The following is a 72,089-nucleotide window of genomic DNA, read 5'->3' as shown; positions in this document are numbered from 1 at the left end:
TTGGATAATGCTGACACCATTGGGTAAATAAATGGTGCCATCAGTTTTTAGATACTGCATATGTATCTGGTTACCCTGTGTGGAAAATGATGTAGCAGCAGCAGCAAAGAGTTAAATGAAGCCAGCATAAAGGGAGAGGCATGGACAGATTTCCAAAGAGATCTGAAACCATCCAAACCACTTGGCATAGAGTGAAGATAGCAAAGAGAGAAAAGGAAAGAGTGGAGATTGCACTGAAGAGCTCTTATTTAACTGTCCTCAAGTTTGAATACAGGAAAAGAGAACACTGAAAGAAATTAAAACCAAATGGAAAAATATCTTCAACCTATCACATAACTAACCTCTCAAATTCACTTGTCACATGGATATCTCAGAGTCTTCCTTCTGAGAAGGCTCAAAATAAAAAGGAGACAGTTGGTGGATAAGACAGAGCTACACCATTAGACCTGCCAGCGCACCAGACCCTCAGGGATAGGTGCTACCACATTGTTTCAGCACCAGCAGAAGGATGTGGTGGCTGCCCAGCCTCACAGCTGCTTATGTGATCTCTCATGGATACACCAAATAGAGGTGGCTCTGAGGTGCTAGCTCATGCCTCCAGACTACCCCAGCCTGCTGGCACACGTTGAGCCCACATTGCCTGGGTGAGAGGGAAAAACAACATCCTCCTCCACTGGCTTGCCATTGCATTGTCTACAGTTGAGGTTCAGCACCTTGCCCCATGGAGGCTGTCCCGTGGCAGAGACAGACACAGGACTGTGGGGACCATATGCAGAGCTCAGCGAGGAAGGTGCTGTCACCTGCATTTTGAGTTACCCTTTGGCCATTGCAGCTCGGGTACAGTGTTGGCCCTGCTACAGCCCAGGGTGCAGCGTTGGCTCCTCTGCAGCCTGGGTGCAATGTTGGCCCTCTCCATCCCATTACAGCCCATGGGGCAACTAAGCCCACACCTTCACCCCCAGAGCTCAGCATCTGCATGGGATCGAGCCCAGCTGGGCGAACACATTGCTGATTAAGGAGTGTCACAAATCATTTGAATGAGGCATTGCAAAACTTTCAGACCCTGAATGAAACCCAGTCAAGACCCTGGCTATTAGTAGTCCGAGCCCTGCTTCTTTCAGTAGCAGATGAATGGGGGCTTTCAATAGGAGGTTTCAGGCATCCAATCTGTTCCCTGACTCTCCTGAAGCCTCTAAGATGTCTCAGATGCAGGTGACACTGTTGATGTCACCTTGTGTGGCAGCCAGCACATCTTTTCTCTGAATGAATGCTGCAAGTTGATTACCTCTCCAGCAATTGCCAGCATTATCACACGGATGATGATTTTTTATAGTCCATTTTTTGATGAGCTACAGAAGCCCAGGGCGCAATCTGGCAGCAGTGATAACTCTGGCTATGGCGTTCTGAGAGCAGAGTGTGACAAGTAGAGATACCCAACTCCCTGGTGAAGCACTAACATTGAGTGTTTCTTCTTGGTATCCAAATGAGTTGGTGCCTCTTTTCCTTAGCCTACATTTAAAATGGTGCACCCACATAGTAAAGGGATATTTATTTGTTAAAACAGCCACTGTCATAGACCCAAGAATGGGGATTGACTACTTTGTCCTATGCCCTTAGTGTCTGTGTCCTGGACCCTAACGTGTAGAAAATGAAGAGGGAGGATGCTGCAGTGTCAGCAGACAGAAGGCAGTTGTGCCTCCTGCTCTGTCTGCTAAAAACCTCTAGCAAGGCTGGAAGGTTCCTAAGACACATCCCAGTTCCCAGGATTTGCTTGTAGGTACATTTAAGATGTCACTATGAGTCTCTCTGGGTGTGCCCTTGCCACTAAGCTGAGTCTCCTATTTTTCATTGGACCTCTGATCTCCCAGTCAACCACACTGTAAGGCTGCGTGCACTGCACAGCTTGGGGAATGCAGTTCGCACTCTGCCACAGCAGCCGCCAGCAGCAAAGGCACAGTCTCCGCTCCTCAGTGACCATTTGTATCATGGAGGTGATGCTGGATCTTTCAAAGCACTATCACTGCACAGGGCACTAGAACAAATACAACAAGACACTCAGTCACTTAAACACAAGGTTGTGTCAGGACCAAGGCCAGACAGAGCTGCCACTGTGATGGGCAGCGTGCAGAGGCTTCGTGTCACCCCACACATACATCTCAAAGCATGTGCTGTATCAGGTCAAGGCATAGAGTGGGAGGAAAGGGGAGGACAAAATGTTTGTTTTTTGCTTCTTAGCAGATCTGTCAACATCTGTGCAATTTTCTAACTGCACAATGTATCTCCAGAAGAGCGATAACCTTGCTGCCTGCCTCCTCTCCCACAGATGTTCTACTCCCTGATGCCATTAACCCACTGGTCTTCGTTTCATAAGGTTCAGGTGCTGTGTATCACTTAAGCCTTTGAGCAGTCGCCTTGACTTCAGTGAAACCATTTGCAGAAATGAGAACTACTGAAGTGAAGAACAGTTTACCTTTAATATGCAGCAATTGCTCATATTTCGATTCTAGACTGGGTAGCTTTTTGAGCCAAGAAGATTTAGACACTTTATATGCAGGATTGTTGAATTCTCCTAAAGCAATGAATGATTCATTCCAGTCGTGACTGAAAAGCTTAGGACTTGCCTACAATTGGAAATTTACCAAAAAAATTATTCTGGAATAACTCCTAGGGTAGCAGGTCTTCTTCTGGAATTAAAATGCCCACACAACATTTGATAACAACATCGTTATTCTGGAAGAGCTGTTCTGTCACATTTTAAGTGTTGATTTCCTAGTGTCAGAGGCTACATTGTTGGTTATCCTAGCTGTGAGATTTAAAACAAAAAGCTAAGAAAGGGTTTGCTTTGGCATCTGAACATAATAGTAGGTCTGGTCTGCAACTGCATTTTCAAGAGACCTGTAAAACTAAATGGGTGGAAACAATATAGATTATTAACATGAAAGTCCTCAGCAGAACCCAAGCTGTAACAGTGCAGTGGAACTTATTTCTGACCTAGTTTCTAGTTCAAGTTTTCCATCAGAGACTGCCTTGGACATAAGGACACATCGATATATATTAGTCATATTTCTTTCTAGTTTCATTTTACAGTTGCTAGCAGAGAGGAAGGCTAAAATATCAGAAAATTGTTGTGACCCTTCCTACTCATTAAAACCCTCATCCCTTCCCGTGTCCTCCCAAATTATATAGTGCAGGGCCAAAATACTCTTGGATCTTGGTGCTGCTTCCTCTTACTTCCCTGCAAATAAGGAATTTGGAGAACCTCTCAGATGTGTTATTTCCCAGTTTTCCATTGTAGTACCTGCTGGCGGCCTGAGTCCTGAGAAAAGCAGGCCTTCTCCACTCCGTAGATATAAGGGGCACTTATGTTGACATGGTCCACTAAGAATGTTGCTGGCCAGTTGCTCTTTGTGCTGTGTGGTGTTAGTAATGGGCACAGAGTGTCTCCTGTTGGGGCTTCCGTCAAGTTAGATGAGGACCACATGCATGAAACTGCTATGGGAAAAATCTGTTCAACCTTCCCATACTGCTCCATTCCCATCTCTGAGAGATCAGCTGTGTGGAAACTGATGAGGTTCACAATATTATAGGTGCTAAAACATGAGACATAGTAATTCAATGAGAAGTAATTTTTACCAAGGCGGTTCGAATTATTTGGGTTTGAGGTGTATGCATGTGTACAGGTGTAAGTTCTGATTTTGTTAATGTATGAATATCCAGCTGCTAGACAACCTCTATTGTTAAAAGTGTCTTGCCCCTGAGATAGCTCTTGCCTTGTGAGGAAAAGCCTCCAGAACAGCAAAGAAGAGGATGCTTAGCATTCCTGATATTTCTACGTTAAAAATGAACACCAAGTAATACGACAAAATAAAGCTTTTAGGCCCTCAAGATACATAAAAAGGTGACAAATGGCACATTCCCTCCTTTTTTAGCTCATTTGGGCTACTTTTAAAAGGCAGTGCTGGCAATAACATGGCCAGACCTATCCTCCAGGTTCCCTCCCTTTCAATTTGGTGGAAAGATCCAGTCAGACAGTGGCTGAAGTGACAGTGGGGAAGAAAAGAGAAAGAAATAAACCATTTAACTACCTGTGCACTAGACTTTATTGTCTGGTTCTCAAAATATCCCTGTGATCTAATATATGCCATAAAGACAGCATAGACTCTTAATGGATAAACAAACATAAACAGCAACACACAGGCAGGATTTAAGACTCTCTACAAACAGTTTATTTTCGGGCATTGTAAACTGACAGGGACACATTAAAATCTATGTGTATTGGTGGAGAAAGGGCCTGGGAAGGAAGCCTAGAACGTCTCACATGTTTCTGCCCCAGGAAAAATTGGTTCTGGGCAAAGATTACCAAAGTAATGACTAAAAATTATGTTCAAGCTTGGGAGAGCTGTTTTCCATTCTCTGGCAGTGACAACAGGGACAGGAAACCACTGTGAGTGGAGAAAGGGATCCAATGAAGGACTTAAACATCAGAAAGTTGAGGGCCATGCTGCTTACATTTTATTCTCCAAAGATACCACGTAAAAGATATAAGGAGCAGCAGGAGCCTCCAAGCATGTCCAAGCGATGTGTCCCACCGTGTGAAGAGCCATCCAGTACAAACAAGGGCCCATGGGCTGCTCCCAGGAGGCTGCCCTGCTGATAGAGAAACATGGCAGGCAGGAGAGTGTTTTCAATGCCTCTGCTCCCTGAGAGCTTCTCCTGAGCTCACAGGGATTTATTAGAGCAGCTCAAAAGGGAGTAAGACCCTGCAACTTAGCAATTAAGGGTCTGGCTTGGGATTGTGTGGCTCCAGGCTGCAAGGGGAGTTTCTGCAACACGGAGAGGCAGGGCTGGGAGCAGGGCCTTGCTCTGCTTCCTTCCAGGCAGCAGCACCTACTCTGTAGTGTGCAGAGAGATACAATCTGCGCAGAACATGCCGTCATATTCAAATGCAAATGCTGCTGGTGGGCTCTGTACCTTCAGTTCAAATGCTTGGGTGGAAACGAAATCTCTCATTTCCCCAACCCACAGTATCCCCAAGCATGGTGCAGGGACGTCATTTCATATTGGCTCAAAGTATCCCTGACACTCAATATCCCTTTCTGCAAATTATAATTACTTTCAGTCTCATCAGTCCTGTGAGGACTGGTAGGATGACTGTAGCATTTAAAATGCAGAGCTGTACCTGTCCTGTAAAGAGAAGACCGAGCACCATCCTGGTGCAATCAAGGACAACTGAGTTAATTTTAATGCAACATCGTGGCTAGATTTGGTTTCAGAACTCCTAACAGCAAAACTATGGAGAGAATTTTTACTCCTGCTCTGTTGTAGCATTTCAAGAGTCAAAACTGCATGTTATGAGGAAAACATACCTCCTTCTGTAGATGAAGACTACTAGAGTCTTATTTTCTTGATATGATTTTTCAACTGACTGATTTTATCTGTAAGCCAGATATAAGCATGACAAGAGAGAAAAGAGAGAAAATGAGAAGCATTTCATTGGTAGACTACAAAAATAGAGATTTAACTTTTTTATGTGTGTGTTCATTCCAGGAGCCTGAATTATCAGAGCTAGTTTTTTCCTAATCACCACTATTCTCTGTGTACCCTCTTTCAGAATGTTACATTCCCTGGAAAACTGATGCTGGCTCATGAATAGGCAATTACTTGCTTTCTCCTTCCAGCTTGGAGGAGGAAAAGGAGAAAGGTGCCCCAAGGATGCCTTTCTGCTTCTGAAAAATGCTACCTTGAAAATGCAACTTTTCTTTGTATATATACTTTATGAGATACCAGGTAGGAAAGACTTTAAAAACAATATAATACAGACTTGTCTACAGAAGGTTAGGAGTGAGATATAAGCAGGTTGATGCTAGGTTTTTAACAGAAGTCAGGGATTTATCAGATCTTAGGATAAGATCATTAGAATTGGGGATGTTCTAGCAGTATGTTGAGAGAGATCAACGCACGGCTAAACTAGAGTGGGATGGAGAGCTACCTGGTGATCAGGATTGTCTGATGGACTGGGCAGACATAAACTGATATCTCTCTGGCTCATAATCTGAGGAAACACCCAGATCTTGCAGCACAAGTGGCTGGGGGACTTGATGGGAGAGACAAGGTGGCATGGTAGCAGCAGGAGAGGGGTCAAAACCCACACATGGCAGTAAGGGTCTATTGATGTGGCCAGAGAAAAGCCAGAACTGAGCTAGCAGTTGGCAGGATGGTCTTTGGTGTTGATATGAGAAGGCTGGATGGTTGGTGTGTGGTGCTGCTGGGCGAGGGCAAAGGAGACATGCTAGCAGCAGGTAGTGGCAGCACCCTGGGGACAGCTCGGGGTCATCGAACAGCCTTTGATGACCCGGACCATGCTGAGGGCTTGTGTAGTTATGGCACTGGCTTCTTCCTTTGCTTTCAGGTAGCAGGGTCAGCGCGACGGAAATTACTTTTGATCCTCTCCAGGACTGAAACTGCTTTGGGCTGCATGTTTGCTATAGAGCATCTCACCTCGGAAATCATAATTTCCCTTTGGTGGCTGCTTTTATTTCTGTTTTCCGTCCGCCAGCTAACTAGCACGTAAGAACAATATTTTCTCTTTATTTGCAGGAGCTAGTATACCTGGAGGTTTGTGCTTGCTTTTTTGTTCCAATGACAAGGTATTAAAGCTGTTTTGTTTGTTATGTTAACAAGTTGTGGTGTTTGTTTTAGTTTAAGGCTTACATTTTCTACAGTTCAGCAAGCAGCTCACTATACTTTATGCAAAATTTTTTAAAAAGTAATCATCTCTCAGTGCTCCGTTTATGTATTTCTCCTTTGATCCTTTATTAAAGGTGCTATTAAACACAAGAAGTTAGATAAAAGAACCTGTATCTCTTTATTGCAAGTGTGTTCAGTGGTATTACTAAGTCAATACTTTTACCTTCCTAAAATAGATTTATGCTTTTTTCCAAGCTTAATTTAATTTCCATATTAACATTATTATCTGTAAATATAAAGGGCATGAAGTCTCCCGTTAAGAGAGAGAAATAGATCGAATTGCATGAAATGGTAGCAGATGTTATTTTTCTCCAAGAAATTCATTTAAATGAATTGCATAAAAATCTGCAGAAAGAATTGGGGAACTGAGCCTATGCTTCTTCTGGAAAAATCGGTTTGTGGCAGTTGCATTCTGGAATCATGGTCTATTATAAAATAATTGAAAACTGCAGTTTCTGTAGTAAGTGACTAGTTTTTAAATAGGATTGATTTGCTGGTGAGGGACCCAATAGGCTGAAGCACAATTGAAAGCAAAGTCATTTTTCCTATCTGTAGGAAGTCCTGGCCAGAACTCAGAGACCATTTGCTGTCAGATGACTTTCAAGAGTAAGTAAGTCTATCCCAGACAATACAAGAGAAAAATATGACTGCCCCAAGCACTAAGCCACAGCTTTATCAGTAGGTTGAAAACTGTATTTCCATAGTAGACTTTTTTTCTCCATAAACAAGTAATACAAATCTTTGATGCCATCCACACAGATACTTTCCATAGTGACTTTAGTGTGATGTCACCTCTGCTGAGGTTATCATTCATCATGCTCCAACTTTCCAACACCCACACAATCTCAAAGTGTAGCAAATGCTTTTAACGCCTGAAATGGGTTTTCATAATGCTTCATGCAGCCTGAAAGAGTGTTTGATCTTGGTGTTTTATATAGTCAGCTCTTCCTTTCCCCCAGCACATGGCTGCTAAACATCTCACAAATACAACTGTACCTCCAAGACCTCTTAGAGTGAAAGAAAGAAAGAAGGAAAGAAAGAAGGAAAAAAAGAAGGAAAGAAGTTGGAGGCCTGTAGCTAGCAGTGTTCCCTAGGGCTCAGTACTGGGTCCAGTCTTGTTCAACTTCTTCATCAGTGACCTGGATGAAGGCGACAGAGTGCCTCCTCAGCAAGTTGGCTGATGATACCAAGCTGGGAGGAGTGGCTGACACACCTGAGGGCTGTGCTGCCAGTCAGAGAGACCTGGACAGGCTGGAGAGCTGGGCAGAGAGGAACCTCCTGAGGTTCAACAAGGGCAAGTGCAGGGTCCTGCACCAAGGGAAAAATAACCCCATGCATCAGTACAAGCTGGGGGCTGACCTTCTGGAGAGCAGCTCTGCAGAGAAGGACCTGGGAGTGCTGGTGGATGACAAGTTGACCATGAGCCAGCAATGTGCCCTTGTGGCCAAGAAGGCCAATGGTCTCCTGGGGTGCGTTGGGAAGAGTGTTGCCAGCAGGTGGAGGGTGGTGATCCTGCCCCTCTCCTCAGCCCCAATGAGGCCTCATCTCGAGCACTGTGTTCAGTTGTGGGCTCCCCACTACAAGAGAGACATGGAGCTACTGGAGAGAGGCCAGCATAGGGCTGTAAAGATGATGAGAGGACTGGAGCATCTGCCCTATGAGGAACAGCTGTGAGAGCTGGGCCTGTTTAGCCTGGGGAAGAGAAGACTGAGAGGGATCTTATCAATATCTACAAATACCATAAGGGAAGGTGTCAAGAGGATGGGGCCAGGCTCTTTTCAGTGGTGCCAAGTGACAGAACACGAGGCAAAGGGCACAAACTGAACCACAGGAAGTTTCACCTGAACATGAGGAAAAACTTCTTTCCTGTGGGAGTGATGGAGCACTGGCACAGGCCGCCCAGAGAGGTTGTGGAGTCTCCTTCTCTGGAGATATTCAAAGTCCGCCTGGACGCCATCCATTGCAACGTGCTCTAGGTGACCCTGTTTGAGCAGGGGGGTTGGACTAGATGATCTCCAGAAGTCCCTTCCAACCTTACCCACTCTGTGATTCTGTGATTCTGTGAAAAAATGAACAACCTGGTCTGAAGGATATCAAAGAGGGGAAAAAGTTCAAGCAATGCAGATAGGTCCATTTTTTTCCCTTTCCACCATTTCTCCAGCAATTTAATCTGATGTTTAACCTGAAAGGAAGGTTAAAGGCAGGAGGGCTGTGTGGTTAAGTAGAAGATGGAGGACTGGTTGTCTCTGTCCCCAGGAGGCTTGGGACCCCACCTAGGAGTGCGGAGGAGAAATCCTGTTATCCTTCCCTGTGACCGAATTGCTGCCAGTCTGTGCCCCATCTCTCGCACCCTGACACAGCTCCATTTAATCACTTGAAAGACCTCATCAGCCTAAACGGAAGTGTAGTACACTCCAAGAACATCCACTCTCTCATTGCTAAAACAGATTGATGAGAAATTCTAACTTTCTCTCCTAAGATCACTTTCCATTCTTCTTATCATTACAGACAGACCCAGTCCATAAGCTCAGCTGAGTCAGCTTAGCAGACGTAGGCACTTGTCAAGAAAAAGGAAACAGCAGATTTCCTGAAGCTTAGCAGGGCAGATATTCCTCCCATAACCCTGTGAGGTCCTTCAGAGTAGCGTCAGTATGGAAAGTAGGAGCTAGCCCAGAGCAATTGCCCTCCCTAGGGGCAGGAAAGGATGATGAAAAACAGTCTCACAGAGGTAGGATGTGCCAAAGCCTTCCAAACAGCAGCATATCCAAAAGACAACAAGGTAGACAAATAACATATTCCCTGCAACAAAAAGCATACACAGTGGAGAAGTTCCTCAGCAGTAATTTAACAGGGCTCTCTTAACTTCAGATAAACTTCTCAGATCTAGCCCATAAATTTGTTTTTTTTTTTAATACATACTTCTTACTATTTATAAAGGTAGATTTACTTTGGCACTATAAATTGCTTCATAAAAGCCTATAGGAAGAACTACAGTTTTTCAGTATGTCAGACTGTAGCTGTTCTGTTGCCTGTTAGGATGAGCCCAGCCACAGATGCACATGTGTTTCATAGGATTGAGATTATTCCAATTTGTAGGCTATAGAAAGGTATATACGGGCTGCAGAGGAGGAGTGATCACGTCTGTGACTCCTGGTACAGAGTTAAGTGTGCCTGTTTCCATCACCTGGGTTGCTGGAGCTGCCTTTGCCTGATGCAGCCCTATCTGGACATACCTGCCACTCTCCTAGATTCAGTGCTTGAAAGTTGGGGAGGTAGAGGAATTTTGAAAGCTTCCCTGAGGAAGAAAATGCTAATTTTTCTGCAGCTGTATCCGTAATTGCTGCAGGGTTGGTGTACAGTTCCCTGGCTTGGTGATTGAGTTAAAGCATGACTAAAGAAAAAAAAATCTACTGAGGACTATGAGAACTATTAAATACAAAAATAGGCTGTTCCTGAACCACAGCCCGTGGGAGGCTGGTAGAGTGTCCTGGTGATTATAATAGACAGTTGTAATACACACCCCTCAGAGTGTTCCCTGGGCATCTTCTATCACCCTCTTTCAGAGACTGTTAAGCAAAAAGAAGGACCTTTCCTGTCCTGATGTCCCTTCTTGCACTCTTGCCTTTGCACATGCATGCTCAGTGTGGCCTCAAGCAAGTAAAACAGGCATTTTCAGCTCACTGTGGTTCCTAGCACTGAGATTTTTCCTCAAATTCTTCCTCTAAAGCAGAGGGCTGGCTCTTCATCCCCACTGTGTGCAGAAATGCTGTTAGGTACCTCCACTGACCCTGGGGTGAAAGAAGCCACCAGGGACCTCATTTTTTTCCCCTGGCAGTGGTAACTCCTGGAAGGCTGACTCTCAGGCTCTGCAGTGTGTGGTTTATGGCTCTTGAACACAGTGGGTAAAATATTTCCTAGGGCCAAGAGGGCTGGTCACCTCCACTTGCGATGGTGTGCCACTCTGTATCTCTATATTGGAGGTGAGGAGCAAATCCCACCTCCAGAGGGAACAGTGTGGGAGAAGCTATTTGAGGGGCAGTCGCAAGAATGTACTCTTCCCACAGCCACTTCAAATGGACTTTCCTATAGGGAGTGGGGAAGGATTTCCCAGTCCCACTACCGAGATTTGTAAAGCCATCAAGAGCCTGCTATGGGGGACAGTAGTGAAAAACCTGTCAACCCAACATCTGGTAAATGCAGCTTACACTTGTCCCAGTTGCTCACTGTTATAGGAAAAGGATTGGCTACGAGAGTATCATTCAAGTTCCCGTAAGGCCACAGCTCAGAACAGATAACCTCAACTTTGAGGCTGACCCCTTGCCTTTCCTTCCAAAAGCACCTCCTTCCCTAATGGCACATTCTCTTCGTTCACATTTTAAAACTGAAGTGTTTAACAGTGGTCAGAGCCCAGCAGAAGCAGCCATTCAGCAATGGAGCATTTCAATCATAAGCAGAAAGCAATAAACAGACTTAAGGATTTGGATAGAGAGGAATAGACCAAAGGAAAGAAAAAAAACCTTTAGTATAATTGAAAACAAGTTTATTGCTTTCTTCTCCTTGAAACTGGATTATTACATTTCAGAAATAACATTTTCAGACCCATTTCTCACGGTATTTTTCAGTCTCTGGACTAGGAAATATGCCTCAACTTCAAGGTAAAATTTGGAGGCAATATATATCCCATTCTAAAGGAGCAAAAATTAATTCTTCTTGTTGTCTGATTCCTGTCTGCATCCATATGGGATGCAGATCAGTTTTCCCAATTAAAACTTAATGCCCAGCATTTGATTTCCAAAAACTTCTCAGTCCCTCAAAAATTGAGCTCAAAAGACCTCATCTAGTAAAAGCTTGGCCTTAAAATTATGAGTGTTTCCACTGACTTTAGCAGAACTCCCATATGCTCAACATTAATCAGTGACTTCTGTGATTTGTTGGATTAAAGCTTTCATGTACTTACCATGGTTTGGTGCCACTACATGCCCCTGAAAATTAGAAATCACTCTCAAGTGGAGATGTGGGAGAATCAGTATTTAGCCAGACCTGTAATGGAGGAATATAATGTTCTCAAAGTCAGTGGTGCTATGTGGATTTATCAGACTTTTTCTGATTATAGGTTGTATGCATACATGCATCAATGACTTAACTTTTAACTCCAAATAATACAGTAATACAGCATCCTTACCCCCCCCCAAAAAAAAGAAAAAAAAAAAAAAAAAAAGAGAGAGAGATATTCCCGAGTCCTTGAGTGTTTGTTCAAGCCAGGAAGCTCAGCGGGGTGCAAGAACACATCACCACCTCTCATCCACTGACAGTAGGAGCAGAAAGCCCTGCTATATGGCCATTCCTGCCCAGACCTCTGTCCCAGCCTTAACTGTCCTCCTTCCTCTGTTAAGAAGATTTGGCCTGCTAGTCCCTAGAAGGAGTTGGAGATTGATGAAAAGATCCTATATGCCACTGAAGGTTGGAAAAGATGGAAAAAGCAACTCTTTTCTCCACTCCCAGCTCCCTGAATGTGTAAAACTCCTTTCAACCTCTCTCTACCACCACAGTCCCTCTGAAACACCTTTCAAGGTTTTGCAAACATAAGCCTTTCCTTTCCCTGAAATCTCACTGACCCATCTTTGCCCTAGGCATAACCTCCCAAAGCCCACTCACTCTCTCCTAGGTCTCCTACACCCTCTTCCCTGTCCTCCCAGATCTCTATTTCATTTCATCATTGGCATCAAATTGCATTTCTCCTACCCTGTGGCTGGATTGGGCAGAATCTGGTATTTGGGCTACTTGAGAAAAAAGTGCTGTACAAATATTTCATTTTTTCTGGTTTACAATCTAACCAGCTCTGCTTTGAGGTTAGAGCTTGGAATAAAAATCTCGCAGTGCTCAGTGTAGTCCTCAGTGAAAGGCAATTTCTGCTCCTGATTGGAAAGCGAAAATTCAGTATAGCCTCCACGTGAACCTATAAATCAGCACAGACTTAGAGAGGAGGTTTAGAGACCATTCAATCCACCTCGTTGCTGAGATAGATTAATGTGTGATTTTACAACATTTCTAAACAAGATGAGGTTCCTCTGTTTTGCCCATGAATCATAGAATCACAGAATCAGTAAGGTTGGAAGGGACCTCTGGAGATCATCTAGTCCAAACCCCCTGCTTAGCAGGGTCACCTAGAGCACGTTAGACAGGGTTGCATCCAGGCGGGCCTTGAATATCTCCAGAGAAGGAGACTCCACAACCTCTCTGGGCAACCTGTGCCAGTGCTCTGTCACTCTCACAGGGAAGAAATTCCCCCTCATGGTCAGGCGGAACTTCCTGTGCTTCAGTTTTTGCCCATTGCCTCTTGTCCTGTCACATGGGGCAACTGAAAAGAGTTTGTCCCCATCCCCTTGACACCTTCCCTCCAGGTACTTGCATACATTGATAAGATCCCCCCTCAGGCTTCTCTTCCCCAGGCTGAAGAGGCCCAGCTCTCACAGCCGTTCCTCATAGGGCAGATGCTCCAGTCCTCTCATCATCTTTGTAGCCCTACGCTGGCCTCTCTCCAGTATCTCCATGTCTCTTTTGTAGTGAGGAGCCCACAACTGGACACAGGACTCGAGGTGAGGTCTCACTAGGGCTGAGTAGAGGGGCAGGATCACCACCCTCCACCTGCTGGCAACACTCTTCCCAACGCACCCCAGGAGACCATTGGCCTTTCTGGCCACAAGGGCACATTGCTGGCTCATGGTCAACTTGTCATCCACCAGCACTCCCAGGTCTTTCTCCGCAGAGCTGCTCTCCAGCAGGCCAGCCCCCAGCTTGTACTGGTGCATGGGGTTATTTTTCCCTTGGTGCAGGACCCTGCACTTGCCCTTGTTGAACCTCAGGAGGTTCCTCTCTGCCCAGCTCTCCAGCCTGTCCAGGTCTCTCTGACTGGCAGCACAGCCCTCAGGTGTGTCAGCCACTCCTCCCAGCTTGGGATCATCAGCCAACTTGCTGAGGAGGCACTCTGTCCCCTCATCCAGGTCATTGATGAAGAAGTTGAACAGGACGGGATGAGCCTCTTTCTTACCCAGCTTCAGCGGTAACACAAAGTCCCGAACTGGTGAAAGTTGCTGCTGAAGGAATGGCCTTATGCCAGTTTGTACCATCTGAGACTAGCTCTGTCCAGTATATATATTAGTAATTATAGTGCTGGGTGCAGAGTGTACATCTGACAAACTGAGCTGTGGCATAATCAATAAACTTAATTACCTATCACAGCCTGCCCACATAGTACACAATTTTAATTCAATTATAACTTCCAAAAAATGATACATAGCAGAGCAGATATATTTATCACTGAGGTCTAAATCAGCTGTGCGTGTCAAGACTGACACTTAAAAATGAATACGTTTATAGTTTCCGGAGCCCAAAGAAACCCACATAAAAAAAGCACATTCTTTTTTCTCAAAATAACTAAAAATGGTCTGTCACTGATGGAGGATTTTCTGTCCAGAAAATGAGTCCAGAACCACAATAAGCAGCACATTGCTTCCCTAGAGCCTTGACAGCATTAAAATTGACTCTCCCTTATACGCACAGTGGTGGGGAGAATTGCAGGATTGTCTCTAACGAAATGGTCGACAGAAAAGCCCGGCCTCTGAGATGCAGAAAGTGAGGAAGTGATGGTCTGAGTCTCCCTACTCAGTGGGTTCAGAAACAGCCCTCAGCCTGCCTAGCACAATATTAAAAAAATACAAACCCTGATCAAAGCCAGCCCAAGTCCAAAAATCTTTGTGCATGTGCTCTCACTGAAAATTTCTGTTTTTCGTCTTTAGAGTTCTCTTTCATCTATACACCCGCCCCTGGAGGCAGGAAAGCTTCAACAGCTGCCCCAACTCTTAGTGTTCATGTAGACTTTCCCATGAGGTGTGATTTTGGCAGTCCTGACCCTTTTCTTTCCCTGGCTGTTTCTCACCAACATCAGGAACAGCTTTTCCCGTATTCTGCATGACCTGGGATGTGGGTGGAAATAAGAGGGCTAGGGTGCTCTTGCTCTAAATATGTCTTTCCTATGACAAATACACAGGGATGTTATACCTAGAGGAATTAAAAATGACTAGCTGGCAAGGAATATTATGCTAATAGTAGAAAATTAATCAGCCACAACAGCCAGGGGATTCACTTCAGAGCTCAAAACCAACGGGGTGTCCTGGTCACTAAGTCGAGTCCTTTGCAATTGTAGGCACCATGTCTTATAATCATACTTACAAATGTATTCATGGCCTATTCATAGCCTTTTATTCTTGTGCAAGTGCTATCCTTCAGCATAACAGCTGTTTTCCTTCCCTAGTGTCTACCCCCCAATATGTTTATAGGCAGCAATCAGATCCTTTGTTTTGCTAGCTTTAACAAGGCGAGCTCCTCCTCTTTCTTGTAAGTGAGGCTGCCGTTCCTCATAATGCATCCTTGTGTCTGTTCCAGCTGATTTTATCTTTCATGGATATGGAAGACCAGGTTGGTACAGGCAGATGAGGTCTTACTAGAGCCTTCTGCGCTAGCATAGATCTTTCCTTTCTCTCGTGGAAAATACCTGGACTCTGAACTGCTGAATTTCACAACTGCACTAGGCTAATTACAGTTACCATTAAGGCAAGATTGACAGAAATCAGCTCATGCCATATCTATGGACACTTTCCACCCAAGCCCCTCTCCAGGTCTTTCCAGAGGTTGGTTGAGATGTAGTCTTGCAAGGCTAGGCTAATGCTCAAATTAAACTTAATGCTCAAATTAAAATGTCACATTGCTTCCTTCTTCACTCTTAGACATAGATAATGTCTATTTTAAAATCCATTTGGGCTTCTTGGTCTGGAATTACCCTAGGATTGCTATTGGCTCTTAGTTGCTGGCCCTGATTCTTGCATGTCTCTCTTGAGCTGGTGACTGTGGTATTGAATCCACCTGAGCCTGCAGCCATCCTGGAAGCAGAAGTGTCTTTTCTGTGTCAGACAAGAATATCTTATTTTTTCCTGTTCGCACTCTCTCCTGACCTCAGCTGTCACAGACAGGAACCACGGTATCCCCTGCAGTCACTTCAGCTGGAGTCCTTTGGATAGCGCTTCTGAGAAATTCAGTCCAAAGAGCCAGGAGCTGGGACAGCCAGAGGGCCCCTGAATAAATGAAGCTGAGAGAGGATCATTCCCTAAAATCTCCTATCTCTCTCCTACAGAAATGCCAAACACCTGGCCACTTGGCTCATTGTGTTAAGGTTTATGTGTCTTAGCAAATTGGCCTCTTCTTCACCAGTGGAAAAAAACCTGTACTCTTACTTTGAATATCAGCTGTGGCTGTAGATGTCAAGTCAGTCTGTAGAATTAAAACAAGCCACTAGGGCAAGATATAATTTTTCTTTTTCCCCATTCTGTTAATTCTGACATGTAAACAGGCATGAAAGCTACAGATTGTCTTAGCTTCACTAGGGGGTTACTTCAGTAGTACGACCCATATTGCCTTATGTCAGGAAACAGTATATACCTTTCTCTCCTTTGCAAATCCTCTGCTTCTGCAGGACATAAGCCGTCATTAAAAAAAGAGACTTTTTAGCCTTCCTGATTACATATTAACCCCCAAATGTGAACAGAGCATAACTGATGCTGTGCAGGCTTCCTGCCGCTCCTGGCAGCCTGAAACAGTGGCTCTGAGATGTGTGAATTTTGCTTCCCTTGTTAATGGAACGGCAGCATTAACACTAATAGTGATAGCCCCAAGCTTGCCAGCACTAGCAATTTCACTTTATCAGGAGGGGTGTGAGTAGAAGAGGAGCTGGAGGCTAACGGTGGCTAGGGAAGGAGTAAGGAGTTGTCACGAGGAAGGTAATGCAAAGGAAAGAAAGACAAAGTGATGCAAAGACAAGCAGATATGAGAGAAGCAGTGAGAGGAGGAGGAGAGAAAGAAACAAAGGACAGGAATGGCTGTGCTTGTATCGGAACACCAGCTCTTCATCACATGAGACCTGAATATGACTTAACTACCTTTGTTATTAGGCACAGAAGGCCAAATCACTGATTTCCAGCTCAGCCGGTGATGCGAAAGGGCAGGCATGCACAAGAAAGGCTGATGACAGTGGGTCCTGCACCAGTTGCCCACCTGTACCATGCTCCCACATGGCAGGGCTGTCAAGGGGAATGAAACAGTGACTGGTGTCTCAGAGCTCTACTTTGCCCCCACTTCTCTTGCCTGGCTCCACAAGGGGATCTCCATCCAGAGGAGCTGGGCCAATTCTCTTCAGGCTTGTCATGGTGCTGCTGTCTGAATTGGGGGGCTAAGCCAGCTCCCAGACCATACCAGCTCCCCAGGAACTGCTCACATACAGCCACTGGAGAGGCTCTAGAGCTGAAGATCAGTTGTTACATGGTTATTCTGCCCACCAGGTAATTTTAACCCTTTGTCCTCCTTTCCTTTGACACCAGTGGGAACATGGTTGCACATCCAAGGTCAGGATGCAGTCTGATATTTATGAAATAACCAACAGACAGCATTTGGACCCTCTGAAACTTCATCTGGTACCTGGATCTGCTGGTTCAAGCTCAGGGTCTTCTCTACTCTTTGTTAGCCAGGACCAATACGCTCTGTGCAGACTAAGATTTAGTTGGTCCTTTTCAGCTACTCTATAATCTAATCCTCTATAGCCCCTAAAAAGAAGTAAAGACAGAACAGACAAGGAAATCCAGAGAAAGCTTCTAGATTGCCCCTTTTTTCATTTACTTGTCTTTCATCTGTGGCAGGTAGCAATGAAAGAGATGAAATCTAGGGGAAGTTCTCATTGGTGACTGACGAGGTGAGAGAAGGTAATCCTTTCCTGTGTCCTTTGACCAGCAGAAAGAGGGTAAGAGAAGGAGGTAGATCAAGGTGAAGGTCTAGGAAATGCTTTTTGTCAGTTATCCACAGGTAACTGATCTAGTAGCTAGTCAAACTGTTGGGGGAAATTAAACAGGTTTAAGGAAATAATGCAAAAGAGACTTGCAAATAAAACCAACCTGACACTTTTGCTTTCAGATGCAAGGGTGTATTTATGGTGATTATGGTGGATGAGCAATGAATGTTCAGTTTTTTATATTTTCTCTCCTGACATCTATTCTGATTTGCAAATGATAGGCCAGCACTCTACTGATTACAGGATTATGTGACTAACTTCCAACAGAAAAAGCGAAATCTGCTTTTTTTTCTTTCTTTTTTCCTTTCTGCTTGAGATGGAAGCAAAGTCACCAGCTGAAGATCTGGCATCAGGGCTCTATCTTAGAATCTTAGAATTGGTAAAGTTGGAAGGGACCTCTGGAGATCATCTAGTCCAATCCCAAAAGAGTGGCCTTACAGGGATCAAACCCACAACCTTGGCATTATTAGCACCACGCTCTAACCAGCTGAGCTAAACCTAACCCCTCTAGTTTATTTTCCCATGAATATTGAGAATTCTGGGCAAATTCAGCATGGTCCATCACATTCAGCTCTTTAGCCTGTGAGACTTAGCAAGGCTCAAAGCACTGAGGGAATAGAGGAGAATGCTGGAATTATTAATGCCAGCAGCATTATATAGTGCTGGTACCTACCTTCCGGGAATATTAGGAAACATTGCTGACAGGCAGTACGGTTTTATTTATTTTTCACTGCTCAGTCTGTTTCCAAATTGCACGAATTCCACCTGTTAGGGCTGAGATGTAAGGCAGGATGATCCAGGGAATGATGGGGGAGGAATTTGCTTGTATGCAGATATCCTACATAAGGCATGTGCCTCACTGTGATGTCCTATGTGAGTCCTGATCCTATGCATGACAAGCATCTGCTGAGTATTTGATATGTCTGCATCCTGCTGCAGAAGGATATGCATCATTTCGGAAATCCCCTGGAGGTCTTGAAGTCAGTCTTGCCCTTGTCTCTGACCCTGCACAGTCATTACCCAGTCACCTATATTTCACTGTACTTCCCCATAAAACAACTCTTAATAACATTTTGAGTGTCACAGCTGTGTTTTGGGTCTAAACTCAATGATATTGGGAATATATGTTGTGATCATATGATAATAACAACTGCTATCTGTGCCGTGGGTCTGGCTAACACAGTTAGGGTTGGACGCAGGACCAGAGCATGGGGCCTTTAGACAGGTAACACATGCAGTGCCACAGTCCCAGGGGTGAAGGAACTGGGGCCACGTGGGATTCCTAAAGTGGGAAAGCACAGGAGAGGCTGTGGGGGCTGTGAGGGCAGAGCAGAAGGGGGAGCTACCAGCCTTCCTAGCCCTTCTGATAAATCCTTGCCAAATATTCAACTTCTTCATGAGCCCAACACAGCGATCAGGGTTCGTGCAGTTCCTGGAGAACTAAATGTTCCAGGTAAGCACTATTATTAGGTGTCCTGCAAGGAGAGTAGCAGAACAAGCAAGCACCCAGCTTTGTAACCTACAGATGTTGAATTCGAAAAGCCAGGACAGAATGGCAGACTTCTCAGGAAATGAAAGGGACTGGGAAAAGAAGATGCTCTTTCTGCAGACACAGAAGCTGCACTAACAAAGACATGCATATGGAGTGGGCAGAGACGCAGGGTAACAGCACAGTTTGAGCTCTGCTGCAAACCATATTTAGTGGTCTAACTTTTAAATCTGCAGAGAGCAGCCCACAGAGGTAGCAAAGACTACCAATGAAAGAGAAATGCCCTGGGATGCAGTAGAGCTGTCTTGCATTTGAAAAGAGGCAGTTGGATGCAGAAAGAATCACACCTGGAGAATCAGAAATGGTGCATAGACTGCAGTGAACAGGGAGTTATTATTCATGTTTCTCATAACATCAGTTTGGAGTTTCCCCTGAAGCAAGAGGGAGGGGATCTAATGCCTGCACAAACCTGTGCTTTTTCACCCATCACTCTGCTAGCTGTAGAACTCTTTGCCACAGGAAACAGTGGAGGCCAAGAGCATTAACGGGCTCAAAACCTGATCAGACAAGTTCATGAACAACAGATCCACCAGTGGCTATTAAACATGGTGATCTAGGCATGATCTGCTCCATAAGTCCTTGAAGCACAGACGTCTGGAGGCTGGAAAGCTCTGTTAATGGAATAATCCCTTTCTATATGTCCTATGCTGAATAGTATTTAGTAGGACAAGCCATGATCTTTGTTCTGGAAGTGTGTCAGCACGAGAAAGGGTGAGGAGGACAAGGTGGAGAGTAATATTGCCAGGCTGGCATGTACCACTGCTCCTGTGCACCCTAGGGTGGCTCCTCCTCTGCTCTATACTACAACAGAGGATGTCTCCACTAATCCAGGACTCCCTGATACAGCTTGTCTGCCCTGAGTTCGCATTTATTACAGCTGAGAATCTGGCCCCTGGTAGGAGGATTTGGGGTGAGATTGAGGGATGTTGCTTTGGTGCCTGGAAGAGAACTTAAGTGAAGTAAGACCAAGTAAAGGATCCAGACATCCCCTGCCCTAGGTCTGACCTTCACTCAGCCCCTGTTTTTGGCCCTGAATGTTCCCTGCATATCCCCTAGGATATCACTGACCCTACTCTCTCAAGCTAAATGTCTGGAAGTTGGCTCCCACATAAGCTGTGGCATAATCTAGGGATACAGTTTGGCCCCAGAGGAGCACAGTCTGATGGGTATGCTGCAAATGAGGATGGCTGGGTAGTTTCCCCAGATCCCAGCAGGACCCAGAGAAATTAGAGAAATGATGCCCTCCCCCCAGCAAGCCTCCTATGGCGGCGTACAGCTGCTGCCGCCGGCTCAGCTGCTGCCCAGACAGCAGGCAGAAAGATCTGCAGGCGCGGGGGAAAGGGAGGGGAAGGTCTCGCCCCTCCTGGCACCCCACACATCCCAGGAGCATGGTGTGCGCTGCCACTGTTGCTTGCATTTGAAACCAGGACGGGGAGGGAGAAATGCAAGGCTCCCCTGCTCTGCCTGAAAGCCTTGCCGGCCTCCTACCCAGCTGCCAGAGGTTCACCATCTCCCCAAGCTGGGCATAATTACACTCACATTGAGTAACCCTGTCCATCTGTAGCACCGAAGAGCTAAGCCACAGGCCCATCTTCCAGGTGCCTGCTGCTGTACGAACACAGAGCTGAAACAGAGTCACTGCGACAGAGCGCAGACATCTCTGTCTCCTTCATGCTCTCAGGGTGTATCCCAGGGGACTGACTTTGCGTAATGACAGAGAACAATAATTACTACTTGCTTAATCAGGACTGTTCTAAGATAAATTCTATTTAATGAGGATCCATTTTGCGTGTGCCAGGTAATTAAAGGATGCTTAAACAGGAAAAAGAGGTGTGGGATTCTGAACATTGGTCTCTGGAGGGATGTTGCAAAATAAAGACAAGGTGTATATTTTGCTGAATGTTTCCATCAGACAGAAGGATAAAATATAAGTCCCTGTACAATTCATGTCACTCCACCTTTCCTGAGATGGTGCTCTGTGTCTACATGCATGTGTGGGCAGTCACATCAGCCAGCCAAACCTAGGCTCCGTAGGAGCCCTACATGCCTCACTTAGCATGCAGTGGTGAAAGCCAGTGCAATGACCAGAAAAACACGCAGCCCACCATTTGCATACACCAGGGATTGCTGTGCAAATCAGAGAGGGGATGAAATAACTGTGAACTGAGGGATTATCTCACTAAACAAGACAAGCAAAGAAAAAAAGAGAAGCCATTTCCAGTTTCATTATTCTTAATACCAAATTCACCATTGTGCTTTCCTTGTTCTTGCCTTTTCTTCTTCTCCACAGTATAGCATGCCTTAGCAGGTAAGCAATGACTGATTTTGGAGGAGGAAGAGATGCTCACTTTGGGACAAGCCTCCAAGACTTGTGTGCACAGCATGGCATCTGCAATATAAAATACCCTTCCCTGCTGAAGCCAGTAACGGTAGCTAGCGACAGAGGAAGAGAGAAATTTCAAGAAAGGCAATGACTTAAAAAATATGCAAATAAAAATTACAAGCTCAGATTTCACTTATCCTTGGAGTCCTCCCATCCTCTCCTGACAACACTATTCTCCTGAGCTTTGTCCAGAAGCAACATTTTAAAACCCCAGAAATAAACACATGGGAATGAAGAATAGCTCAAATAATTTTAATTCCACTCAGTTCACACTCCTCAGCAATCCAAGAGGCTTTCTCCCACCAGCAGTAAATATCTTTGGAGGGAGTTTCTACCAGTCATCTCAGGTATTTGTAGCTGAGGGAGATGATGGAGACCTTTGGAAGTGACTGTTGTTCTCTGTTAACACTACAAGGGAACCAGAATGACTATTTAGATTAGACACCCAGAGAGAGATTCATCTCACATAACTTTAAAAGCCTATATCCTAATGATCACAGTCTAGACTCTCTCTATAGTCAGTGGAGAGAAAGCTGCTTCTAGATGTGATTCACTGGATCTCTTTTAGACATATTTTTTAGGATGAGATGTGCTTACGCATTGGAAATCCCTGTTTCTCCTCACTGCCTATAAAACAGTCAGTATGACTAGCTCAAAAGTTGACGTCTTCACTGTAGGAATCTAAATTTGGGGAGATGAATCTCATTTCCAACTTTCAGAGCTGAAGTTAGGTAATATTAATTCCACTGTGGGCATGTGCTAAATATTTGAATAGATATTTTTTTTTTATTCCTCTCTCCTTGCAAGACAACATCAGTAGGGTTATCTGTGGGAAGAGGAAACACAGTGTGTCATTAAAATCAGAAAATATCTAAATTTCATCCTTGTTTCTAGCACAATTACTGTGTGAACTACAACAGATTCTTAACCTGTCTGCTTTTAAGTTTTACCATTATTTGATTTTCAGATGTTAGCATACATTTTAATTCAAGAGAATGTATAGCTTTTTGGCACTTCCCTATTTGGTTTTCTTCTCATAACATTTTTATGTGACTATATAATTTTGTGTCCAGATTCATTAAGTTTTGAGTATTTTGGTCTTTTTTCACCTGCTTCTAGGAAATGATGTACACTTCTTTCATAAATCCTAACTCTCAAGTCTGAAGAACTTCACTAGTCTTTAATGTCAGAACAATACTCCTCCACATTTGCTAGTTGTGAGAAAAGTATATCTTATTTTCTCTCTCTTCTAATTTTCTTATTTTTATTGATTCTTAAGCTCTTTGCTGATGTGTAGGGCAGTATGTTCTGTTCTGGAAGACTTGGGAACATATGCTTTCTAGAGAAAAGACTTTTATAATCTCTTGTGTGTGAAATTATGCTACTGGGTAGTTTGACACCTATTTCTGCTTGACTCACAGTTTCTTCCAGGAAAAGTTCCTTCACTTTGGAAACTTGGGAGAGAACCACTCAGGGCAGCTACAGCTTTCAAAGATACAAACATTCACCCATACTGAAAAATATTACAGATTTCTTCTTAGTGCTAAATGTTGATTAAAAATTTGATGGATGAAGCTTAGAATCCACTAGAAATGATCCTTATGTGAGGAGGGTTGTCATCATATCCAAATTATTCTGTATAACAGTCTATAAATTTTCAGTGGGGGCAAACATCCTTCCAAGCACCAGCAGTAAGTTCGTCACCTGTGAACAAAGGAGTGAGGCAGCGCTAACAGCTCCCCCGAGGAGTTCACAACTCAAGTAATTCCAGCAAAAGAGTGGAGGTGCCTGCAGTGAGAGAGTGCTGAACGGGGAGGGAAGGCACTGGGAAATCTTGCCGAGGTCACGGCTGCAAGCTGAATGCTTGAGAGCGTTTGAAGAGCTCGTGACAGTCTTTGAAATGAATAGGAGTATTTTTCTAAAGAATGCACACGAAAGAGCCACAAACATGGAGAAAGTGTAGAACATGCTCCCACAAAGACTAAATTTAAAAGATGTGCTTAGCAGGGAACACATGCATAGCATATGGATGCAGCTGACGGAAGAGCTGTTGGACTCTATTCAAGATACCACTCACATAGCAGATGAACCGTCATAAATTTAAGCTACACATGTCATATCCTTAACACTAAGGTTCCCTCTAGTCATGTGTGAAGGCAGTTCAGTTGTTGGATTCTGGCTTGCTCTCTAACTTAGTTGTTCCCTGAGTGCATAAGCATGGTGGGCAGGACGCACAACATAGATACTCAGCTGTTTGTTACCTTTCATGAGTTATTAGTGTGTGGACTTTTTCTAGCCCCTACTTTGGCATTTTTTAGTCCACACATTTGCTGCCTAATGGTGTTGCAGTCTGTCCTTCAATTTTTCAGCTGTTCACTGATTGACAGGCCACCTTCTTTAACATTTTCTTTGATACATTTTCTCATATTAAGTTAAGCTCCTTGAGCTGATTAAAAGCTTTCCAAGATTATATCATTGCCAAGCCTTCTACATGCATGCATGCATGCACAGTCAAAGACAATAATTCTGAACAGAAAGATAAATAATAAAAGCTATTCTGGCTCTCTCCAATTAGGATGCTTGTAACGACGTCTCTCTCTTCTGGCCAAATTTTTATATTACTGAGCCAGTCCGTGTCTCTGATGGATATATAAGAATGCCAGCTTATTATTCACTGGCAATTACTTTCAAAGTCTTTTAATGTAGAAGTTATAATATACTAACACAACCGGTAAAGCGGGTAAACATTTACTGAGCAAAAAAATCAAATATTCTTTCTTTTCTATGCAGTATGGGGTTATAAGAAATTCCTAGCAGTTGCTCACAAGGAATTAAAGTTTAAGATTTGCACTATCCTTTTGGAACCTGATTTGATAAGTAGTTGCCGGTCGTCCATTAATTTGAATCCAAGATTCCCTCTGTGTTAGACTAGTGCTGGAGAAATCATAAGCTTCCATTCCAAAATGTGCTTTATCACATATTTGTGCTGCTCCCTTTGCAGGTCTTTTTGACTTAAGGCAATAGCAGCATGGTACGTAAGCACCAATTACATTTTTGTAATCCACACAATAAAACAGCGAGAGAAAGACTGAATGACCTTAGACCTTAGTAGGATCAGAAAAAAAGTCAGACTTAGATATTCAGTGGAAGGATTTTTAGAGATTTCTTCATGGATGTTTTTGATTTCTTGGTAGCAATGGCTTTTAGTATTGTGCCTAGTACTCAGATTATGTGGATGTTCAAATCTGGAGCTAAATTTTCTGCATTTCAGATGTCTTTATCTCTAATGGATCTAAATGAAATGAAAATTCAAACACTTTCTCTCTTTCTTTAAAGTCAGGTCTAGGCAGAATAATGATATTTCTCACTAATGGATCTATATTATGGTAGCAGCCGGTGATACCACTCTGTGATGGCAGTTTCTTTCAGATTTGGGGCTGTATGGTAGAAACACAGATGCAGAGGCATCTGTGATATGATTTAGAGGATAACCTGCTGTTTGATGAGGCTGTAACTGGTGCAGGATTTGGAAGTTTCTTTGGTGGCAGGTTTTGTTGCTATTATTACTGCTACTGACTTGTGGCAAAGAGTTAACGAAGGAAATGGCATAAATATGAAAGGAAGTAAGTGGAAAGAATAGGACAGGAAAATTATCATCTAGGCAACTAAGGAAAGCAGTTTTTTTATATATACACTAAGCAGAGGTGAGTATTAGTACTTCTGTGTATTTGGGGATTTCCCCAAACCTAAAAAGGAAAAGGACAGAATAGGCTGGGACCATTCTACAAAGGAAATCATGGTTAGTATTATACTTTGTTAATGTAAATACAAATGGTGAAGCTAAGAAATGAAAGGCCCTGAAAGTGGAGGTGAGAAATTTTGACTGAATCATGGAATGCACTTGAAGCGCAATGTGATCAGAGGTAAGTCAGAAAGATGAGCAGAATAGCTACATTTTAGATGAAATCCAGGGAGCTAAAATTACAATAATGAAAAGCGATGAGTAAGAAAATATCAATGACAAAGAAAAAGAGTTTCTGGACAAGTATTTTAGGTATGGAAATGCCATAATTGAGAGATGATGTGGGAGGACTAAGTCAAAAACCACTTGTCTCTAAAGATGGAGAAAGACAGAAAGAAGGCAGAGCTTCATGTAGAGGAAAATCAAGATTTGGTTTTAGTCATCCTGAGTTTAAGATTGTAGTTATGTAGTAAAGTCAGAAAGAAAATTAGAGGCATGACTTTCACCAGAGGTCTTGCAAAGTGCACCTGAAATTTCTCAGCCCAAAGTAACTGAAGACTTGAAAGGCTTGAGACCATAGGAGACATGGCACAAAAGGTTAAGTCCTTGTTGGGCTCTTCTTGGAAGCTGCCAGCAGTATGAAGGAACCACAATGAGGTGAAGGAAAGTAGAAAATCAGTAAAGAACTTTGTCATAAAACCCAAACAAGAACAAAATAGTAGAGAGATTTGAAAAGCAAGAGGGAAGGAGATGTAGTTTACATCCTGAGGAACTGTATTGGTCCACATCTAGCTGACAACAAAGTTTGTGTTTTCATCATATTTATAGAGACTGCAGCTCAAGAATTCTTATTTTATTCTCAGTTAAAGACCAATATGTGCCTATGTAAGATTCACAATGGTTCTATCTGCCTGGAATTTTAGGCTTGTGAGCCCATAATAAAAATGAAAACACATTAAATTTTCTACGCAGCCAGAATGCTCTTCATTTTTTTCCTGTAGTTTAAATTTAAATTTATGTTTCTAAATTTACACATTCAAAAACTTCTTCTGAAACCTGTTTAGAATTTGGATGTCTCTTTTTATCACATTTCACTTAATTGCAACTACTTCTGTAATGAAAGCATCACCCCTACAGCTACTCGATGTCAAAGGACAAAAAATAAATAAATTGCTTGAAAGAAAGCTGAAGCCACATTCATACTCTGCATTTGAGCTGCTGACATTTTCTAGATAACACGAAGAGATGTCAGAACACTGGCTGTTAAAACAGTCTATGTTTGGAGCCTATTAAGCTGAATTCTGAGAGAGTGAAGGAAATTGTGAAGACTTCTGGAGGGACTGACACATACCATTACTTGCTTTATTTCAATTTTAGAGGGGGAAAAAAAAAAAGATTTTCCTACACTTTTTGCCCAAGAGTTCCTCTTTAAATATGTCAGGTCCCTGAGAAACTGCAATTTCACTCTCTTAATTTCTCTGTGTATTCTAAAGCCCCACTGTATAGCTCCTGCCCTTCTGATGAGGAGGTATTGAGAGGAACTCCCATCAGATCCTGTAACTCTGCTATTAGTGTCAGGAGTCACTGATGACCTGCCTTCCTCTTTGGCACAGATAATTCTACGTCTTTAATGCTCCCACATTATGTTGCTCAAGGGATCCAGATTACTTCTTCTTGTTATGTAGGTGTAATGCGTTGAGGTCATTAGAGTTCCACCAGGGTAAAGACATCTGGAGGGAGGGGGGAGGCTCTAAGAAGGTCACCTGAACATCCATGTAAAGCAAGCAGAACAGTCTGTCTTGCTTCCTAAGCACCCTTATCATCATCTCAAACAGCGTTAAATTTAGAGGGGAAACTGATTTCTTGTAGGCTGAATTATTCCTGGAGCTCCTTGGCATACAATGGCAGTCCAGCAGAACACTCCAGAGACCTCCCTCAGCACCTTCCTCCAGCTTGCACAGGAAAAGTTGTCTCAACAGAGACCTTCCCCTGTCCACCACACAGGGTACAGAGCCTGAAGGGGTGCTAAGAAAAAACATGAAGGAACGAAGAGACCACGACTGCATATAGTTATTGCTTCCAGCGCCACAGTAGCTCTCTGCCAAGCCGGTATATCCTGCTCCTCCATGCTCACAGCTTGAGTAGGATGCATAGGATTGGGCAGAGCTGAGCCTGATCTGATAGGCCCAGATGGACTACTTCCAGATCTAGTTGCTATGCCAGCCAACTAACCTTCATCTTAGGTTAATAGGCAGCTGGTGGCATTTAATCAGAGGCAACATCACATATACTTTCTACACCAATGAGCCTTGTGAACTTTGCTGTTGTTGAATAATGTAGATCTATCATCCTGTAGGTGCTCCCAGAGCCTTTTGTGTCCATCAGTTTGTAGATTGTCCTAAATATTGTTTCTGAATTCAAAGACTAATTGGATGAATTTAAAGACATTTGAACATCCCTCACATCTGAATAAGAAATATTACAGAGCAACCTCTCCTCCCGCAGAGCAGCTGGCCAGCGGTTTTCTGCTGAAGCTCCCACCTCAGTCTACACTCCCCTTCAAGTCTACCTGTTCCAGCAGTCAATGCTGCAGTCATTTCCTCTCAGCCCTGCCTTCAGTAAATCTGCACTCAGGTTTTGGCTGGGCAATGCTTTGAACCACTAAAGAGAAAACTCATACGTCCTCCATCTCTTGGCATGGATCCCCCCCACACAGCTCCAACTTCTCCAAACTGGGCATGCTGTTCCGCTATCCTGTCTGCTCTTATGGCAAGAGCCTTCTTCAACAGTACTGATGTTGCCTGCATTGTAGGCAGCTAGGATGTGAAGCAGCCTTAGTGAGGCTGCTACTGGACAGTGTAGACCCCTTTGCTAGTTACTAGAAACTTAGAGGAAGTGATATGTGTGTGCAGAGCCCCACCAGGTAAGGCAAATCCTAGCCTGGAATGTTGAATCTGAGCAGAAAAGCCCGAGCACAGAATCACAGAATCATAGAATCAGTAAGGTTGAAAGGGACCTCTGGAGATCATCTAGTCCAACCTCCCTGAAACAGCTGACATCCTTTGTATATGCCTGTGTTATGACCATGTGAAGTAACTTGCAGTTAGTTTCACTGAATTTACCTTTTTAGTGATTGTCTTTTCAGAAGCTAATTTAGCGTTTCCTCAATTTAGATTTTTTTGTTATGAGTTGTAGTGATGAAGGATGCAAGTGGGTGGATAGCTGCTGCTAATTTGAACATGATGGGGGGACTACTGCACATCAGGTACATGGAGCACAACATGCACATTGTTTTCACCAGCATTTCACCCTAATTCAGCCCCTGAGAAGATCTGAGTGCATAATAAATGACTCAAGACTTACTGTACTGGTTCTAGTACTCTCATTATCTAAGCCAAGATCTCACAAATGTGTGTTCTCTCAAGGTGAAAACATAAGAGGCTCAGTGTGTTTTAACCTAGGCAGTAAAGTTTGACTCTTTCTCAGACCCAATGATAATTAATTTGTATTTGTGAGCTAGTCAAAAAAATAACAGGCTTCACTCTCCTCTCAAACAGAAGTCAAGCAGGAGGTGGCCCACTAAACTTCATTTGCCTAAATGGCAAAAATTCTAATGCAAATGAAAAATCAGGTGCACAGAATTTATCCTTTTAACTCATTTTTTTAGCTTGAGGAAAAACTGCCTTGAAAATACCAAGAGGTATTCCAGAGGAGATAGGGGAAAATTACATAAACATCCCAACTGGTTTTAAAGGCCCTCTAGAAGTAAAAAGTATTGTTCAGAAAACAGTAATGATATTCTAGAGGACAAAAGAATGCAATAAACCCCTAAATTACCCTCAACAATGCATTCAAGGACATAACTATATTATTTTGCTCAGTCCACTCTTTCTTTCCAATTAGATTAATAGATATATACACCAGGAACCATTAGTATTTTGTGTATATGTGAGAGTTGATTTTACTCAACATTTTGAAAATCCTTAAGCCTCCTGTTTATTTCGATTATTTATCATTTTGCAAAGAGAACACAGGCACCTAGAGCTCAGAAAAACATCAGAAAGTCCAGCTTTCCTCACGGCTATTTTTTTCTGCTTAATCCTCAGGCACCTGTTTATTATTATTTTATATTTTTTATTCAAATTCTATTTATTTATTTTGATTTATAAATTAAACTACCATCCTTGGGGCAACTGTCCTCTGTGAATCATTCTTCTTGTGTTTGTGACACGAGTGCAAGCCTTCGGTCCGTGTTATGCATTTGAGCCCTCAGTCACAAACTACTTTAGGCCACTGTATTGTTTAATTTTTTCCTCACTTGACTAAGCAGCCTGAAACCAACTGCATAATGTTTTACTTGACATTAAGCCTCACATATACTTTACAGTTTGTACGTTCTCTGGGGCAATAGCCGTCTTTTTAAATTATGCATAGTGTGGCCAGCATAATAGGGCCTCGGGCCTTAAGATGGCCCCCTTAGGCACTGCCACAATAATCCATACATTTTTAACGGCAGAGCAGATGACCCACCAAAAAGAAGTGCTGAATTCTCTGTCTTTTCACACTTTTGCGTCCCCACTGGAACACCAGCAACAGCTCAACAGGAGCTCAATGCAGGGGTAAGCGATGGCCCTTAAGGGCTTGTGGAGGTCAAACGAGATGATCCAACAGGCCCTTTCAGCCTTTGATCTGTGAATCTATGAATACAGATAACAACAATTAAAAACCAGCTCTGTGAAAACATTTCCACAGCCATTGCTACAGGGACACTGTGAGTTATTGCTGGAAGACTTCTTTACGAGTGAGGCTGTGGAAAAATTCCACTTTTGATGTACAAGTACAGAGCCTTGGGGAAGAAACCAGGTGCCAGGCAGGGGAAAAGAAAGGGGATGTTTCTAGAAAAGTCATCTTAAGTAATCTTGAGCTGTGTAGACTATATTGCTGAGTCTGAAGCATTGCTATAGATAAATGAATCTAATATTCCATGTATAATTTTTAGGAGTGAGCAACCAGGAACAGAAACTAGAATAGATGAATTCTGAATCCTTCACTGACTGGCTATAGATACTTCTTTAAAATCCCACTGAAACTGCTTTTGAATTATCTTTCTGATGTCCTTGGGTTCACACTGTAACACAAAATAAGTAGCAGCTAAAAAAAAATTTGCAAAGCAAAACAATGACAAGGAATCCAAGAATGTACAGCAATAAAAAGCTTGTTGGGCGAGACAGGTAATATGCAACTCCCACCAGTCACCCAGCAACTTTTTGAGGCAGAACTGAACATCTCCTGGGTTAAGCCCAGAAAAGGACTCCCAGAGGAGAAGAAGAGCTGGGAGTCAGTACATGTATTACTGTCTGGCTGTCCTGTTAACTTTATGCCCTCATTATACCTTCACCCTCCACTACCAAATGACAGTGGACTACTTATGAACATGGAAAAAAAGAGTCTCCTTTTTCAATTAGCCTAGTTACTTAAACAGTAGGCATCAGCAGTAGTAGGCAACAATAGCAAAAACCAAATTTTCAGTAACCAAATCTCATCCTGCCACCAAATCCCTTCTCAAACACATATCACTTTGCAAGCAGATAATATTACTGGTAATGAAGCAACACAGCAAATACAGTTCAGTGCTCTACAAACACAAATGCACTCAAACCAGTATACAAGCTTTTGGATGAAATACTTTGAAAATGAGCTTCCTCAGAGGCTTCTTGGTGATTGAGTATTGGCCAATGAAAACTCTTGAATTTGCAGAAATCACTTTATAATGCAAAAGCACTGAAAATCATCATTATGGGTTTCCAAAACAATTTGCAGGCTGTAAATTAGGGTCAGGGAAGCAGAAGGAAGTCTAGAAATGGTAGGCTGCTAGCTGGTGGGCTTTGGCTTTGATTCAACTCCTAGAATGACCCAGCAACAATTCTTCTTCACTTGCCATGATCTGGATTATTTTTGGCATATAAATATTCCCAGTTCTCTGGCATGATTTCATGAAGAATTGCCTGATCTCCGCCTGCACATTTCTGGAAGGGCTGGCTTGTTTCTTCTGCCAGGCATGACACCTTTCTGACTTTTCTCCATCAGTGTTGGTGTTGTCATTGCTCTGAGGAACAAAGCAAGATTTATGTCTGGATAACCTCAAACTGCCTCGAGCAACAGTAAGTCCATAGCACTCTCATGGGTGATACAAGTCAGCTCCAGATATCTCAGAATCCCAGGCAAGATTTAATTTTTCTGCAAAAAAAGCAATAGCAGAGCTGGGGAGAGTCCTGGAGAGTCAGCCTTTCCACCTCTGCTGTGTCAGGGGAGTGAAGAGAAGAGGGCTGATGACAACTGTTGTGGGGAAGCCCCTAACTCTTTATTACTGCCATCAAAAGCCATGGCCTTATATGTCCTGCTTCCTCTGGCAATGCTACCAGCCTGGCTCTCCAGGGCACTCTTACTGCCACAGGCAGCTGTGGGAGCCTGAACCCACTCTGGGTCCATTAGCAGTCTGTTGCCATAGGCAACTGCCTGTTTTGCCTATACCTAGGGCTGGCCCTGAGCAATACACACAGGAGGATTGCTATGAGATTAGCACTCTTTATTACACTATCCCTGCTCTTATCACCAACCCCAGCTCTCACAAATTCAAGATAAGGAAATTTCCCTCACATGCTCACCATGGTCTTGAACAGCATTTTAGGGGGAAGCTGTGAATGTCACTGTACTCACATTTATAAGGGAATTAGGGAGCTGTTGCCATTCATGTCTTCTTCAGGTCTTCTGAACCTTGCAGTATCCCAGTTCTGGTCTGGTTGCTTATCAGTTAGCCCAGCTTCAGTAGCTTGAGGGTACGCTCTTTGCACTAGGCTGATGTCAATACAGGACCAAGGCATCATAATCCCCTCAACTGTAGCCCATAATCTCCATTTGTTAAAATAAAAATCATTTTCCTTCTAATCATTCTAAACCAGCCAGGAATAGCCTGTTTCTTAGGCCAGCTTTAGTCTGTCCACCACTTCACTTCCAGAAGCCAGTATAGAGAGCTATATCCAGTAAGCATTCCCAATGGCTTGGAGGAAGGTAAAAATCTCTCCAACTGTGCTCTAAGTCTCATGGAAAGCCAAAACAAGGACTTACTCTCTAAAAACTCAGGCACATAAGCAAGTCAATGCCATTCAACAAGTTACCAAGCATCAACTGAGCAGCTCAACTGCAGGCACAGTTGCACTGCACCACTTCGACCTCACTATGGATCACCACAGTGAAATAGCGAGGAGTCCAAATTAGAAATGACAAGCCTTCATTGCATATATTTTCCATTTATGTTGTTAACTGTTTATTGAAATACCTTGTTGAGTCTGGGAAATACCTCACTCAATACAGCCCAGATCCTCAAAGATAATGTTTTTTAACTGGAGTTAGACACCTAATTCCTTTGAAAAGCTACATTTTAGAGACAATAATACACAACTCTGCAAATACTACAGTACTTACGTAACTCTAGAAGTATGAGCCCCTAATCAGGTTCTGCAGAAAGATTTTTATGTAATGTGAAATGCTATTGTATTAAACAATAAAAATGGGCCTAAATTCACCTGACAGTGACCTTTTTCATAATAGAAAATCATCAAAATAAGCAAAGCACAATGCAAATGCAGATGATTTGGTTACAGTAGATTTGATCAAATAAAACAGACAATCTAATTAACCAGTGATTAGATTAAGTAGAAGTCTCTATACTGAGTGATGGATAATTAACTGGAATTGTATTTACTTATTTTTATTGTACTGCAGAACAAGGCACATCTTTGCCTTTTTTTTCCTTTTACTGCAGTCTTTTAATTAAACAAAATTATTCTGAATGTTTTATGCAGACTCTAGGACTCTAAGTAAACATGGTAAGTTGGAAAGACAAAGACAGCTCTATACTGAGATTTAGTTTTAGATCAATACTGTTTGGATAAATCTTACCCAGCTGAACAGCTACAACACTGGATTTTCAGAGCTGGTTGGCATTTATAACTTCAGCTGACTGGAATGAGAGCTGCAGGTGCTCAGCCCTTCAGAGAACCATGCCCTTATTGTTTAAACTTAATTTATGCTTGGGAACAAACAAGCAAACACATTCAAGGCAACTCCTAATTTCTGCATCTGAGTCGATCAAGACTTATGTTTATCAAGTCAAATTCACATAAGGGAATGGCACAGAGCTGATCAGCTTCTAAAAGGGAAATAAATCTTACACTTTAAAATCCTTATCAGAGTAGGATGCAGTGACTTGTGAGCGTAGGCCATCAAAGAGACAGTCCTGTGATTTAACTCTCTCCTTTTAGGAACTATTCTGTAAGATTGGTTTGACCCCCCCATTATAACAAGGGAAATCCTGTACTATTGGAAAAGCCTTCTTAATAACACAGCTTGTCAAATGACAGATGTTATTTTAATTTTTTAAATATATTATTAATTGCATATTTACCAGAGGCTCTGCAATATCCTATAAATACTCTGTCATAGCAAACAATCAGGGTGTTCACTGTATGCATGAGTTGTGCATTCGCACGTTCCTCTGTTCAGAATATATAATAGTTAATTGGATGAAATATCTGCTGGAATTGTTTCTCTCTCTCCTAGCTGTGGGACTACTGTCAGTCTGTCTGTCTAGACACTTTTACTTTTCTCATTACTGTGGTATTTCAGTGCATCCAGACCCACGGATATCTGAGGAGGAGTTAATAAGCATTAGCTCTTGCTAGGTCTCTTCAAAGGATGCTTCTGCCAAACTGCAGGTGACAGCAGATGAAAACAGCATGAATCCTGTATGCAGTGAGCTGTCTGAAGAGGAAACCTAGCAGGACAGTGTGGAAGTCTGGCATCTATTTAGCAATGTCTTGCTATCTGCCTCTGGCCAGGTGGCAGAGCATTCTTCTGTTGGCTTATAAGCAAGCATTATTATTATTATTATTTGCTTTGTGCAAGGATGAGCAAAGCTAGAGTTACTGTGAGCTCTGTGCTGGCGAGGCTGCCAAGGAACACCACGTGGAGGCAGGTACGTTCTGGATGAGAGAGTGAGTAAACAGAAAGGCTGAAGTGCCAGCAGTAGCCTCGAGGGCATTCCCTTAAGGTACAGAAGGACAAACAGCAACGTATTATTGGTGAGAGCTAGACAATAAGATCTCACTACAGCAACCAGCTTCTTCAACTGCTCTAAGGCATCAGCTAGGCTTTTAACAGAGAGATGTGGCTGACCAGGTGATATGCCACTATGCATGCCTGGAATCACTGTATTTTAAGGCTGTATTTTTGATCCTGAAACAGCAGTCCATTAACTTATCCATTTACCTGTGAAACATGACATCTCCTTTATGGTGCAGACCTTATTTTCACTGGTGCTGAGTGCAACAGAGAAACAGTTAAAGCTGCATCTGCACAACACTGTTGCTCTCACGGCTCTAGTTTGGTTCCATTGATGTTAATAGGGAAATTTCTGCTGTCCTTTACACGAGGAGGCTTTTAATTAATTGCACTGGTACTTAGTCCCCATTTACATCTGAACTCTAAAAGGAAAGGGGTGTAACAGGCTATTTCAGTTGTCATTCTCTCAGTTCTCATTCTCTCCTTCTTCACATGGAGTCACTGTGCCTTTAACCTTTCTTGCTAAAGTCTGTTCAACATAACAGGAAAATGGATGGGACTGTATGAGAAAGTCCAAGAATACATGTGAATTGGCTGATATTTCTGGCAAAAAATCCGTAAGAATTGTTGTTACTGAGAAGGCTGAGTTTCAGAAAGCCATAGGTAACTCCCCCAAAATACAAACAGAATCAGATCAAAAATCTTTACATTTATTTCATTTATTGTCTGTAATTAACAGAATTAAGTATGCTGCTGTCCATGGACAGAATCTCAGTTGAATTCTCCTGTCTTTCTCTTCCCAAAGCCACCAAGACAAAGAATTTTGTATAAGCTGCAGGACATCAGTGTGTTTCTCAGGGTCCGGCAGCCTGTCTGCATCCTGACTCTGCCTCATGATAAAACCCAGGAACCTATCTTCTCCTCCTCCCATACTCCTTCCTTGCCTTGTCTCCATTTCTTGAAGGGCCAGATGTTCAGATGTAGGCAATGGAACCTTGCTGCCAACAAGAAAGAAGGAGCTGTAGAAGATAAATCTGCTATGCTATGCATAGAAAAATGCGCAACATGCTTGTATAGGGTAGAGCTTAGGTGTAAACCACTGAAGTAAAAGAACTGATATCCAATGGAGAAATCTAAGCAGAGCTTGAGATGTTTTTCCTAAACAGATGCAAAATATCTTGCTAGCAAATAGTGCTTTCCTTAATTGTTTGTTTATCAATATGGCACTTTCCACTTGAAAAAAGCTTGAGGTCTTAATGCTAAATTCACAAAAATATTTAGATACTGCAATGCTTCAGCTTCATCCAGTGCCTGTCTTAGCACATTAAATATGCCTAAGGCCAATCTTCAACACTGAAGTCAACTGGCATGAAATGGCCCACACTCACTCTTAAAACTTCTAAACAGTATGCCCATAGGCAAACAGTTTACTAGGAATGAGACTGTTCCCAACAGACATCCAACTAGTTCATTGCAAATGTTGAGATGTGTCCTAACTGCTAAGCCTATGCAACTGCATTTAGTTTCTTTCCTCTATGAAGCCAAATTTTGTTGTTGTTGTTGTTGTTTTAATTATTTAATGCTAAGGAGAGGAGACCCAATATGATGGAAAGAGAACTTCTTTCCCTCTGCCTCCTGCCGCTTAATAAAGCCTGTCCCCTAGTGCTTAAGACATTCTCCAAGCTGGTAAAAAAGATCTGTTCAAGTCACATCTAGCAGAGAAGGACATTGGACTGAAGTTTCACACCCTTTGTGCAAGTATCCTAACTACAGAGGTACTATATCAGACAAACCAGTGGCACTCCTCCATGTGTTTTGAGTTTCTGTCCTATTATATCCCATAGGAAAGATGTTGGGGGTAACAATTCAGTCTGTGACTCAGCTAAGGCTCAAGCTGACTAGCTGTAATCATGAGTTAGGAGCTCACCTAGTCTCTACTGTCAGAGCTGATGTGATCTGGCTGTACTTAAAAGCAAAATTGTAGGCAGCAAGTGAACTTCAGTAACAGAAAAGTAGAAACCTGCAGTGTCTATTCAACATGTACATTGTCTTTTGGCATGTGTAGATAGACAGCAGGTGGGCAGGTCTTCCAAGAATCTACATGTTGAAGGTGGTTGCTGAAAGTGGCAGGGCAGTTTCTAAATCCAGGCTTTTGTTGATTCAGCCATTACTTATGGGAGGCTGCACTTTGGCTCCCTTCCTAGAATTAGTAATCAGCTTGAGCCTCAGTTATAACAGTTCATCAGCTATCTACAGAAAATGTGCACGAACCAAGGTACAAACTTCAAGTCAATTGAGAAAATCCCACTGATTTGTGAATGGAACTAGATCTGGACCCTCAGTAAGAAATGCAACGAGTTCTGCAGCTTCAGCTCATTCCTACATTTGGTGAGGTGTTGATAAGGTGTCAGAGGCCCTGCTCAGAGCTTTGATTAAGTAAACGCAACTTTTCTGTCTTGACAGAACTGCATTTGCCCATCCGGGGTTTGTTTTTACCCAAGATTTTTGTACACCACGGAGAAGTTGCTTTCTTAATAGAATTGCATGGTGTTAAAAGATCTCTGAATTAACTTATTTTACAGAAATATACTTGGGGTATGACTGCAGCGTTGCAAACAACAAAAATACCTGAAAAACCCTCTGCTCTGCTATTGATCCAAAGGAGTGCTGAAAACATTACTATGGCAACAATTCTTACCCAGTGGAAGAAGCATGCCATTATCTGTGCATAGGAATAAAAGGAGGCATTTTTCAGTGCTGTTGCCCATCTCCCCTTGACCTTGACAAGTGTGGTGACCTTAGGCATGAGCTCCTGCTGCAGGAAGTTTCAATGAGATATTACTCAGAGAATTATTCATTGGCTCACGCACAGAGAACAAAGAAATTCTGTTGACCAAAAGAGTTGTCACAGAAAACATCGCATGGAACTCCTATTTTCCAAAAGTATCAGATATCTTCCCTACATCTTTAACAATTTGGATAATCATTGTGAATAAAAGAGGCAAGGCTACTTTTGCTCACTCTGAGTGCCGTATGTCATTTGGTTGCAAGCCATTTGAACCCTTCACCAGTACAGTTATTAACTCAGAAAACCATACAGCATCTATTCTGGCCATGTTCTTTATGAGAATGAGTTGATGTTAAAGTACAAATCTTTGTTGGCATTGTGGTAATGGCATTATTTGGTCTATTAACTAGCAGCCAGACAAATAAAGACAGCATGAAACAATGTTGCATTATATGGCTAAATTGAAAGTCCACGTCTCACACAGCCTGAAGGCAGGCTAGGAAGCTAATCCTACTCCAGGTATCTGTTAACACTTCAGAAGGTCTATCTGCTCTTTCCTTGCTGCATCTCTCACCCCCAGCTTCACATATGGGTAATTTTAAGGAGTACTGTGACTCTGCTCACTGCTCGAACTCCAGAGATGGGAATGATACTGGCTACAGGTCCAGGCAGACTGTTCTTCCTGTAAATGGCTGAGGAAAATGATTGTGTGGGAGATGGTGCCAAGTGAGGAGAGAAAAGGAGCAGCCTGGAAGAAAGCTTCCAAATACACTCTCTCACTGCAGAAACACTTTATGGCTGTCCTGAGGCTGGCGAGATGAACAAGCAGCTGCAAGCTCTCTCCAAGCTGTTTGTTTGCCAGCCTTTACTCTGGACAGCCTGTGGCACAGCCAGCTGTGAGAGCAACAGAAGTAGGCCTACTTGGGAGTTCTCTACTGCTCCACAGAGCCACTTCACAGCACGAGTCAAGTGGGAGACAAAAGGCAGGATCTTGCCCACTGTAGTTGCTAATGTTATCCCATTTTTTTTAAAGAACAAAAAAAATAAGAAAGGTTAGGAGGAAAAAAAAAAAGAGAGAGAGAGAGGACCTGGAGAGAAGGTAGAAGGCAGAATGCAGAAAGAAATGGAGACTCAGTATACGCAAAGTACATGGAAGGAATGCAACAGACACCAGAAGTAACTAAGAGACATAATTATAATGTTGACAAAATATGCAAAATGTCATACAGTCATTTACTAGGTCTCTGCCTAAAAAGGGCTGAGTTCCTGCCTATTCTCTGGAGATGGTAAAGATCTCTCTCTCTTTTAGGGCAGTATTCACTCCGGCTCTTCCTGGAAACTGTTCATCTTTGCTTTATACTAGTTATCTCCTGTATCCCATGAGAGACAGCCGTATTTTTGTGGCATAATATTTTTGTGTGTGAATGCATAACTACATATTACATGTGCACACATATGTGTATGAAAGTGCATTGAAAATGTCTTGATGAAAGAAAAACTAAAATATAGACTTGGATTTAACCTATTTGGTCTTTTTTTTCTTTCCTTCCCTAGAGAGGACTGGGTTTTTTCAATGCTGGCTTTTTTCCAATGTTAGATGACTGAGGATCCTGAAGATATAGAAATAGGATATATTATCAAGGATACCATTCACTTTGACAGCATCAACTTTGACAGCTTCATGAACTTGATCGAATAAGCAGTGATTCATTACCCATCAAACAGTATTTTCCCACTTCTCCAGCTTCCTCTTCTTCCACCTCCAATGGTGCAATATCTGAGAGCCTCTCAAGTGCTTTATAAAAGCAATAATCTCCCTCTCCCTCCGTGTAGGATAAACAGCTCGATCAGTTACAGGGATTTTCTTCCATGTTTGCTTTTGCACCTGTGAGAGCAGGTGCCTTGGGAAGAAATTGGTAAGGAGAGGTCAAAGAGAGGAGACACACCGGTCGTCTCAAACGCACGGAACCCTCTGCTCGTTTTCCAGGCCGCTCGCTCGCCGCCCGCTCCCGGGCCAGCCGCGCCGGCCGGCCAGGCTCCCCTCTCCGCGCACGGCGAGGCCCCGCGGGGAGAGTTTCGAGGGCCGGGAGCGGGCCTGAACCCGCCTCCTCGGAGAAGAGCCGGGAGCTCCGGCTGCCCGCGCGCGCACGGGCTCCGCGCGGGGACCACCGCGCACCCGCGCCGCCACGAAGCGGGGCTCCGGCCGCCGAGCGCGGCGGGGCGGCCCCAGCGGCCCCGCTCCCCGCCGCCGGGCGCAGACCGCGCCGCGGCCGTTGTGACGCGGCTGCGGCGGTTGCCGGGCGGGCGGCGCGAGGCGGGCGGCGGGCGCGCAGGGCGGCGGCCATGGGGCTGCGGGCGGCGCTCGCCGCGCTCCTGGCGCTGCTCGCCGCGGCGGCCGCGGGCGGCAACGGCAGCGGCGAGGGCTTCGTGGCGGCGGAGCCCGGCGGCGGGCGAGCGGAGCCGGGTGAGGAGGGCAGCGGCCGCCGCTCTGCTTAGCGCCGCCGTTCCGCCGGCGGCCGCCCAGCGAGGGGGCCTGTGCGGAGAGCCCTTCCGCGGGGCGGGGATGAGCTCCGCGCGGCGCCGCGGCTGCCCCGCGCCGGCTCCTTCCGCGCGGCCTGCAGCGCTGCTCCCGCGCCGCGCGGCTCCTCCCGCGCCGCGCGGCTCCTCCGCCCGGGGCCGGCGCGGGCCGCTCCGCGGGGCGGCCGCGTTATGCTGCTGTTTCCCCCCGACCCCCCGGCCCCGTAACTGCCAAGCCGCGCTCCTGGGCCAGAGCGGCGTGGCCTGACTCGGGAGGGGTCAGAGCTTCCCGAGCCGGCCTTGGCTGCCTGCTGGCGTTTGGAGAAAGGCGCGTCGGGGCTTTGTTTATCAAAATTCTGCGTGCTTGTAATTAAAACGGTGTGTAATGGGGGAAAAAAATCTGTTCTACATAGGTCTTACAAGGCTTCCCAATGCGGAGAGGAACGCCGGCTGCCTTTGCTCTGCTGGTGCTAATTGCAGCCCTCTGACAGGAATGTAAATGCAGTTCTTTAGCACATTCTTATCTCAGCATGCGTGGGATTTACATATATAACTCCTATTAATGCTAATGGAAGCTATATACATAATTCTCTTTGCATAGGGCTGACACTATATTTTTATCTGAACCTGATGCAAGTGGAAACAGCCGTCTTTTATATAAGTGGAAGGATCAGCAGTTTCTTATAGGAAGTTTTCTTAAAATTTGGGTTCATTGAAAATACAGGGGGGGATGCAAGTAAAGGAAGCTGCAATTTGGTATTGTAATATCACTGTGGAAGGTTCGTAACATTAATATAAAAAATACTGTATTGTCTAGGGGACTGTCACTGAGTCTGATCTCGTTTCCTTCTCAGTTTCCTTTAATTCAGTTAAATTGGGAATCAGGATCGGTGATTTCTGATTGACTTGTTAATTTAGAAGCCATCGGACTTTTGATGTTTGAATATGTTTAAAGGTTTATTTGGAGTATTAGTACTTAGAAAACACATTATCTCTTTTACTCAGAAATAAACTCTTTTACTCTTCCAGTGAGTTCATCATTCTGAACCTGTGACAAAAGGCTCACGTTGTGCGCTATGATGCTGCTGTAGCAGGAAGCATCCTGAACCTTCCTCTTTAATTGGGAGAAATTTGCTTTCACTGGTTAGCAAAGTCCTTTCTTCTTTGTCAATGGCATCTCAAGTCTTGAGTCTCTGATTGTTTCTAAAGCTTTTTCATCATCATCACCTTTTTAAAATTTGCATCTGGATGGGAAATGACAACTTCTCCTTTCAGAAATGACAGCATCTGGCAATGGCAGTGCTTAGTTTGTTGCCTCAAAATTAAATTACAGTAATGTGTGCTTTCCGGGGTAGATATTTGGGGCTTATCCTCAGCTGATATAAATTGTCAGAAATCTATTGAGTTAAGAATTTGCAACATCTGAAAATGCCCATTCCCTGCCTCCCATTCATTTTTACATGCTTACATTTATTCCTCACACATGAATAAGAACAACTCATGTTGTGCCAATCCAAATACAGGCATTTTTAAACATGATCATATTTAGACTGTAGACAGGATCTTTATATTTTCCTCCTCCTCCTCTCTGCTATACTGGGGTAGCTGTTGGTAGACAAGACTGTTGAGTGACTGTCACATTAATTTAACAGAAGCTAAGGGAAACGTGATACGATGTCCATGGTGAGAACTGTCTTCTAAAGAAGTTGGTATTTTGTAAGGCTCATCTGAGATAGAGTTTGATGATACACTAGGCTTTTTAAAGGATGTCTCTGTTTTCATAGGGTTTTCATTTAATCATTTTTTTCCTTATGCACTGGATAAGGCTGGAATCTTACATCAGCATTCAACTGAAAAGTTATTGTTTAAGGATTTTTGTGCATATGCTAAAAGACCATTTTGATTAGCACAGCTTATATGCTGAAATAAATGTCAAAACCACAGAGACAGAGATAACAGCAGAATAGGATTTTGATGGCTCATTTATAATGTTGGGAAAAAAAGTTCAATATCAGTTCATCATTGTGAAGAATGCAATGTGCCGCTGTAGAGTTGATCCTTTACTATGGAGGAATACAGTTGTATATTTGTGTATCACTGACTGCAAGAGAAATGGATCTATTCCTTTCAACCTGAAAATTTTAAAGTTTTGATAGTGTGTGAAAATGTAAATGTTACATAGAGATTTAGTAGCAAGAAGTGATATATAAACTTGCATTACTGCGCAGAAATAACATTTTGTAAACATAAATCTTGAATATAAAAAACTGAGAGACAGTGAAAACAAACTTTACATTGGTAAGTATTTGTTATCAGAAAAAAATAATCTGAGTAGGCTGGACTGGCAGTGCAGACTTGTAAAAACAGTCATAATGACTTGTCTTTCCTCTTTGCTTTTGGAAGAATTAAAAAGATCTATTACTTACTTAATGAATTATTTCCAAAGACACTTCACTAAGTTACTTTTGCTATGAAACAGCTACTTTATCTCTGTATCCTTATAAACAAAAATTCAAATTGCATGCTAATAGAAATAAAATGTATAATCCAGATTTGAATCCCAGATGGAGATGAGAACCTTTTGCTTCTGTACATTCTGTGAAACCCATTCCATAACCTCAAAGCACTGTAAAAAATGGAAGGAACCCAATCACAGTGATTAAAACCCAGTACCTAATTAAAATATTGTACCTGGTTGACTCATCATTGTGTTAGCTGTCTAAACCTGACCTTAGAGTGTGATGGGGAAAAAATCATGTGGGAAGGCTTATGTTAGCCAGAAAGAACAGGGAAATGAATTAACTGAATATTGTTTAATGAAAATTTTTATTAACTCTTTTCAGTGAAGATCTGTAATTTGCATATAACCTAGACACTGCATTTTCCAGAGCATTCAGTAGCCTAATTTAGCATAATAGACTGATTTATAATAAAAATACATTTTTTTCTCTTAAAGAATCATCTTAAGGTTTAAATATGAATGCTGTTCACACTGGATTTTATGACACAATTTTGAAAAATGTCATATTTCTGCTGTAGTTAGTGAAAGCAAAAATGTTGGAAATTTTCACATTTTGACTGAAAAGTAGGAATAGGTTCAAGGAGTGACTTTCCTGTTAATTAGGCATACCAAACCCAATGAGCAGGTTTCATTGTATTAGAAACATAACTTTATACTTTGTGTTCAGGTCTGAATGCCACCGTGCCCAGGGAAGTAGAGTCTGGAGTATGCACAGTTACATGTGGTAAGTAGCAAAGCAGATGAATAAAACATATTGTCATTTGTTTTTGAAAAAAAAAAAGTGCTAACTGTAGCAATTTAGCAGTTGTAATTTGCTTGCCCTTGTTCACCTCTCATTGATTTCGATTGCCAATAACTATAATTAACAAAAACAATCAAGCTGATTGTCATTAGAAGTTTAGGTCAGATCTGTTGTTTTATTAATTTCACAGCCTGCAAGCTCCTATTTTAAACCAGTTCCCTACGTTTATTGGCACATGAGCTGCCTTCCCCAAAGTAACAATTTTCGCTATTTGTGAACATCTGTGAGATGTTCAGAAGATGAAAGATCTTCTGATGCTTCTCACAGATGTCTTCCCACATACAGTATTGCCAAAAAATTGCTTGCCTGCAGTAGCCTGTTCTGTATTCCACATTTATACAATTTATAAAGCATGCAATGGAGAGGAGAAGTTGCATTCTGGAGTAGGAAGAGAGGAAAAATGGGTTGAGTTTTAAGAAGATATCTCTTTTCAGGCTGCTGATAGGAATTGCAGTGGGGTTTTACTTACATTGCTTAGGAAACAGTCTTGTATCAGAAAAGCTATTAAATTTGTTCTGAACAAATTCTGCTTCTCATAAGACCATAGAGAGTAAAAGAGATCAGTTTTTGCCCCCATCAGTCTAATGTTCTTTTCTAGAGTATGCCTTTTTTTCCCCAGACATTTTTGCATATTTCCAATGATAGGACTTCCTTGGTTCCCTAAGGGAAACTATTTCACACCTTAGAACATTCTAGTGTTGGGAGATTTTTTTTTTTTTTTTTTTTTTTTTGCTCTTACCTAGTTTATTATTTCCTTTTCTTCACTTCATAACTTCAGAGCTGATTATATGGTCAGTATTGCCATACCGTACTCTTTTATGGTCAGTACCTCCATTCCATATATCTCTTTTATCCTCACTGCTTTGATGCTCACTTTGGATACTGAGAAGCTTTCTTATGTCCCATCCCACTAGCGGCCTTCCTCTCAAATGCGCTGTGTTTTCAGGGACTTTCACTAAGTTTTATCTCAGTTTTATATTTAATCCCTCAGACTTAGTATTTAAGTCCTTTAATACTGAAAATTATATACCATCTTACTGAAGAATCAGGAAATGGAAGCTATAAGAAAGAAGAAAAATGTATCACTTCATATCTGGAGTTCAGATGTTTCTAGCCATCATTTGAATCCTGGCTATTACATGTTTGTCTGTTGAAAGACTGAGAGGGAGCCTTAGTTCTCCCAGCGAAACTGTAAGCTGTTTGTCTCCTTCGTATTCCTTCTTAGATTCATCTGTCTAGTCCTTTATATTTGTTGCTTTCTGAACTTGCTCCATTTTCTTTTATTTCCCAGTAATGCTATGTCCCAAATCCATTGCTCCTCTGTTCATACTCCAAGTTTATTAAGATATTAAAGCCTAAATACTCACCAGTTAATGATTCCTTGTCATATCTGACTAAACTCTGCATTAGTCTTTTCATGGTCTAATTCTTTTGTCCACTTTTTCCTCTAGATGCCTCTCATAACTGTTGTTTTCCTGTTGCTAAATACTCAGTTCTTTGGATTTTTTTCCCCTACTAGATCTATTAATTCACATTTTTTCCAGGGTGAATTTTATTTGGATAATTTTCTGCCCATTTTGCAAGCCTTTGTACTGCACTGGAGCATTTTTCTGTTAGGTTAACTTGTATGACTTGTTGAAGTTAAGACCCAGTAGATTAATTTCATCAGAATTGGGAGCTCTGAAAAGGAGGTGCAAAAAGCAAGTATGAGAATGAAAGGAAAAAGCTGCCCAAAAGGAAGAGGCAGAGAAGTACAGATCTCCCAAACAGAGCTTTGCTGGTCATCCCTTTGAATGTGATATACTTCCACAATTTTAATATTCATGTGGTTAAGACATAGTGAGATTTTTCCTGATGAATGTGAGTACACTTAGCTCAGCACCCAGATTTTCTCAGGTCAGCCTTTGGGATTTTTATAGGTTTCCCACCTTTTATTGTTGTCTCAAAAAATATGTGTCACTGAAGAAAGCAGAATGCCTCTTATATAAGTGTCAGTTCATTGCCGTTTACACCTCTGCCTGTGCAAGTACGAGATGAGACACTTTCTGTAGTAGAGAATGATCCTTGTTTTATGTCAGTTCCAGTAAGTGGTGTTGCCTCCCTCTGTCACTCAAAGTATTGTTTCATGAGTTGTATGACATCTCTAAAAGATTCTGAAATCACTTAAAGGAGGCAGATGCATCAGAATGCAGTATTCAAATTAATTTCCCATTTATTGTTATAGCATAAGGGGGGGGGGGTTCTCTCCCAATGCCTGTTAGTAAACAAAATGCTTCTGGAATAATGGCAAAATCTTCAGTGTTTACTGGGCTTAAACCTATTATTCCTTCTTCCCCCATATGGTATGTCATTCCAGTGAACTATGTACACACTGTTTTGGCAAAAACAATTACAGCACTTGTTTTGAATTTATTTGTAATTGTTAAAATGAGGATGTTCCCATTGAAATTCTCATAATGAGAGTGAATATTTTTTGCTTAATTGAACGATGTATGGAAATTTTCCTTAACTTTAAATATTTATGGTAAGCTATCTCTTGTTGCTCAGTACAACCCTCTGCATTGCTGATGAAGTCCTGATGATCAACACCAGTTTTTGTCTTTCTCCCATTACTGACTACCACCTTGTGTAGACTCTAACAGGCTTCATTTCAGAGTTTGTTAATGATATTCCTTTGTCCCTCGTTGGTTACTGTAGAGTAAATCAAGACTCTCTAGTCCCCATCCCAGGTAGTTTTTAGTGCCTTCAGTTTCTGATGACCTTGGTGGGCGTTGGAGACGCTTAGACAATCACAAGACTGGAGGCAGACTGAGTTGGCAGACTGTACAGTAATGTCTGTGCCATCTGATTTGAGCATTTAAAGGCCAGGTGCCTGAATGCTTTGATATTTAAAGTGAATCAACTGTTTTGCAGCATGTACATCAGTTTCATTTTGAATTCCTTTTCCATAAGAAAAATTTTGAATTTATTTTGAATTGTTTTTCTGACACTTAGCACCCCAGTGATTCTAGGGATCTGTCTCCCTGTGGTGCAAAGTCTGACAGAAGTAGATGTTGTCTTGAAATCTTAGATAACAATACAGGATAGCTTTAGCAGGCACTCAGGGAAGGTCCGTTTTGCCTGCTGTTTGGTAGGTGCATCATATTAACATCCATATCAAAGGAGGAAGTAAAAACAGAGTTGGAAGAAAATGAAGAAATGTGCTGATTGAAAGTTTGTTTTGTTTTGCCAAAGGGATCGGCATTCGAGAAGTTCTGTTAACCAGTGGATGCCCTGGGACTGAAACAAAATGTATTGTCCGTGTGGAGGAGTGTCGGGGACAAGTAGACTGTGGATGTAAGTGACACACTGTGATACAGGCACCTAGGGCAAAAAAGTTGATTCAAAGAAAACATCCTTATTCTTTGTGCATGTGGTGGAAGTAGAATGAAATCGTTTCATTCAACCCTCCAATTACCCTATTAAGCATGCTAGGAACATTTCAGATTTCGTTTCTATACTGATGTGTGTTTGATTTCAAGACCCTGTATCATTTTTCTACTTTGCTTTTCAATTTTGTAGATATGTATATAATTATAAATATTAGTCCAAGCAAAAAGTATTCAAAGTAATTTTAAGGAAAAAATTGATTTCCAAGGAACATTCTGCACATTGAAGAATTATCAGCTTTATGGTCTATACAGAGATAGTTTCAGAAAGTCAGTGATGTACCTATTAAAAATTCCTCCCATAGGGGGAAAACCAATTTCTGACAGCCCTGCCAGCGTGAAGATGCCTTGTATTTTTATACCTCCTGAAAATCGATTTAAATATGTTTGGAAGATGTTAATTCCAAACCAGGTAAGTAATTGAATCTCTCTTTATGCAGAAAAGCTATGTACTGAATGTGTCTATCACATGCTCCAACTGACTTGTACAGAGTTCTAGGCTGATTATTTCCTTTGCTGTCATAATGCAAATAATCCCTGATTTCTCACTGACAGGTTGCTAATACAGAGACTTGCAGGTCTTTGCACCTTTCTGGAGCTTCAATTTCTTTTTTGTTTAAGAGAAACAATAATTTCAGAGAGCAATATTCCTTTGCTTTTATTTCAGAAAAATTGGGCATAGTGACTCATGAGACATGTAAGCAAGTCACAACCACATTGCCTTTCACAATTGTTCAAACAGGAGGTGCTGAAGACATGGGAGGACATTTCCCAGGGGCAAAGGGTCTTGACATGTTGAAAACTATTGGGATAAAATAAGCACTTTTCTGTATATCTAACACAATGGGACTCTGCTTTGCAAATCTATCTGAAAAAAGACAAATCTTTTTTTTCTTTCTTTCTTTTTTTTTTTTTTTTTTTTTTTTTTTTTTTTGATAATATGGATAGCCAGCACTCATTCTTCCCAATGATTCAGCTATTATGGAAGTACACAGAGATACCCATCCAATTACTTTCCAGTGTGAGACTCAAGAAAAGGGAAGTGTAATTGCCTCTGTAAAATACACAGTCTACACTACAGCTGGTAAGCTCACAAGGATGCTTGCATTGCTCTAGAAGATACAGCCTTGTGTTCGTTATGTAGTACTCAATCTTCATAAGATTGTATGTTGCGAGTAGTACATAGACAGGAGCCTGTGTGCTCTGGTAATGACTGTCATGAAATGCAGGGCAATAAAAGAGAGATGGGAAAAGAAATGACAGAATGGGAAAGAAGAGGCTTCTTGTGGTAGAGATAAGTATTTTCTTTAACTTTGTAAATTCCGGATAAAACAAGCAGGTTCTCCTCTTAGCTGCTCGTTTATTACTGCACCTGGTTTGTTCAGCATAGACTTCTTTTTGTCTCAGTAGGTTGGAAAGGTGATTGGCTACATAGAAGCAGCAGTACGTCAGGCAGTTCTGCAGTTAAGACTCCTTTCCCTACAGTACTGAAGCAAGAAAGCAGCCTTTTGAGGTTTCTCTTTTAGCTGCCATCTGGAATTTGCTAACGCACAATGGATTTAGAGAAAATTTATACTAAAAAGAATACGTCATGAAACAGTTCCCCAGTAACATCTTTCTTCCCTTCTCTGCTAATGGGCTTTTTTGCTAACTTCATCAGGAAAGGTAGCAGTAGGCTGATTTACTTAAACCATGAGAACAAGCTTGTGGAAACTAGCTTTCCTAATCAGAGGAAGGGTGAAAAAATCCTTCCTCATCAAAATGTAAAGTTTTCCCTGAAAGAATGAGGATTCAGCTGTTATGCAAAAAAAAAAAAAAAAAAAAAACCCTAAAAAGAAAGAAATCCTTTGGGAGACTCCCTCCCCCTATCTATCCCCTTCTCATTTACCTGGGTAAAACAGTCCAGCCTAGGAATCCTACTTTCATTCTTTCTCTTTAATAAGATAGGCTATTTCCTCTATCTATCTTGAGGTCCTTTCTACCATTGTGCAGTAACCAGGAGTTTGTTTATTTCTTTTCTAAATCCATCTGGCAGTCACAAAACACTCAAAGCTTTGATTATATCAATTTCCATTCCTTTTTTTCATTCTTCCGCTATTCACTATTGCACAAAAAGGAAGTTTTCTTTTTGAGACCTGCATTAGCAGAGCATATAATCTGTTTTAGGTCTAAGCATGCAAATAGTCCCACTGAGTTGAGTAGGTGAGTCATCAGTAGGATGAGTTACGCACTTATGTTTAAATTGTGATTAAGTAATTTTGGTGAAAAGCAGTCAGATGAAGCCTGTCCAATAGACATAGCCACTGAAAACTTCTTATAGGACTGAGACTATTGGTTATGGCTATTCAGAAATCTGAAGAAGACAAGTTCTAAGGTTTATTAAGTAGCTCCAAAAAAGGAGTGGATTGTCATGCTTATTTTCTTCCTTTAGCTTTGTCCAGATATCTGCACATAACCAAAGGACTTTCTGGGGTTTGCTCCCCAAGGACTGCTATTGTTTGGACTTTGAAAATTACCAAATGTTAATTAGTTAGGAGAAAGAAATTAGCAGCAGAAGTTTTGATTGAGAATATACCAATACTTTCATCATACAGATCCAGTTTTCCTATCTGTGGATGGTCTGAAATCTAGTGAGATCAGAATACTATATTTACTTTTTCAACAGAATCAGGAGCAAATTAGAAAGATCTGTTTGACAGCATCAGGGTATGTGGCAAGATTCCTTGTGTGTGGATATAGATTTTCTTAGCTGCTGCCTCATAGTTTGCAGAACTGTTGTTGTTCAGGCTTTGGAAAGGGGTAATGTTTTTTCCCACCATATAGTGTTGTCCTTTCCAGTTCCTCACTAAATGATTTTTTGAAATAGAGGTTGAAGAACTTCAGATGTAGGCTTATTAGCCCTGTCATGCAAGATGGTTTTTCTACATATTTCAGAAATTCTTTCTGTTCAGAGAACAACTTTTCCTTTGCTATTTACTGATCTGCAGCTTAAAGTGTAGAGAAGGGAAAAACCACAAAACTAGTATTAGAAATCAGACTCATTTTTCAGGCAGTCTGCAGGACTGAACTGCCTTTTTTTCCTTTGTCCAAAACTGGCTACAAAGATTTCAGCTCATAATGAGTTGGGTGGGCAAGAGCTGGCTCTAGGGAATGGTCTTATGTAGAATTTGAGAAGAGTATTTGAATCAGTTGAACTGTCGAATCAGTTTTAGTTAGGAAGAGGGTAGGCCTGTCTGTTAGCTCCTAAATTACTTTTTTTTCTCCAACTGAGGTGATTCTAGCCTTCTATCTGAGTCACTCAAGTCCATAAGCTTAAGTTTGTATTTTGCCTTTCTCATGACCTTTCATATTCCCTTTGCTATTCCATTGTGATGAATTTCTTTGTGCTTGTCCCAGAGCTACAGGACAGTGCAAATGCTTTTGCTCAGTGGCTAGTATTTCTTCTTGTCACTGTCATAGAAGAAAAGGCTTGGAGAGGTCAGAAGAGCTAAAAATAAAGGCAACCAATAAGGGGCAAATGTGTTCACTTTGGTCTCATGCTTTCTCCTCTCTCCAATGCTCTGCTGTTTTACCTGTGAGAACAGCAAGGGCCACGTTCTGTGACAGTTCAGGGCATCAATAGCATCACACTATTAGAGAGTCTGTCCTCAAAGCCAGCACTCAAAATTACATAGAATGACACTTTCTGGTTTGGATTTTGACGTGTGGGAGGAGAGGAGGATGCATGTTGCCAAAGGGCAGATAAAACATCTCAGGATTTCAGATATATATTCCATGTGGAAAAACTTAGTATACTGACTTAATCCACTGAAACTATCCACTGAAAACTTCCGTATGTCCTTACTCCACCGATCGCTGCACTTCTCAGTGACCTGTTGAGCAGTAGTAATGACCCTTTTGTATGAACAAATGGTCTTTAGTAATTTGGCTCTTTGCTTTGTTTTCAAAGCCATTCAGACTGGTGGGTAGTCTTTGTATTTCACAGCAATCTGCTGACAGAGAAAAAAAAGTATTTTATCTTCAGCAAAAATTACTGTGATCTCTGCAAAAGGAAATCCCATCTCTTAATAACTGGAATTTCTGTATGTCCTTCTTACTAAATCACTGTCCTGAGATACTTCTGCCTGTTATGTTGTTAGGCATTTTGTGATGGCATCAGAGCCAGAAGGCAGTTTTTTCATATTTTCTAATAATAATCCTGTGTGGCGGGGAGATTTTTGCAAGGGAGAAGTATGAGGGTAGAGGATGATCTTCCTTATTGTGATCTGTGAAGGGTGTCAACCTGGTGAGATTCTGACTGTGCCCCAGACTCCACAGTTCTCATAAGTGAAAGAGTGAGTCAGCACATGCCTGTAGTGGCACTTCTGTGGACGAATTCGAGGCAATAATGTGCCTGTGTGGACACCAGGCAGCAGGTATCTTGGAGACCGTTCTAGCCCCTGTTTCTCTTCAGTTCATTTCGTGGTGATGGTTCCAGTGCCAGAGCTTCCTTGAGAGATAAAAGTTGCATCTCGGTAACAGGTTACTGTGCAAATGCTTAATACACATTACCATGTTCTCCTAGCATTTGCATGGTAATGAAATGGGGAATCCCAGTGCCCAAATATTAACAGTCTGGGGCTCCTTTGTGCTTCTGTGTTTGTGCATGTGTGCGTGTGTGTGTAAGTGTAATCTTACTCTCACATTTGCATATATCTGTGCATTTTTAATACATAGGAAGAGTCTTGAAGATAATCTGGAAGAGAAACATAAAGCTATACATCACCATTATATTACGGAAAGGAAAAAAAATACAGCCTGCAGAGGCAGAATTTCATTCTCCTCTGCCAAACTGATATATGCTATCTGGGTCTGAAAAACAAGTGGAAAAAACTGTTGGCTGCTGGACCGTGTAAACAATTGTTCAAGTGTCTGCTTATAGATACACAGTTAACATCATGGTCTAGGAGGAACTTTAACTCAATGAAAAATCCAGAGGAAGAGGAGGATGAAGAGGAATAGTGTTGCTGGCAGAGGCAGTGGGTTTCCTTTTGCTAGAGGTGGTGAGGAACAGCAGGTGCTCCAGTTTCTTGACATACATAATATTCGGTATTGTGAGTCTGTTTCTTAGTGAAGAAATGACTGAATAGAATGCAGAGACAGAATTTGTCTAACATTTTCTGGAGGGAAATACTAGCAGTGGCAACAGATGCTTGTGAATGTACTTGGATTTAAATAAATTAAAGAAGAGATGGTTCCATGAAGGCAGAGGACAGTCCAGAGATACACTGCACTGCATGGAAACTAAAGGAGCGTTGATAAACTCTGTGGTATGCAATGGAAATACACTTGCTGGGCTGCACCATAGCAAAGAGTGCTTGTTCTCTCTTTAGATATATCCTGTTCTGTTGCTTGGAGTGAGGGAAGTGTATGGTGAATCTCTTCTAGGCCAAGATGAGAAAGCAGTAATTTTCTAAGCTCCTTGAGTCAGGTGTTGCGTGGTGGCTCAGTCTAAATATATTGTTCTGATGCCACAAAGATTAAAAAGCTGTCAGGCTTTGTAGCAACTAGTATTGGACATACAAATGATACTCCTGTTTCCTCTAGTCCAGCATGCTGTGCCCCCATTGTCTTAGTAGGAAGGGACTGGGGTGGAGGGACTCTATGGTGTTTGGACCATTTGGAGCTGGTGGAAAGAACTCCATGAGGTATTAACATTCCTGACCACAGAACTGGTCTCAAATCAGGTAGTCCTGATGCAGGCTAGGTGCTAATCTGGACATCCCTTCTTTTTCTTCCTGCCTTGTTCTGACTTGCACAGAGGAGTAAAATTCAGCTCCATAGTTTAGATGCAGAATTGAAGTACCTGCAGTCTAAAGCTAAATCCTACCCTTGCATTTTATTTAAGTTGCACTCCTTTTTTTAGTCTAGATGAATGCAAATACGCAAATAATCAACAGGAACAGTGAGAATTCCAACCTTTCAGTATGATAGAGAGTCCTGAAAAGCATATTAGCAGTAGACAGTCTGCTTGAACTAGCAGATATGTTATCAAATCTTTTTTTTGGAATTATAGAAGCCTGGAAAATTTTCAGTAGAGATCCACACTGTTTTAGGAATTTCTGTACAATGTAATTATGAAACATATATGAGATTGCCTTTTTTCATCATTCTTTATGGTGAAGTAGCTCACAGACCCCCAGTAGGCTGTAGACTCCAAGCTGAAAAGTATTGAATTAGACTTTGCATGTTTCAGAAAGGAAGTATTTTTCTTCTTTGACTGAGCTAAGTGGACTTTTTAAAAAAGCTAGTGTAAATACTTTGGAATCTTACCTGTAAGCAGAAGATGTTTTAAGCTATGTTCTGGTTTGTAGCAAAATTCTTACTGACTAATTGGAAATGTTGCCTGGAATTTAGGAGTGTGGTCAGGGGCTTAAAAGTGCACCTGAGTCAGTTGTAAAACAGCTTATTGGAAAGCCACTTTTCTGTCTGCTTCCTGTTTGCATTTTAAAGATGTGAGTTTACCTAGAAGGCATCCCCTCTGTATTATCAGGTTGTCTCTTGGGCAGTTTTAGTTCTTTACTGCTGGAAGAATTTCCTTCATGGGAAGAAAATTTGATTTGATCAATATAAAATAAAATTTATATATGCAAATGGATAAAATATGTGCATATGGATAAAATAAAACTTGCTTTTCTGATCAGCAGGCTCCTGTTACAGCCTGTAAGCAGAAGTACCCTTAGAACTCTGAATTCACATTTTGCCAAAGGGAAAAATAAAATACTAATATATTTGTAATGAAATTGCAAAATCTAAAGGTAATTTTAATTAATGTCCATTCCTCTCAACTGCATGTAATTCTAAAAAGGCACAGTCCAGTCAGTGAAGTGAATTAGTCTAAAAGCAGATAGCTCTACGTTATATGAATATCCTAGCATTCAGACTTATCTTGTATGACATTCTCAGCCAGTTAACCAAGTTAACCATTCTTACCTGCCCTGTATCGTGCAGAAAGATCAGGAGAATCCTATGGATGAGCTGTGCTTATGGATGAGTTGTTATTTAAGAATAACAAAATGAAAATTCCATGATGCAGGAGAGTGAAACTCAAACAATGTGATGGAAGAGTTGCTTAGTTACTGCAGTGATGACAGTGGAACAAGACCTTATATAGAAATAGAAATGAAATAGAAATAGAGATGGTTTTCCTGCAGTCATTCTGGTATGCGGAATGAGAATTTTGCATACCAGTCAGCAACCAGATAGCACCTTATAGTTTTAGAGTATATGTGATTTAAAGAAAATGAAAGGGAAATTAAGGTTGGCTTGTGTAAAATTGTCAAACCTGGAGAGAGAAGGAAGGATGTCTGACATTTAGTTGATTTGGTTCAGTTCAATTAAACAAATTCAGTTCAATTAAATTCGGTAAATTCAATTAAATTTCAGAACAAAGTGACTGGGTTTGCCTTCCAGGCATTTCTTTATCCACTGTCAAAAAATAGATGGAGGAAATTTATTGACCACTTCCAGTATTCTCCACTCTTCTTGTGTTGTTCTTTAGTCATCTCCTGATGGGTATTTCCAGTGTTAAATAAACCAGCCTAAATATTGTCAGGGCCATCAGTTTCCATAGATAGACTTTCCAAGGTTTAACAGGCTGCAATCTTACCAAAAATATTTTTATTTAATAAGTTTGCTACATTTTTAACTCCTCAGTTTCTCGCAGCTGCTTTATCTAAGTTCTGCATTTCTAGGCCATGCAGAACAACTCCTGCACATGCTTGGCGGCTATTTGCCAGACCTAGGTACCTACAGACCTAGGTATCTACAGACCTAGGTAGAAACAGAGAGCTGAAAAGGAGCATTAAGATACTGAATCCAGTCCTTTGTTAGCATACTGTTTTTTATCTTAATTATTGTCATCATTATTGCAACAACGCTGATAGTTAGAATTCTTTTCTATTGTGCTGGTACCTTGGTATCTCTGTCCTGGATGATGGAGCATTGGTACTAGGCGCAGAACAAAGGAGTCATGCCTGCCTCAAGAGGCATACAGTTTCTTGTAATTACTGTTTCTCCATAATTCATATAGCTTCTTTGGCATGTCCTGAAACCTTATATTGAAATAGTTCCTAAAGCAAAACTTTGTTATATTGGTCATTCTTAACATGTACCAAATAGCTACTTTTTTCTCTCTCCATTTTTTTTTCTTGATAGTCTTTAGGAGCTACAGGCATTGTTGCACAGCTGTGGACACTGCTCTGAGAGCTGTTCTGCTACAGCTAGCATTGAGATTCTTTAGTATATGTATGTGCATTGCAGTGCACTTTTCTGCCGCTATTATTTTGGCTAGTTATTTCCTGCCAGCAATCAGCATTAATAGTCCTGATCTTTCTGTCTGCCATTTAAAACCACTAGGTCTTCTTAGATAGTAAGAGTGTAACTCTTCTAACCAGCTGTTTGCATCTGAGCTATCTGTCCAGATTCCCCATACATCATGGAATGGGATCAGTTCATCTCATCCTGGACGTCTCAGCTGAGTGTAGCTTGGAAGTGCCAGTTTCTCTCTACTGATTATAGAGAGAACCTAAGATAGCTAGCTCAAATACCTACACAGTAAAACATCTGAAGTTAAGTGAATCGAATCCCACTCCATGTGTCTTGATCTCCATTTCCTTCCATTTCCTCTGGTCAAATGTGCCTTTGCAAAGGAGCTATAAAATGTTATTATTCTGACTTAGCTGATTTAGTAAATACCTAATGGTCATGAAAGATGCCAGATAGTAAAGAATCAGGCCCTGCTCCTTTTCAGTTCTGTTCATGCCATAAAATGACTGACTCATTTGATTATTTGAACATAATAATGACCATGTATTTCTTTTCTTCAGAACTGGAAACAAAACCACCAAGGAACACAAAGACAGATATAGTTCTGATCTTTTCCCTGGTGACCGGAATCATTGTGATTGTTGGTGTGATCTTTGTATTAATCTTTATAATTCTTCACCGGTAGGTGGTCATCATACAGTATGATTTCTATGTGTTGTTTAATCAAAATATGGTATTACTAGTAAAAAAAACATGACTTGGAGTGAACTAATTTAGTTTTTCTGTGGTTTAATATTTATGTTGCTAGTAGAGAAAACATGAACAAGTTTCTTGAGATTAGAAAGAACTACTTTGCATTGGAAAGACGTATTTTGCAGAATAACTATAAAGATTGTAGATAGGAGGGGAGTGATTCAGCGCAATCTGTGTAAACCTACTTAAATATACATTTCTGTTCAATTCTTGTCTCCATTTCAGGGCTGCTTTAAAAAATATTTGGGAATCAAAATTTGGGAAAGACAGCAAAGACAAACAGGTGTCCAAAAAAGATTCACAAAGAAATGTGGAAGAAACAGCCCCCTGCTCAGGGTCAGGATTGGCTTTGAAAGGAAGTGGAGCCTCTGCACCTGGAACGTCAGCTACAGTGTTCTCACCATCTGAACAAAAGACAGCACAAGAAATGCCACAGCCCTCACCCACAGAGAATGAAGTACAGGAGCCCACCCAGGACTGGCAAAATGAGGAGAATTAGAAAAAAAGACTGGGTTAGATAGATATATGATATAAAAAAGATTAAATATGCTTGAGATGCTGATTTTAAGAAGTGCTTTTTATAGTTCATTCACTGGCATGGATGGCTGAACTTTAAATGAGATGGGTAAAAGTACTTCTCTTTTAAGGTGGGCATCACTCTCCAGGTAATTTCATGATCTGAAAACCTCTGAACTGGAGCACTAGAGCCAGGTTTTTGGGAGGATCTTGAAAATGATGTATTCTCTAAGTTGGTGATTGATACAGTTTAGGCAAAGACCATCCTTTGTAAAATGCCCATTATCTCAGTGTTGATCTTCAGACACAGCACCTAGTATGTAATCACTATGATCCAGTTTCTCCTTGACACCTGGAAGGGTATATAACGATACAAAAGATACCGAAAGTTACTTCGTAAGTTTGATTATATTTGTGCTTACACATCTGTACATCTAGCCATTTTTACCAACGAAAGGATCAAAATTTGTGAACAGAAGAACAGCCCCTTTGAGTCACACCAAAGGTTTGTCGATATCAATTGCCAAAAAAGGATGCCTAGGGAAGAGTAAGGAACACGACAAGCTTGTATGATGTTCTCCCCATGTACTCTTCCAGCCTCCAGCTATTTGCATATTTTTAAGTCTATTGCAATTTCTAAGCAGTTAGCAATCTTGCATAGACTTCTTTTCCATTAATTGTTCAGTGTCCCTTTGTACCAATGTAAACTACTGTCATGTACAATGTGGACAAGGAGTTCCACAGCACAACTATATCTGTTTTCCATTTTTAACTACTTGCCAGCTTCTTTTGCCGCACCTCTTCCTGAAAAGACAGTGAACTGCCATTCCCCATCATGTTCCTTCTGCTGCGGATGATCGCTTAGATGCCTGTTATGTTCCCCTGGTTATTTGCTTTCTAGACCAAAAAGTGCAGCCTTACTTAAGAATTCTTCACCCACAACTTATTCTATACTTCTAACCAACCGTGCTGATCTCTAAACCTTCTCCATTATGTGATTACTCTGTTTCTGAAGATGCTTTCTATTTATGTAAATAAATGATGTTTGATGCAAATAAAAAAAAAAAAAAAAAAAGCTGAGCTGATGACGTTGAAAAATTGACTGTGATATGATTAAGATTTTTAGTAGATTTTTGTGATTAACCTTCCCTCTTGAGTATAATAGAAACTGTGAAAAGGGGCCAAATATCAAGTACTCCAGGGTAGAGAATGCTTCTGAGTAAAGAGAAAAATAGATTGGAGGTACTAACTCATCCTCTCAAAGAATTCCTGTTCTCTTCAATTCCTGTATTGCTGCAGATGTTCTAACTGCACCATCTGCACATCCTTAAAAAAGCATTATCATATTTTTCATAGATACATCATTTTGTTTGCTGTTTAGTGAAAGGAGCATTTACTTTTTTTGAAAATAAAACATTTTAAAATGACGTGTACTTAATTGTATAAAAATATCTTTTTTAAAAAGGAAATGATATTTTTAGTAACACTATCATTGACTTGATCATTTTATATCATTTGATGGACAAGCCTAAAAGTCTTGCAACATTAAGAAGAAAATGCATAGGGAAGGAAAAAGCGGACAATAATAATGTTGCTGTTTGCAAAACTAGTTTACACATTCAGAGTGAGTTTTTACCCCATGCAGTCAAAGACAGTGTGTTGTAGTGAGTCTGGGATGCTGATCTTAAAAATAGACCAAAACCAGTTGTTTTTACTCAGGAAAATATTCCCACTGAAATTATATTATGTATAAAAACACTATCACCAGCTCAGTGATTGATTTCTGAACTACTGCTTTCATGTTGTGACTTAGGTATGGCATAATTGAAAGAAAGAGGGAACTAGATTATTCATTTTCATAAAGATGTGAAGATGTACTATTATACAACTATTTTATATTTTAATCACATTTACAAAGAACCTCCAGTCATGTTTAGGTTTGTATTTTGAACTTGTAAAATTTCCACGGTCTGCTGGCAAATCCAGCAGAATGTGATAGATACATAAGCACGTTATTCAAGAAGATGAAATTCAGAAATGGCTGACCTAAATCTACACTGGTAAGAGTGGGAGTCCTTATGGTAGATCAAGGACATTTTGCTATTTATTAGCTAATGTTTTGTAAAATACGATTATCTTCAGCTTCTTTTGTTCTCTTTTAACTTGTACCTTAAAACCTCTTACAAAATAGAAAAAAGAATCCCTAGAAAATTTGATGCAAAAGGAATGGCGTGAAACACAGAAGAGTGCCTTGCTGTTCCACAGATAGGGTAAGCAGGTCTTTCTGTTACTAAGGTTGCAATCACAAGCTCCAAGAAGTGAGGTAATTCAGAAAACTGAGATTACTCTGGCCAGGCAGCCACCACACAATGACTATTTTATCATTCCCTTGCCATGATTGTAAACCCGAATGAATTGCTCTTTGTGCTAGATGCAGTATAAAACACACAGGAAGTGCAAAATGATCTTTTCAACATAACCCATAGCAACTTTCACTGACTTTTGACCTCATAATATGAATAATGTACTAACTAGTTCAGAGAGCAGAAGCAGTGACAGATAAAGATCATCCAGGACTAAATATTTTATCTTAATGGCCAATAAATATCTTAATATTTATCTTAAATATTCTTAAAGCGATGAAGTACATGTTGCAATCTATTCAAACTCTTCTGGCAAAAACTATTTACTATATAGAATGTATAGCTTTACTTGATATAACCTTCTTTCTCTGCCATGTCTGGGAAACGTGAAGAATTGTTACATTGTAGTAGTGGAATAATTGAAAGCACTAACAAAAGTTTCTCCTTTTCTGCAGAGTACCATGTTTCTATTTCCTCCTGTTTGCTGACTGCAGTGGGAACATTAACTTTACTGACTGATCCGAGGTAGGAAAGCATTATTATTCTCAGACCTTAAGCATGTGCTTGAGTCCTATTAAAGCTGCTGTTATTTAAGCACATGAAGTGAGAATCTCTGCTGCATTTCTGAGGGGAGAAGCAGAGAGGAACTAAATGGAGAAGGGACAAAGATCACCTAAAAATGATCTTTAAAGTCTCTAGACATTAGAGTTGCCTGTAAGAGCTTTTGGATAACTAAGCCTCCCTAGTCCACTCTGTGAACGGTGGTCTGCTCAGAGACACTGGTGCTGGGGGAGCTCGTAGCATCACCCTCCTTTGGACGTCCTCCTGTGCCAAGACTTGGATGGTCATCTAAATGAGAGACCTCGTCCCCTGTCTCATCTGCACCCAGAACTTCTGATATCTCCTCCCATTGCTTCAGCTCCTTGATGCAGCTTACAGAGGCTGGAGCAAAGATGAAAATCTCATCATACTTAAATTAAAGCTTCTACTTACATTATTTCCTGAGTTAACATGTCCTCATACATGTGTTTAAGCGATTTCCTGAATCAGGACCAAAATGACTGCCATATCTTTTTTTCATTTGCCTTTTATTGTCTTACATTGCTGCATTAGTTTGCAGTTTTTTTTTTTTTTAATTTAATAATCTTTTAAATGTTTCCCCACTATTCTTTCATCCCTATTTACTTATTAAGGAAAAAAATCTTTTTGGAATGCATAGCTTGTCTGTATGTGATCTGCCATCTGTCTCAGGAAATTTAGGATGCATTTATATAGTTATTTAGATCTTGATGTATGTGCAGTTTCATTTATGTATGGTCTAATAGTATATACCATAGAAATGATTTTTTTCTTTGACAGCTTTACTGACTCTTTTTGGAAATGAAATTTTTACTATGAATTGCAGATATTTTCATTTTTTTATAACTTCATATAGTCAAACATACTTTAAAATAATAAGTATTCATTTTCTTTTCTTTGCTGCTATGCATACAGGAGAGAAATTGCTGCAGAAATATGGGCCATTTTTTAACCTGATGCTCTATAAAATAAAATAAAAAATTGCTATATGAAGCAGATTTAGTCCTCCATGATTGGTGGCAAAATTTTGGCAGTGTGCGGATATTACAGGGAACAAATAATTTGATTTATGAAACAGAAAGCTATGGCTAAATGTTAAGTCAAAGGTACAGTATTTTATATTGGTTTGGGGGATAGAGCTCTGCAGTTTCCAGTTATTTCTGTGAAGAGTAGAAATGGATTTTTCAGAGGAGTTGAGGATTCAGCTTCCACTTCATTATAAGGCAGTATTATGCACTTATGATTTCCTAAATTTTTACTTAGCAGTATAGAAAAACTTTGACTTTAGAACTAGGTCAGAGCGCTTAGACTGGAAAATTCATTTTGGTGAATTTTTGAGACCAAGCTAGTTTAACAAGAATTGTGTTTTGGGGCTGTGAAAAGGTAACTGGAGAAAATACTTGCATGTCTGAAGCAGTTAAACCCCAAATCCATCATGATGGATTGGATATGGATAATTAGTTATTTAAAATTACTTAGCCTATATGTGTTTTTACTCTGTTTATTTTCATGTTCTTACAATAAGGAAGTTAGTGGGCAAAATGAGAAGACAAGTAAGTCTTCATTTTGGACTGTAAACCCTTTCCTAAATAAATGTTTTGGTATTGTATGTGTCTACAAAGTCTTGTAACATAATGTCTTGATACTTATTGAGGGTATCACATGTTACCACAACAAAAGAATTAAATAATAATATGAAGCTGTTGTTGAGATGAAGCACTAATTTGGTCTGTATTACACCTTGAATAACGATAAATTTCTATGTGAAGGACAGGTAATATTGTAAATTAAGATTCCTTGACATTTTCTGTCATCTAGTTTCCTGTTGCTTACAACTGCCAAATTTTAGTCTTTATGTTGAAATTATCCATACTGAATGTTTAGCCCTCAGGCTTCTTCTTTCTCGGAATACGTGCGGCCAATAGTTTTACTTTTTCTGGAGACCAAGTCTAGGAAGGAAGGAAGGATGGAAGGAAGGAAAGAAGGAAGGAAGGAAGGAAAACATAGAAAAAGAGGTGGAAAAGGAAAGAGAGAAAAAAAAGAAAGAAAAGAAGGGAGGAAGGAAAGAAGGAGATTGATGGGGCTTGGAGAGACTAAGACTGGAAAAAAAAGTGATGACTCTGTGACCTGGAGCAGAAGTATGGAGGAGCAAAAAAATAAAATTAGGCTGGGCAAGTATTTTCAGAGCTGCTGATAAGAGGGCAGGCTGGAAAGAGGGAAAACGGGAAGGGAGCAGAGACTAGGAATATGGGAAATGATCATGCAAGGAAAGCTGAGAAAAAAAGGAGAAGTAGAAATCCTGGGATTAGCAAGACAAGATGTGATGCCTAGAAACCTGATGAAAGTGGGGAGAAAGGGCAATATTGTGAAAAGAGAGATGCCTGTGAGTAAGATCTTCACTGAAAGGAAGAACTGCTGGATAAAAAAATTAGAAATAATGAGGAACTTGGAGAAGGAGTCTGGGACTGAGAGACCTTAGGCAGTAGAGAGAGAGAGAGAGAGAGAGAGAGAGAGAAAGAGATCACCTAGGGAGCCTAGAGTATTGAATAGGAATATGCAGACGAGAAAGGCAGGATCAAGACACCGGAGCTGGAGAAACAACTTAGGTCTGAGTGTTGGGACAGGAAGGCTTTGGATTGGGGTGATGAGATTGAGCTGGAGAAAGTAAGGCTGGAGGAGAAGACTAGTACTGGAGGTAGCGGAGATAAGCAAAGAGAAACTAGGGTGAGAAACCTGGAAAGTAGAGACTGGAAGCCACTGGCATGAACAGGTTGGAACAAGGAGCAACAGAGACACAGGACTAGAGCTGACAGTTTTGAAATGGACATGGCAGAAAGATCAAGCACAGGGAAGTTGTTTGGAAGTACCTGTGTCCACCTGAACACTCTTATATCAAGAGTTTGGACTGCAGTCAGTTTTTATCAGCCTCTTTTGACCCCTGCTGTCAGCAAATATCTGGGATACTCATTAGTAAAGCATGTGTCTCACCTCCTGTGTTTACAGTGAGCTTGGAGAGTGAAGATGTCACTGCATTAACTCAAGTATCCAGAGTCTAGGCCTGGAGCTCAAAATCCTAACACTGTTGATGGAGATTGTGAGCAAGGTGCATCTGACAGAATACCTGAAGTTTTACTTCGGGTTTAAGAAATCATAGAAAATATTGAAAGAATTAGAAGTCTGAGTATTAGGAAATGTCAGTGTGTAGGTGGGTTGTGCCATATTAGCCCAGCCCTTGTGTTTAGTGCTTATCTGAAAGCAAAGTTCCTGTCTTGCTTCATCTTGCATACAGATGAAACAGGAAAGTATGGTAGCAGAGGACAAGTCAAAGCTGTCAGGTTTGACTGGTCTGGTTAAACAAAGCAGATTAAGCAGGAGGGCCTCTTAAAGCAAAGCAAAGGTCAAAAGTCTTCCTTTCCTGCTGTTAAGTTTGGCCACAGAGTGATTTCTGTGACCAGAACTTCATCCAAATAACTTAAAAAGCAGAAAGAGAAAGCCACTGAGGAATTTAATGGGGACAGGACACTGAGAGACAAACCCCATAAACTGGTAGACTTATGTGTATATATTTTATTTGTTGTAAATGATCTTGAAAAGGTAGTCAGGCTTTTTAGTGGGTTTTCACTTTCAAAGCCTGCAGAATTTTATCATTATAGATAAATAGATAAAGGTAAATTCCTTGCCTCATAAAATGTTCCTCAGGCAAATGATATAGTTCTTTCCAAATGTCATCAGTCTTCCTGGTCCAAGTGATATTCACAGCAGGTCCTCCACCAGCAGAGGTCAAAATGCCAGCTCTCTTTGAATAGTGTAGAAGCAAGTCATGTATAATTGAATCTGTTATTTTTATTGTTGCAGCACTGATTTTATCTAGGCTGCCTGTATGCTGTGCTTGCTGATATCAGGGGAGAACATTTGTGATCTTCTGAAAAAGCTTAAATGACACATCCAGAAAGGTCCACCGAATCATTTGGTCTGATCTCCTGTCTATAAGAGGCTGTTCCCTGTCCCTTTATTTCTTTCATACTGAGCTTAATAACTGGACTGAAGACTGTGTTTAAACAACACCTGCAAGAAAGGCACCAAGGCTGGAAGTCTAATACTTACCTTTGCAATTTGTTGTAGAGGTTTATTGCCATCTGTGCTAAGTAAGAATTGCTCCTCATTCAAAATATGAACACATCTGGCTTCATCTTTCAGCTACTGGTTCTTTATTCTGCTGAATTAAACAACCTTTTAGTACTTGATATTGTTTTCTTCGTGGATGTGCAAACACACTCTGAGCAATCACTTCTCGGTCTTCTTTTATGACTAAACTTTTTAAAAATCTTGTCAAATGCCTTTTTCTTTAGTACTTGGGTACTTTTTCTGGTTCTTTTTTTTTCAGGTTCTAGTTTTTCAGCATCCTCTGTTAATACAGCCAAGGACTATGTAAGCCCTTATGATATTAAAGTCCATGTCCAGCTGCTTGCTGTCTCTACATCTTAAATCTTTTGCAGTATAACATCTTTATAAAATGCAATTCCTCATCCAGTAGATAGAACCTACATTCCTTGTTCCTGGACCAACTGCTTCTCATTTGGCCTCATTAAATTACACTGGGATAAGAGTAGTGCCCATCAGTGCCCCTGATTGCTCTGTATGCCTGCCCCATCTTCATTTACTACTTCATCCATCTTCATGTCCTCCACTCATTTTATCTTCACTCCTCCTATTGGTGCACAGACAGTATTCAAAGGAGAATTCAAGATTCATTGGCCCAGATGTAGAAAGGTACTTACAGGAATACAATCCTGATTCCTCCTGATGAGGGTATTCAGTGTGAAGGAGATGCCTGGGATCTAATCCCAGCTTCCAAGCCTGAGTCTGCATTTTTAATTAGACAGTAACAAAGTAAAATAAAGAGAGAAATTCAGGTTGATACTTCACCATAGCTAGCCTTCTAGAAATGAGGCTATATAGAGGCAGACCGCTGGTTCTCTTCATATACTTCTCCAGGAATATCTCACATTTCCACAAGTGGGTACAACTTCAGTAGAGATGGTGGTGCATGGGATGGAGGGAAGAATCCTGCATGTTGGCCCCAAACCTAGTAGCATCCTGGGAGATGTAGGTCTGCCTTTCCCTCAGCTGAGAAAACAGATCTGAGATGGTGTCCAGTCACTGGGCAAGTGGTCGGCAGGGCAGGCTACTTCATAAAGGTGAGAGCACATTAAATTGCATTCAAATAGAAGTCCCTTCTGCATTCTTTTTCAGGCAGAAATTGCCTTTTCTCCTGCCACATCACTCCTTTGTAGGAGTTCTTTGTCTCCTGACTCATACAAAATACTACATGGTGCATAGTATTTGGGGAAGCTCACCTGCCTGGGACTGGTTGGAACTGGATAAATCTTCATGTTTTTCATTTCAGAGAATGTGAAATATATGTATTTAAACATTTTTAATAATGAAAAATGATTCTTTGAAATGTTGGAACTTCAGCTCTTTATCTTTGAGACAAACAAAATGAATAATTGTCCATGTTTGGTTTTTTTGTTTTTTTTTTAATAGATTTTCCTTCTCTTTTTGTTCAAGCTGTCTTACCTAGATAGGGGACAGTGCTGCAAAAAGAGAGCCCAAAGACCTCTGAGGTTTCAGAAGCTAAAATGCTAAATTGACAGTGTCTCATTTTCACAGTTTCCCTTTCCATAAGGCATGTTGCAATAGGACCATATTCAGGCACCATTGCACCAACTCCACACCACCAGCTCTGGTGGGTTTATTCCTAACTTCTAATCCTCCAGTTGAAGTTCTAATCCTCCAGCTCTTGATTTAATAGAGCTTCCTCCAGAATCCAGAAAAGGATGTATCATATCTTTCAGTGATGACTTAAAATTTCAACTCATATTCAGCAAGATTGGTTCATCAAGCAGTGACATGCCAAACTGCTGCAGAGGAAGAATTACATCTATCACTTTCTGTCTCTCACAAGAGATGTCTGTCTTTGAGATACTGGTTGACAGTGGCGCCTGAAATATGAATTGTATTGCAAGATTTTTCAAATGTGAAAACACATTAAATAGGAAACAAATTGAAAGGTCTCGTACAGAATCATTCTTTTCCAGTACATTTGTAAATACAAATATAATTCACTTAACCATGCTGGTTCCCAATGTACAGGGCAGATATTCCTCCTTCCTACCTTCATCCCCTTTTCTCTCTCTTTCCTTCCTTCCTCCCTTCCTCTTTCTTCCCTCCCCCCCCCTTTGCTCCTTTCCCTCTTTGCTCCTTTCTTTCAAAAACTATTGACTCTAGGTAAAAAGAAGCTTTTTTTAGATTAAATTTGGTAGAGAGAAAAATAAAACGATCTACTTCCATCTTTCAGCATCTGTTCTGTGCACTCATAATTGTCAAAAAGTAGTTTTTGAAAGCATAGAATTAGCTAAAGCGTTTGGATCAGCTCTCACAGCTGTCAGGGAAAAGTCAGGTCACAATGAATGAAACTGCGCAGCAACTATAATCGAAGTTTAACTGTTTGCTTTGAAAAATGGTCCTGGGCTGCATTTGGGGACCTGCATGCCGCTGGCTGCTGGCAGAAGGCAGCTGCTGGTGGAGGACGCAGCCGGCAGGAGACAGGCAGTAGCTGCTATTCCCTTGCATTGTGCAACATGGCCTGGCTGCCGTTTGCCCTCAGGCCTGCACAGGGGCAATGAACTTTGCTCAGAAAACAGAAGAACAGGCTTGTATCAGAATTGAAATTAATGCAGGGAGAATAACTGAGGAAAGCAAGCCCTCAAGCTTGAGGCTACTGAGCCCCCAGAGCTCATGAGGACAGGACCTCATTGTTAATAAGATTTGAATTCAAATTGTTTTCTGACATCAGTGAAGCTGTTGGAAGGCTGCACTGAGCCGTGGCAGCCTGCATGGCCTAGGCTGCAGAGAGAGGGGTAAACTAGGGCAAGCTTTACCTGTCCCTTCCAGGGAGGCAGCCTCGTACTTGGGGTGGCAGTGAGATGCCATGCTGCCTCATGCATCTTCCTAATATAAGCTGGGAACATGCCTCACCTGCCTGAGCTGAAGTGTGCTCTGTTTTTCTGTGCTGGGTATGTCTTCTATCAGACGATGTAGGTGTACTCCTAGGGCTTGGTCTGTGGGGAACCACAGGGGAGAAATGCCTTACAGCTCAAGGAGAGCTAGTGGGACCTCATTTCACAGCCTGCATATCTCACCACCGAGCTGGGATTGTGCAGAGGTTTTTCTGGGAATTGCCCCAGATAAACCTCTGCACAAGGACTTGCCGCATGGGTGGGAAATGTCCTGTGCCTCAGACATTCTTCTTGTGTCCACACGATCACTCCTGCAGCAGGAATCACCTGAGACCTTCAGGTAAGCAGCAGCCTTGGTTAGCTGGTAAGCGTGAAGGTCTTTGAAGTGACAGCTCAGTTCACAATAATTTTCTACTGCTTTTGGTAGCTAACTCAATGGTTAAAGCACTGTGGAAGGTGGCAGTTACATCTGAGTAGTGCTAAAGAGCTACATGATTTAGCTTCTAGTATGATAAACAGTTGTCAGACGGTTCATGCTGATCAATACATGTGAGCTAATAACAACAGATTCTGCCATCAGATACAAACTCCATCATGTTGCCTTCGATTCACAGATTCACGCTGGATTTACATGAAAAGCTTGTGGGACCAGCACTTTGAATTTTTAACTTTCTCATGGACTACAGCTCTGACATTCTTGGCTTACCTCTCTATGTATGTCAATGCAATTAACGTATTTAAAAAAATATCTTGGAGTAGGTCAGTCTACATATATATATAGCAACAAAAATGATGCCAATAGAATGACATGGCAGGAAATGTAATGTTAACTTGATCCTGGCTGTGCTTTTTATGTTTAACAAGAGAAAATCAGGAAATAAGGAGAGTGTTGGATTTAATTTTGAATTTCCTGGTCCTTTGCTGTTTGTTGTCTTGAAGATAACACCATCTAAACATACAGGGTCTCAAAAATTTAATTTCCTTTTTCTATTTCCTACTTTCCACTGCTCAGGCTCTCAGGCTTCTATTGTGGCTTCTCTTGAAGCTGAGACTTCTTGTTAATTCTGAGTATGTTTTCTGAACCACTCTACATTTATATTCTTGTTCCTTTCCCCTTTTCTTCTGAGTGAAAGCTGCCTGTTCCCGTACACACAGTCAGCCTGTGGTGCTATAGGGAAGGCACAGAAAAGAGAATATGCTAGATACTGCCAGACCTTTTGTATTTTCCTTTTCACTCTTCTCTCCATGTCACCAAAGAAGACTGCTGCCCAGCAGGGCATTTCAGCAGAACTTATGTAGAGCATATTTGTTCTCATTGTCCAATATGCTCTGCAAGAGGGAGAAGAAATCCTCTTTCTAGAGACTCAAAATAACCACTATCTTGTCATTATACCTTGAGACCAATCGGCATAAGCATAGGTGCTTTCCTGTGATGTGGCTGAGCTCACAGTTATCATTTCTAGCTGCTGCTACGTCAGCAGAGGAGGGACCACTGCCAGGTCTTTGGCCACCGTTGTGTCCTTGCTGCCCTTGCTATCCAGGACATGCAGCCACCCATGTACTAGGGAGCTCAGTCCCCATCTTATGGTGAATTCTCCACAAACTGAATTGCACTGAATTCAGAGAGGTTTTGGCAAGGGACATGGTTCCCCCATCCAGAGCTCTTTGAAGGACAGGAATTTACTCTTCTTTAATTAAAATAGGGAGTCTATATATAGAAAAGTGCCTGCTATCCTGTCAGGTCTGATTCCTAGTCTGTTTATCTTTCATGTGGCCTTCTCAACTAGTTCTGTGATTTAAACCTGCACAGTGTTTCCCATTGTTCGAATTTTTACATGAACCATCCCTTTTAGCTGTGCTACTAGGGTATCACCTATTCTTATAGTGCAGCCTATCAAGCAGCATTCTGTAGAGAAAGAACTAAAGCCACATTTTCATAACAGAGGTTCTTTTGTTAATTCTAGCCAGGCATACTACTTCCCACTAAAATCTAAAACAAATTAAAGTAAATGGCTCAGTATATGTGCAAATTATTTTCTAATAATGGGTAGATCTTCTTGTTTATTTATATGCATATAATTCCAGTAGCAATTAACATCTTAATGAAATCTTTACATAGAATAATTTTTTAAATTAAAACACGATTGTGAATGTGATTTGTTGCTTCCAGCAAACCAAACATAACCAGGTTCTGTTTAACAGCATGCAAAACTGTTAATATATGAAGAATGCACTCTGAAAACATTCTTGATATGACATAGGATCATCAGAATAAGCTCAACTTAGTCACTTTTCCCAAGGACCTGCAACACAAATGACTGTGAGATATGGCTGCAGTTACATCATGGTGATCTCATTCGTGAGATACTCAGCCATTTATTTGCAGAAGGCCTGTGCATTGTGAGCTTTTATTTAGCCTTTCTCCCCAGAGTTTTTTGCCCCTTGAGCAAGGGATGAAACCTCTTTCAAGTTTAGATTTCAGGAAACTTGATATGCCATGAGAAATTAAGGTCTTGTTTATTTGGGGGATTTGGCCAGATTATATCCACTGGTGACAGCCATTGATGGGGCTTTGTCATCATTGTCCCCTAGCACATGGAGGCAAAGCTGCTATTTGCACTGGTGGAGATTAGCCTACCCCCAAACAAGAGTAAATTGCACAAATGCAAATTGCATCTTGCAATGGCTCTCTGGCCTGCGCAAGAGGTTCATCCCATGTGAATATATTGGATCTGCAAATGTATTTCCTGGGCAGCCAAAGGTTAGTGACTAGTGGGTGTTGAGATGTGACATACAACACTTAAAGCAGAGCCTTAGAGGGGGCAGGTAAGCCACAAAACATGTTTCAGGCTTGACCTGCACATGGCCTAGATGACTCATGGTCTGCCAGCCTCCTTCCTGAAGTGCAAGAACCTCTTGCAAGACTTCAGAAGATGAGCCTATGCCCAAGATTTGGGCTTTTAGCAAAGCTGTTGTGATTTTTTGTTCAAGCTTAGTTATTTATTGATTTATTTTAATGAAAGGATCGCCCTGTTCCACTCAAATTCAGGCCAAGGAGACCATGAAATGAGTCAGATGGGAACATGACTCTGAATGACTTAAGGACCTAGAGATCATTAGAGGCACCTTAGCAGGCTTTGGCCAATGCTAAATCTAGATGAGCTGGCTATTCTCACTGAGATCTATTTTGCCACAGCCTCACAATTATTTATACATCAGGACTCACATTTTCCAATGTAGCTGTGTATGACCATTTTTACACACCTAATTAAGCTCAGAAATGCATGTTTAGTGTTCTAGCGATTACAGAACTGCCCAGTAATCTTTAGCACTTATGTACATGTGAAATGGTGCATATGACATCAAAGCTGTGTACACACATTAAATAATTCATCCTCACAATAATCATCAGTGGCAGGGGGGGAGGCACAAAGCTAAATAACTCACTCCTGTTCTTGTAGTAAGTCTCTGGAAGAGTTAGGGTTAAGGATTGCAAGTTTTCAGTGCTGAGCTATGTGCTTCATCTATTAGCGCTTCCTTCTCTGCCATAGATGTAAGTAGCAGCTCATATGTTATTTGGAACATTTCCTACTCCAAGTCATGCTCCTGTGGGAAGCAACCAAGAATTCCCATGAAAAAAATATTACATAAAAATAAACTAGCGATCCCCAGGTTGGAGTAGCTAATACCAACAAACATGTTGTGACACTACTTCAGTGTTGATATTACTAAGCCTTTGGAGCAAGGAGGACAATGGGTTTCTGGACATGATGTGATGGGTGAAGAGGACTCTTTCCTTTCCTGGTCAACTTCCCACTTCCTATTTGACTGAGTTGGCCCTGGCATATCTGCATAGTGGAAGCTGTGTCCTGGGGTGGTCCAGGGAAGCCAAGCTGTGCCCTTCACATCAGTCAAAGTTATTCTTCCAACAAGCCTTTGGACTTCAGACATTATAGATGTGCTACTGTTTTATTTTAATCTAGGTCACTATTTGCTGTACGTACCTACCTACTCAATTCAAGTTTATGTACAAAGTTTATATTGCCCCTTTGGAATGCTGGCACTGAGTTTACATATTCTTTAAAAAGCAATTTTATCTTCAAAGAATTTCCCCTAAAACTTCTGTAATCTGTTCCAGATCTTTGCACAATGCACAGGAGGCTCTGGAGAAACCTAGATAACAAGGATCTTTTTCTATCTAAAGATGTTTGAACATTCCTTTTGGACCATGTGGCGATATATCCATTTTCAAATAAATACTCCCTCCTCTGGTAATATGACTCAAGAAGAGAGAGCCCACACAGTTGTTTTGGTTACTTAGGAACTTCCATGCCTGATTAATCAGTTTCTGTCTTCTGCTTCAAGGAACCTAATTGAACTTGTCATTTTACTCCTCTGAAATGTGCTCACAGATTCAAAAATTTTTGGCATTTCTAATATTTATTTTCCACACGGCAGTTGCCAAGCATACCTCCCTTAAGGATGACACAAACTGGCTTCCATATTAACTAAGATCATCCCATGCATTTTCTTGGTGCATGTCTATGGAGAACGGAGCTTATTCTGCTCCTTTTGTGCAGTTCGGCAGGAATCGAGCCCAATTATACATCATGGGGTCTTCCATATCAGCAATGTCCCTCTTTCTCTTACTTCCACCATATCTTTTCCCTCCAGCATCTTCCAATTACAGTATTTCTTCCATTACCATTAAATTTAATATAATCCATCAAGCACTCCCAGAGGGGATATCTTTCACTTTGGATTTATCTGCTAATAGACACATGGTAGCAGATGATCTCTCTCTCTCTTTTCTGGGAGATTATTAATTACTAATGCAATTTTTTCACAGAAGCCTGGCAGTCCCCAAGCATAGTCTCATACCTTCCTGTTTCATTTGAATTTCTCCAGTGTAAATTGCTCCCTCATAGTCCTGGTTTCTATAGGTACTCATTGCATGTGAATATAATTTATAACAAATAGAAATATGTGGTTTTATGTGTGTGTGTCTTCCTCCTCCTCAGCTCCCCTTCCATTGTTTCATTCTATTATCTTCAGCACATTTATACACTCATTTTTCACAGGGTTATAAATGCTATAGCAGGGGTCGTGGATCAAATTTTCAGCTATAGAAAGAAGGCTCCCATCTAGATGAATAGATTCTTGGAGTTTAAGGCCAGAAAGAACCATTAGATCATCTATTCTGAATTCCTGTGTATCACAGACCATTACATTTCACACAGTCGCCCATGTGCTGAACCTAATAGCTTCTTTGGCTAAAGCACATCTTTTAGAAAGGCATCCAGCCATGATTTGAAACTCTCCAGAGGTAAAAATCCACAGGTCCCCCTGAGGATTTATTCCAGTGGTTAATTACTCTCACTCTTAAAAATATACGCCTTATTTCCCATTTTAATTTGTCTGGCTTCAGCTTCCAACCACTGGTTCTTACACATTTTTCTGATGGCTAAAGAACATTTTAGAAGCTGGTGTTTCTTGCAGTGGAAATACTTTACATACTACAGCAGAGTCATCTTTCAATATTATTTTTGATTAAAAAAAATATTTTGAGCAGTCTCTCTCACAGGAAAATAGATTTTCAAGCCATTAAATCATTTCTATGGCTTTTTTTAGCACCTTATCTGATTTTTCCTCACAACAAATGACATTCATGTGTCCAAAGTCACCTCTTTGTTGTGATACATTGGGGGAAACCCTGCTATCTTCTCTTCAACTTGTTTAAGGTATAGTCCAGATGCTCTCAAGGCATGGTCACACGTAAACAAAAAAGTCTTGGGAGGTGATGAGCTTTCTCAATCACTTCAGCACAGCCTGAAAACATCATCTTGTCCTTTCCAGGGCAAGCAGGCCCAGGTCAGCAACACAGTAATTACCCAGATCCATCTCCTTCTTCACGTGCTCCCCAGTCAATGTTATTTTGGCAAAAATAACAATTCTGCCATGTGTTCCCTTGGCCAAGCCATCTGGAGAGCAGCAGAACCTGACATTGTGCCTGACATTCTCCACAGCCAAATATGTGGCAGAAGAGCCTGTAGACCTTTAC

General features: G+C 41.4%; 1 protein-coding gene across 1 annotated transcript; it reads left to right on the top strand.

Moving 5' to 3' along the window:
- The first annotated feature begins 39,563 nt into the window (after nucleotides 1-39,563).
- Nucleotides 39,564-57,105, top strand: SPACA1 (sperm acrosome associated 1). The gene is made up of 7 exons (XM_062573082.1): nucleotides 39,564-39,684; nucleotides 42,926-42,982; nucleotides 46,295-46,396; nucleotides 46,794-46,900; nucleotides 47,437-47,572; nucleotides 55,356-55,476; nucleotides 55,774-57,105. The coding sequence occupies exons 1-7, from the start codon at nucleotides 39,564-39,566 to the stop codon at nucleotides 56,045-56,047; spliced, it is 918 nt and encodes a 305-aa protein (XP_062429066.1). The 3' UTR covers nucleotides 56,048-57,105.
- Nucleotides 57,106-72,089: the final 14,984 nt, after the last annotated feature.

The sequence above is a fragment of the Rhea pennata genome, chromosome 3, assembly GCF_028389875.1.
Source record: "Rhea pennata isolate bPtePen1 chromosome 3, bPtePen1.pri, whole genome shotgun sequence".
Taxonomy (NCBI): Eukaryota; Metazoa; Chordata; class Aves; order Rheiformes; family Rheidae; genus Rhea; species Rhea pennata.
This window is presented reverse-complemented; position numbering and strand designations above follow the sequence as displayed.

What these genes read in the sequence shown, in the direction of transcription:
- SPACA1 (XM_062573082.1), top strand. Translation starts at nt 39,564, where the DNA reads ATGGGGCTGCGGGCGGCGCTCGCCGCGCTCCTGGCGCTGCTCGCCGCG. An exon ending in CGGCGGGCGAGCGGAGCCGG is followed by an intron (nt 39,685 to 42,925) that starts GTGAGGAGGGCA and finishes CTTTGTGTTCAG; the next exon opens with GTCTGAATGCCACCGTGCCC. An exon ending in ATCTTTATAATTCTTCACCG is followed by an intron (nt 55,477 to 55,773) that starts GTAGGTGGTCAT and finishes TCTCCATTTCAG; the next exon opens with GGCTGCTTTAAAAAATATTT.